General features: G+C 36.0%; 4 protein-coding genes across 8 annotated transcripts; 3 read left to right on the plus strand and 1 right to left on the minus strand.

The window, feature by feature from the left end:
• Positions 1 to 25,554: 25,554 nt before the first annotated feature.
• LOC111877222 (uncharacterized) lies at positions 25,555 to 31,721 on the minus strand. Its single transcript, XM_023873746.3, has 2 exons — positions 30,792 to 31,721; positions 25,555 to 25,785 (listed from the first exon to the last, which is right to left on the minus strand). Exons 1-2 carry the CDS (start codon positions 31,719 to 31,721, stop codon positions 25,729 to 25,731), a joined length of 987 nt encoding a protein of 328 aa, XP_023729514.2. The 3' UTR covers positions 25,555 to 25,728.
• A 349-nt stretch (positions 31,722 to 32,070) lies between these two features.
• LOC111877223 (uncharacterized) lies at positions 32,071 to 35,078 on the plus strand. Of its 2 annotated transcripts, XM_042896977.2 has the most exons (8): positions 32,071 to 32,204; positions 32,362 to 32,409; positions 32,581 to 32,733; positions 32,825 to 32,907; positions 32,979 to 34,135; positions 34,206 to 34,361; positions 34,444 to 34,595; positions 34,881 to 35,078. In XM_042896977.2, the coding sequence occupies exons 1-5, from the start codon at positions 32,151 to 32,153 to the stop codon at positions 33,052 to 33,054; spliced, it is 414 nt and encodes a 137-aa protein (XP_042752911.1). In that variant the 5' UTR covers positions 32,071 to 32,150; the 3' UTR covers positions 33,055 to 34,135; positions 34,206 to 34,361; positions 34,444 to 34,595; positions 34,881 to 35,078. The 2 variants fall into 2 exon arrangements, 1 of the variants encoding a protein (XP_042752911.1); XR_008226055.1 differs by having other exon boundaries at positions 32,135 to 32,274; positions 32,825 to 34,135.
• Positions 35,079 to 38,625: 3,547 nt separating this feature from the next.
• On the plus strand, positions 38,626 to 43,981 carry LOC111877220 (G-type lectin S-receptor-like serine/threonine-protein kinase At4g27290). 3 transcript variants are annotated; one of them, XM_023873743.3, is made up of 8 exons: positions 38,626 to 40,118; positions 40,272 to 41,480; positions 42,244 to 42,381; positions 42,493 to 42,650; positions 42,742 to 42,952; positions 43,037 to 43,274; positions 43,373 to 43,523; positions 43,617 to 43,981. In XM_023873743.3, exons 1-8 carry the CDS (start codon positions 40,115 to 40,117, stop codon positions 43,902 to 43,904), a joined length of 2,397 nt encoding a protein of 798 aa, XP_023729511.1. In that variant the 5' UTR covers positions 38,626 to 40,114; the 3' UTR covers positions 43,905 to 43,981. The 3 variants fall into 3 exon arrangements, with proteins under 3 accessions (XP_023729511.1, XP_023729509.1, XP_023729510.1); XM_023873741.3 differs by having other exon boundaries at positions 38,626 to 41,480; XM_023873742.3 differs by having other exon boundaries at positions 38,626 to 41,480; positions 42,247 to 42,381.
• Positions 43,982 to 55,540: 11,559 nt separating this feature from the next.
• LOC111877219 (G-type lectin S-receptor-like serine/threonine-protein kinase At4g27290) lies at positions 55,541 to 59,284 on the plus strand. 2 transcript variants are annotated; one of them, XM_023873740.3, is made up of 7 exons: positions 55,541 to 56,882; positions 57,494 to 57,625; positions 57,737 to 57,894; positions 57,983 to 58,193; positions 58,270 to 58,507; positions 58,597 to 58,747; positions 58,841 to 59,284. In XM_023873740.3, the coding sequence occupies exons 1-7, from the start codon at positions 55,598 to 55,600 to the stop codon at positions 59,126 to 59,128; spliced, it is 2,463 nt and encodes an 820-aa protein (XP_023729508.1). In that variant the 5' UTR covers positions 55,541 to 55,597; the 3' UTR covers positions 59,129 to 59,284. The 2 variants fall into 2 exon arrangements, with proteins under 2 accessions (XP_023729508.1, XP_023729507.1); XM_023873739.3 differs by having other exon boundaries at positions 55,542 to 56,882; positions 57,488 to 57,625.
• Positions 59,285 to 72,089: the final 12,805 nt, after the last annotated feature.

A 72,089-nucleotide genomic window follows, 5' to 3' on the forward strand; every position in this document is an offset into this window, starting at 1 on the left:
CTTCAGAAACCTCCACCATATATAGTGTACCATGTTTCTGACCCTTAGAAATGCTCAAGGTTCCCTTCTTTACATTCCACTTATGATCATCAAATGTAAAATAACGACCTTCATTGTCAAGTTGCCCAACTGATATCAACATCCTCTTTAGATCTGGAATGAACTTGACATTCTTCAAAGTCCAATACGTACCTAGAGTCATCTTGAGAACCACATCTCTGACACCCATGATATCTGGACACTTGTTATCTGCCAGCCTAACCTTCCCTTAGTAATGCCTGAACTTTTGCATCACATCTTTGGAATGACTAGCATAAAATGACGCACCAGAATCCAAGACCCAGGATTCCATTGAGTTTTCAACTGAACAAATGAGCGCATCACCTTCAAAATCTTCTGCCATATTCATATCCTTTTGGCCTTTATCTGCCATGAGCATTGGGCAATGACTTTTGACATGACCACTCTATTTGCAGTTCCAACATGTCACATCCCTCCTGTTGTTCTGTCCACCTCTCTGTCTTGACTTTTATCTTCCACTACCTCCACAACCTCTATTGGACCCCTTCATCTATCTTCAGAACTTATAAGACTATTGGAAACTTCTTCAGCACTCCGTCTGCATACATTCTCACCAAGGATTAAATTGTGAATGCCTTCGAATGTCAGCTTAGCACCCCCAACTGAGCTGCTAATTGTTGTCAATGTATCGGACCAACTATCAGCAAAGATTATAATAGTAGCAATGCCTTGACTTCTTCTTCAAATTTGCTCAACATGTTACAATAGTGTTAATGATCCATAAACTATACTTGTATAGTTTATTATAATATTTGATTTTCGTACCTATATATATATATATATATACATATACATACATATACATACATACATACATACATACATACATACATACGTACATACATACGTACATGCATACATATATAGAGGCTAGCATGCTTAGATATTATAAATAACAAGTATTTTACATATAACACAAATAAGTGAGTGGTTCTAGCGTGTGAATGGTTCTCTCGCTTTGCACATCGGTTCGAGGGTGATAGGATGTACTCATGTCAAGCCGGGTTCCCAAGGGCTTTTGTAGTGTTTTCCAAAACCGCGAGGTAAACCTGCTATCTCTGTCGGAGATAATGGTACTGACACTCCATGCAATCGTAAAATCTACTTGATGTACATTCTGGTTAGTTTTTCCATCTTGTTTGTTTCTTTTATTGACACGATGATGAGTTGAAAAACTCTTTAGATCGTTTTAGATCTTCAACATGTTAATAGAAAACGACTAATCAAACAATGTAAACACGAGTTGAATCAAAATAGAGCTTAATGATTCCAATATAGTCACACCTCAGCAGAGCTCGATCAAGAACTTCCACTGTAGAGGTGAGCTAGGGTTTTACAATACAGTCAATAAAATAATAATGAAAGCGTTAATGATAAGATTACATGCATGCAACTTATATACAAAACCCTAAAACAAAAAACACGGCATGACAAGCCCAAACCGGTGACAAAACTGGACTAATAACCGAGCCCAAGACACAACACAATAGAACCAACAATCTCCCCCTTTGAATCAATTGGAGCGAGACTTCACTTCGGTGGAGGTTGAGGAGTTTGCTTCACAACCTTGAACAACCTTGGTATGATGGCAAGTAGAATCTGTCTGAAAACCATATTCCACCGAAGCATATCTGAAAACAACTTCTTGTCTGCCTCACTGTTTTGATCACACCCATGGATAATCTCAAGAATGTGCTCCAAGCAGGAATTAGAGAATAGGTGTTTATCAGCAAGAGCAAATAGACACATTTGACCCTCGCATCTAAGAAACATAACAGTCTGAAATTGTGGGTCTATTTTACCCTTCACCATCAGCTTAATGTCACCCGCCTTCCAGATTGGCTTGATTGAGGGCTTCTTTCGTATAGTAGTGGCACTCTCCTGATCCATCTTTGCTACTTCATGAATGTAACACACCAGCATACGCTTGATGTGACCTATAATTGGTTCATACTCCTTTGGGTTGGAAAGTAAGATGTTGTTCAGGAGAATCCAATCATGTGGATTCAGATTCGGTAAATCAGCAAGAAAGATCGTATGAACCAAACCGTCTGATCCTCGGGTCACTTTGAGCTTGATATTAATGAACTTCCCTACTAGATTAAGTTTCAGTACTTTAACGGTTGTGATCGTCTTGCTACTCCAAGTCAGGCACTGTGGTTGCGAGAACTCATGATAGTACTCGAGCAAGTCTTGATCAACCTTCGGGTCAGGAGAAGGAATCGTCACTGTAGACTAAAAGCAATGAAATATGAAAGCCTTACAAGTGATTGACATATCGAATTGAGAATCTTTAGAATTCTCAACATCGAATGAAAGAATAGGCTCGAGCCAATGTGAACTTGGAGCTTCAATTACCTCCTTCCGAAGCCTTTTCAACGACCACAGGGGAAACTTCAATTTCCTTTGTTTAAGCATATTCGCTTCTCTATCTTCATTCTCCTGATTAATCGCTTCGTTAACTCTTTCTTTAATCTCTTGAATGGTGGGCTTGACTTTGTGAGAACTTGATTTAGGAGTCGTTTCTTCTATATCATCAACATCGTCCTCCTCCTCCTCCTCATCATCAACGATGCCTTTTCCTTTATCTTGTATACCAAAACCCGAAGCTTCTTTCCCCTTCGGTTCAGTAACCACCTTCGGTTGTTGTGGTTTCAGTTGTTGAGGTTTCGGTGGTTGAGATGAAGGCTTCTTTTCTTCTCCCCTTGTTTCGGAGGGACAACGAACTTCGAAACACCCTCACTTCGACTTAGAATTTCAAGAGTAGGCCTCAACTTCTCGGCCAAATGATGTCGAACCGAGATCGTAAGAACTGAATCATGGGCTTAGAGAAGATGAAGAAGAATCGAGTGTACATCACCAACTGAGGTTTTTACCACAGACCTCTCCGAACGCAGTGCTTCCAGTTCCTTGTTCGCTTGATTGAGCTTCAGAGTTTGGCTTTTGAGTTGAGTGGTTTTTAGAGCAAGGACATCCATCACTCTGCTTTCCAAGGCAAGATCTGCCTGAAGTTTATCCAAACGCTCAGAGACAGATACTTGATGCTTGATGTGATCAGAGGTAAGGTTCTTTCGAAACGCCTCAAAATGCTCTTTCTCCTGTTAAATGACTGAGTTAGGGTTTGAACTGAGGCATTGAATTGGTTGACACTTTGCTCTGTAGCACCCAGTAAAGACTAAAACAAATATTAGCATTATGAATTAGTTTATCGACTTTTTTGGTCGCTTCGGTGCAGACTTTGGTTGAAGCATCAATAGCTGAGGTCGTGTTGGTGATTGAAGCTTCGTGTTCCTTAACCCAGGTGGCCATCATGCCTTTCATAGCAGACTCGGAAAAAGAATCCTGAGCAGATGAGGAGGCCATAATCTTGTCTAGCTTTTCATTCAGCTCCTTGAGATGCCGCTTGGTGATAGGGGAATCATCATCATCATCGCATTGCACCCTGTAGGGACTATAATAGAAATAGTCAAATTCGACTTCCTCACCCCCAAGAACTGTGGCGGTTTCTGTTGATGGTGTAGGAGAGAGAGGTTTTGAGATAATAGGGGTTTCAGCCACTGAGGTACGAACCCCCGTATCAGATACGTTGGCACGAACCTCAGGTTCGGTAGTGTGGGTAGCAGTGACAGTGGTTGCTTAAGAGAATATTGGAGTAGGAATGGGAGTAGTTATTGTGGGTTAGGAGGTGATAACAGGTGGGATTGGAATTATAGATATTGGGATTGAGATAGGTGGAGGTGAAGGTGGGTTGGAGCGAACTGGTACCTCATGCGTAGTCGAAATTGGAGGTGTACCACCAATATGAAGATTATGTCGAATGATCCCAATTGAGATTGATTCTTTTGCAGTTCATGTAACACCCATATCACAGTCAATTTTGTTCGTTCGCAGGTAAGACCAACATCATTCGATCGATGTTATTAAGCCTCTATTAAGAGACCTGCTTGGCGAAGCGAACATGGCATCAAGACAGTTCCAATACACATTTGTTCCGAATAATGTCAATCCATTTCATAAATTTGAATCCAGGTCTAGATTTCTTTTTCGATTTGTGAGTAATTGCGATTGCGAGACCCATTACAATGCTCGAAAAACACCAATTTCATTTCCTTTGAATCGATTTCAGATCAAAAGACTCTTCTAATAAAATTCATTACAATTATCAACAGTTCTTCACCATTGAAACGAGAATAAGCAAATAGACTTAATTTAAATAAAGAATCAATTGATAAAATCAAGATTGATTTCGATAACGCCATTATTCACAAGGATCGATTCCAGAACAGATGAGCAAAATAATTAACAATCATGGATAAGGATTCGTCGATTGCTATTCAAGAATACTAAGATCACGGTAGAGAGGCCAAACAATCACCGATGAATAGAATAAGAAGACAGTAGTCGATGATTTTCAATCGTTGACAAGCCTCAATCGCAGAGAGATCGTCGATTGTTTAATTTGAGAAATGTGAATTTGAGTATGGAACAAGATGATATCGGAAACTCAAATAAAACATTAGGGCCGAGGAAAAGAGACCTGGATTATCACCAAATACTCGCTTTATGAACAATGACGGACTGAACGTTTGGGCCAAAGCAAAAGCAAATATGATCGGATTCAAAGGCTTAAAACAAAAGAATTAATTGATTTGGGATTAAGCAAATTATTTGATCCCAAACGAACAGAAAAAAGAATCAGATTAAAAAAAATACCAGATGAATAACATAAATCTCCATGAACAGTAACTTGAATAAAAATCTTGATTCCATACCACCAAAACACCAATAATCTTCAATATATGTGCAGAAAATCACCAAATCAAGAACCGATACTTCAAAAATCAATAGATCTTCAAAGACCCGCTCTGATACCACTTGTTGGGATTAAAACCCTAATTGAGAATTGATGAACAAGATGCGGAAAATAAGAACAAACACAAATATGAAGATTATGTCGAATGATCACTCGATTTATTGAAAACAGGAGGAATAAATTACACTTTCAGCATAGACTAAAGAATCTAACACTGATGGGTTTTAGCCATAAGAACATTCCTATGTGCGTATGCAAAACCCTAATGCTTGGATCTAGGCTTTCTAATTAAACATGCTTTGAATCCAAGACTTCTAATAACTATTTAGGTGTAATAACAATATTGAAACAGATCTAGAATCATACCTTTGAATTCCTTGTTGATCTTGTTGTCTTGGAGCTTCTAGAGTCACAATTGTCACTCCTCTAATGGCTTACAAACACCAAATAGCAAGGAGGATGATTTGGGAGAGAGGAGATGGGAGGAATTCGGCCAGGGCTTCTCTACTTTAGGTGAAGTACCGATTTCCTTATGCCATAGGGTCTATTTATACTTGTAGACTCCTTAAGGGTTAAAACCTAAACCCTAATTGGATAATCTTCTCTTAAAGCTATCCAAATCCATTCCTTAGATAACCCCTTGGACGATTTGAAGCAATCCTTAGCTTCTAGAATCCGTCCAATGCATATCAATATGGATTTACAGTCTAAAGTTTAACTATCAAACAATTGACAATTTATACCCTTTTATTTAATTAATCTCTTTAAGTCATCAAATTAATTCCAATTAATTCTATGACTTATATTAATCAAATAACAATATATTATTCTTTATATTATTCTCATAATATATTAATAATATTTACTCTCTCTTAATAAATCATCCTATCAAGTTGCTATGGTGAAGGCAACCCAAAAGGACCATGCACAACCGGGTCAAATACTTGCCTAATATAGTTGTAGCCTTAGACACTATTCCAACAGTCTCCCACTTGGATAAGTCTAGTAACTATATGCACAAGTACAATTCGGTTTGCAATCATAGCTCTCAAAGACGCTTTCAAACTCTGATCTAATCAATCTTGTCCTTTAGATAAGGGATCGTACAGTCCTCTGTTAGATATCATGCTGACAATCCTATGGAATGGTTAGTCAAGCATTTAGGTTTCTCGATCTCTGATTTATTTGACATAGAACTTAATCGAACACATCAATTCAGTTCTGACCGGGCCCGACACATAATTCAAATCAAATCATCGAGCGGCCTAGATATCGCTTTCACCTTCTTAGATAAAAGTTACCGATAAACTTCGACTTATATGCATTTACTTATTCATTAACCAACTATACACAACAATGCATTTTATAACATCGAGTTACTGATGCGTTTTCGCATTATCAATGTACAATCAATTAACAAATAACAAACCATATATCTAGGTTTTAAGACTATATGATATTATCGTCTTGCAATCACCCTTTTATATCATATTCCATAAGGTGATTCCAGCAAGCGCGGGTTTGTTCCAATGCTCAAAACTAGTTCATAAGCACTCATGAACGTTGCAGCAACCCTTTGCTATGTCTAACACCATTTAGACAATCTACACACCAATTCATGACAATCTTTATTCATATCTACTTCCAACATATGAACGATTGTGGACAATTTTGAACAATTCGATTATTCCTAATAAACTCAATTATTCTGGAAGTCAAAACATGCAAAGTGAAACAATAGTTAAACAATTAACATAAGATAGTAACATTACTCATAAATAAAACTCCTTTATTTAATCATCAAATGTTAATTACATTTATCTATTACATGTTTCTAATACTATCTAATCTATGCTAATATCATCCTTCAGCCCAATACTCCTAGCATGCTGCAAGTGCTTAACCCTACTCAGTCCCTTCGTAAGCAGATCTGCTGGGTTATCTTCTGATGATATCCTCTTCACTACGAGTTGTCCTTCTTCTACACGATGTCTAATGAAGTGATATTTTCTGTCGATATGTCTTGATCTACCATGATCTCTCGGTTCTTTGGTCAAGGCAACCGCTCCTTCGTTATCACAAAAAATCTCCATGGGCTCCTTTATGGCAGGTACAACTCCAAGATCACTGATGAAGTTCTTTAGCCATATTGCCTCCTTCGACGCTTCGCTCACTGCAATGTACTCTGATTCGCACGTTGAATCAGCTACGGTTTCCTGCTTGGAACTCTTCCATGTCACTGCTCCTCCATTTAGGGTAGAGACCCAGCCCGACTGCGAACGGTAGTTGTCCCTGTCGGTCTGAAAACTGGCGTCACTATACCCTCGCACCTTCAAGTCATCACTCCCTCCAAGGACTAAGAACCATTCCTTCGTCCTCCGAAGGTACTTAAGGATATTCTTCACCGCAATCCAATGTGCTCTGCCAGGATTCCCTTGATATTTGCTAACCATGCTCAAAGCGAAGGCTACATCAGGGCGAGTACAAGTCATAGCGTACATGATTGAGCCAACTACGGAAGCGTATGGTACTCGGCTCATTTCTGCTATCTCAGCTTCGGTACTCGGACTTTGAGTCTTACTCAACTTGGCATTACTTTGTATCGGTAATTCTCCCTTCTTCGAGTTCTCCATACTAAAACGTTTTAGTACCTTCTCTAAGTAAGTATTCTGACTAAGTCCAATTAGTCTCTTACATCTTTCTCTTACTATCCTTATTCCCAAAATGTAAGAAGCCTCTCCGAGGTCCTTCATAGCGAAGCACTTCCCGAGCCAGGACTTAACCTCCTGCAGAGTCGGGATGTCGTTTCCTATGAGTAATATGTCATCAACATATAGAACGAGGAAGCTTATTATACTCCCACTGGCTTTGACATATACACATGATTCGTCTTCGCTTCGTACAAATCCAAACTCTTTGACTTTCTCATCGAAGCAAAGATTCCATCTGCGAGATGCTTGCTTAAGTCCATAAATGGACTTCTCAAGCTTACACACTCTATTCGGATGCTTCGGATCCACAAACCCCTCTGGCTGAGCCATGTAAACATCCTCAGCCAACTTTCCGTTAAGGAAAGCGGTCTTGACATCCATTTGCCAAATCTCATAATCATGAAATGCGGCAATAGCTAGCATCACTCTAATAGATTTTATCTTCGCAACTGGTGAGAAGGTCTCATCATAGTCAACTCCGGGAGTTTGAGTAAAGCCCTTCGCAACCAATCGCGCTTTATATGGATTAGATCTCGCTATCCATTGCCTCTTTCCATTTTGCAGACTCCGGGCCTTCCATGGCTTCCTTATAGATATTAGGTTCATCGAGATTTATTAGTGTACCATCACTAATATACGTGTCCCCTTCGGTAGTAATATGAAAACCATAAAACTGGGGATGAACTCTTAACTCTATCGGAACGTCTAAGAGGTAAGGACTCGTCAATCGGTTCAACCGGAGTTTCCTCCTCGGGTTGAGTGCCAGCGGTAGAGGTTCCTTCATCTATCGACTCTTGAATCTCTTCAAGCTCGATTTGCCTCCCACTGTCTCCTTGGCCTATGAGTTCTCGCTCTCGGAAAACTCCTCTCCTCGCAACAAAGACAACATTGTCCTTTGGTCTATAGAAGAGATATCCAAAGGATGTCTGCGGGTAGCCGATGAAAATACATCGCTCACTTCGAGGTTCAAGCTTGTTGTGAGTATCTCGTCTTACGAAAGCCTCGCAACCCCAAACCTTGATATGTGCCAACGAGGGAGCTTTCCCTGTCCACATCTCGTGAGGTGTTTTGGCAACCTTCTTAGTAGGGACTCGGTTAAGGATATGGGCGGCAGTCTCTAAGGCATACCCCCAAAAAGAGATAGGTAGTGAAGCATGACTCATCATAGAGCGAACCATATCTAATAAGGTTCGATTACACCTTTCTGCCACACCATTCAACTGCGGTGTCCTAGGAGGCGTCAATTGCGAAACTATTCCACACTCCTTGAGATAATCGTGGAATTCAAGACTTAGGTACTCTCCTCCTCGATCGGATCGAAGCATCTTGATTGTCCTGCCCAATTGATTCTCCACTTCATTCTTGAACTCTTTGAACTTTTCAAAGATTTCTGACTTTTGCTTGATTAAATAGATATACCCATATCTACTATAATCATCGGTAAAAGTCACGTAGAAGCGATTCCCATCCTTCGTGGTTGATCTAAACGGTCCACATACATCGGTATGTATTAAGTCCAATAGACCCTCACCCCTTTCACACGTACTTGTGAAGGGTGACTTAGTCATCTTTCCAAGTAAACAAGACTCGCATGTGTCATCTTCCCTAAGGTCGAATGACTCCAACACTCCATCCTTTTGGAGTTGGGCTATGAGTTTCTTGTTGACATGTCTAAGACGACAATGCCACAAGGATGCTTTATCCATACTAGTGGAAGAATCTGTGTTCAAAACATCATTTCCTAAGTTATCAACAATCATGACAGTTTCATAAATTCCATTACATGGTATAGCTTCAAAGTAAAAGACACCATTTAGATAAGCCAAAATAGAACCATTCTCATTATTAAAAGAAAATCTAAAACCTTGTCTATATAAACCATGAAATGAAATGATGTTTCTAGCCATTTCTGGCGAATAGCAACAATTGTTCAAATCTAAACATAAATTATTCCTAAGCACTAAAGAATACACTCCAATCTTGGTCACAGGCGACGATCTTCTGTTCCCCATGATTAGATTGATCCTTCCTTGCTCCACATCCTTACTTCTTCTTAGTCCCTGCACATTAGAACAAATGTGATAACCACAACCAGTATCAAGAACCCAAGAAATAGCATGATTAGAATCGTTAGATTTAATTGTGTATATACCTGCGAAAGATGGCTTGATCTTTCCTTCCTTGATGGCTTGCAGGTACTCTGGGCAACTTCTCTTCCAATGTCCTATCTTGTGGCAGTGGTGGCACTCTACCTCCTTCGGGTTAGGGCAGGGCTTAGCGGGATCAACTTTGGTCCCACTAGAAGAGGCACCATCTCGCGCTTTAACCTTGCGATAGTTCTTAGACGAAGCCTTCCTCTTCTTTCCCTTTCCTTGACCAATAGCCAAGATAGGAGCAGCGGGTGGATTGAGAGTTGGTGCAACAGACTTGTCTTTGAAGTGGCTCTCAGCGACCCTCAAGAGACCTTGGAGTTTGCTTAGGGTGACCTCCTCTTTGTTCATGTGGTAGGTCATCCTAAATTGATTGTACATCGGAGGCAAAGAGTGAAGCACCATGTCGATCGCCAAGTCTTCCCCAAAATCAACATTTAACTTGCGAAGGCGGTCGACATACCTTTGCATCTTTTGCAGGTGCACGGTAAGAGATTCTCCATGACCCATCTTAGCGGAAATCATGTTAGTGAAAATCTCATAACGCTCTTGTCTCGCGTTCTGGTGGTATCTCTCCAATAAGTCTTGATGCATCTCGTACGGGTACATGTCCTCGTAGGACTTTTGGAATTCGGAGTTCATGGTGGCTATCATGATGCAATGTACCTTCGTTGCATCTCGCTCATGAGTTTCAAAAGCGGTAATTTCAGCCGGAGTAGCGATTTTAGGGTTGATCTTCTCGAGCTTCTCATCGAGGACATACTCCTTATCCTCATAGCGAGCAATGGTGCGAATGTATCTTATCCATTCGCTAAAGTTTGTTCCATCGAAGGTGACCTTTTGGCAAAGGCTCATCAACGTGAAAGAACTAGCAGCAGCGTTGTTTGCGTTCGACATCTACAAAAGGAAAAGGACAAAGATAGATTAGAATAAGAATCCCTAATTATCACTTAATAAGAAAAATTAGGGCTAGGATCCAACAACAACATTTACATATTAGAAAAGGGATGCCGTAATCTAACATGCAAATAAATTGAAGGTAAGTGAATGACGATTCACTAATTCTCCACCATAAAAAACTAACTATAAGTCCTAAATGTATTGAGAATTCCTAGGTTCGGATGAGATTCATTGAAACTATTCAATGGCATGTTTAAATCTCGATATGCCCCTCTTGTTTGTGACTGGGATACCGGGGATCACAAAGCGGGTGTGAATTACCATGCAAATTTACATGGTGCCTTCATTGTAACGATCACCTATTCGATGTGCCGGTTAACCACATACGCTCCATCAAACTATGATAAACAATGAATCACCCTTTGCCACCTTTGCTTAGAACCAATTAGTGTGCCGGTAAACCACACACGCTCCACTAACTTCTTAGCAAGGGTGCAAAGTGTAATTTTATGGGATTGCATCAATTCACTTTTCCTAAAGTAACTAAGATTGAGAAATTTTAAAAATGTGTAGTTACTTTGTATTACTTATTATACTTTTAATGAGAGGATGAGGTTGCCCTATCCTACCCGTTCGGCTAACGACCCTCCACCGATCAAGCAAGCGGTGGGTGTGAGTGTACACCCATTAAGTGCCATTTTATAGGCCGCAACCTTATACCCACCTTATAGATCGGCTTCGTGAATGAAGCCTACTAATGGTAAGACTAGCATTTTAGTTATACATATATATATATATATATATATATATATATATATATATATATATATATATATATATATATATGTATATTATTCTTGTAATATTATATTAGTATAGGGTTGTATTTTAAACCTTTTAAAATCTAGGGTTTGAAATTTAAGTTGTCTAAATTAAAATTTTAATCACAAATATAAATTTCAAAACTTGAGGACAAGTTTTAAACATTTAAAAAAATGGAGGATCAAATAACAAATAATTTCAATTAACAATTAATTTCCTAATTATCTATATTTGATTTATTCAAGATTTCTTTTAAGATAATTACCAAAATAATCAAAATAATTGATTAATTATCATATAAGGAAATTAAATATTTTATTAGTTGATAAATATCTTTAATTAGATCAAGATTATAGTCATATATATCAAAAAATCGGATTAGGGTTGATCTAATATGATTAAGGTAAGTTTCCATAAGATAATCATGAAGAAATCCCGAATCTGGCCATTCCTGACGCTTGGACTCGCCGAGTGCACAAAGGGACTCGCCGAGTCAGGCCAACTCGCCGAGTCCACTTTGGAACTCACCGAGTCCATGAATTAGAAACACAAAAATCAAATTTTGTAGTTTAGTTTCAGACAATTAAGCAACAATTTAATGAAAACCAAGCTAGGCTCTGATACCACTGATGGGTTTTAGCCATAAGAACTTTCCTATATGCGCATGCAAAACCCTAATGCTTGGATCTAGGCTTTCTAAGTAAACATGCTTTGAATCCAAGAATTCTAATGACTATTTAGGTGTAATAACAATATTGAAACAGATCTAGAATCATACCTTTGAATTCCTTGTTGATCTTGTTGTCTTGGAGCTTCTAGAGTCATAATTGTCACTCCTCTAATGGCTTACAAACACCAAATAGCAAGGAGGATGATTTGGGAGAGAGGAGAGGGGAGGAATTCGGCCAGGGCTTCTCTACTTTAGGTGAAGTACCGATTTCCTTATGCCATAGGGTCTATTTATACTTGTAGACTCCTTAAGGGTTAAAACCTAAACCCTAATTGGATAATCTTTTCTTAAAGCTATCCAAATCCATTCCTTAGATAACCCCTTGGACGATTTAAGCAATCCTTAGCTTCTAGAATCCGTCCAATGCATATCAATATGGATTTACAGTCTAAAGTTTAACTATCAAACAATTGACAATTTATACCCTTTTATTTAATTAATCTCTTTAAGTCACCAAATTAATTCCAATTAATTCTATGACTTATATTAATCAAATAACAATATATTATTCCTTATATTATTCTCATAATATATTAATAATATTTACTCTCTCTTAATAAATCATCCTATCAAGTTGCTATGGTGAAGGCAACCCAAAAGGACCATGCACAACCGGGTCAAATACTTGCCTAATATAGTTGTAGCCTTAGACACTATTCCAACAAACACTATATAAGAAACCTCACGTGGCGGCTACATTTTGCCTCACTCTTAACCCTAATTATGAATAATACATGACTATTTATAGGGAAAAGACAATTCTTGGGCTTTTAACCTACACTTCATCAAGGGGCCCATTGTCATCATCCATGTAGTGCTTTGAAACCCTACAAAGACCATAGAGAAGGGTCATGAAAACCTTGCTAGCCCCATCTGAACCAGCAACCCTCTCAGAAAGGCCTTTGAACAGCAGAGTGAAGAGGCCTTTCCATTGAGGACGAAGGAAAGACTTCTTGACTTTAGTCACCATCGTGAGGAGTTTCGTATACCCTATATTGTAGAACATTGAAAAGAGTTGAGTAGTGGTGATGGAGTCAGGGTTGACCATGGAGGCTTAGTAAGAAAGCCCTAGCAGTAAGCAAAACTGATTCTTAGAAATCAACGTCTTTTGATCGGGAATGTCAAAGAAAACCCTCTCTTTTGTCTTGTCATATGTTGCAATAGAGTACACCTAAGAGAGAAAAGACATTGGGACTGATTCAACCTTCATCAATGTAATAATGAGTGGAGAGTACATGAGACATTCCACCACATTAAACATATATGGATCATATGCAAACGATGTGAGATCGATCAGAAGGTTCTGACTCTCCTTGATAGAGATAAGAGTCGATCGAGCAGAAGTTTCATGTAATGAAGAAGATTATGCCATTGTTGAAGCTCGATGAAGAAGATGATGAACAGTGGAGGAAGAATCGCCGGTATTCGTCTTTGAAAAGTATGAGAGCAGTCAAAAGGGTAAAGGTAATTTGAGAAAACCCTTTATACTGTCAATCAGGAGAGAGAAACAAATTGCAATCATATCATAGGCGAAAATATCTCAATCGACACCTAGAAAATCGTGATTGGACAACTGTTTCACCGAAAAAGGCGAAGATAGGCGTGACATCAGCTATCGTTTCAAATTCACGCCCCTTTCCATGTTCATCTCATCCTTATCGTTCCAGATTCAAGCCCTTCAAATTCATGCTGACTCATCCTTTTGCTTTTAAAAGACTCCATTCCATCGTAATGAACCGAATCTATATTTCTAAAAATAGCTTATTAGAAACCGAACTAGACTTTGGAAAATCAAAGATTTCCGTGCAAGATAGTTTCAAAGATAAAGAAATAAAGCAAATAATTGGTGAGATATATGTGATGTCTAGGAAGACATAAAACAGTGGATCCTGGGCACGAATCTCTACCTTCAAAGTCAAGAGAGACTTCAAAGTGCTTGTTTGGTTTCCCGTTGAATTACGATCAAATGCCTGTAAAGAGACATTAAAAGGCATCTTTTTATATAAAGCAATTAGGGTGACTTTCGCTTCAATCCATACATAGGTACTTGACATAAGACTGAAAGTGGAAGAAGTACTTGTGAGACCGGTGTAGCCTGTTAAATAAGTAGGTTTGGATTTTTTTCAGTGACTTGGTGATATTTATGTAGAAATCTCAGAGAAAAAAATTAAACTGGATCCTATGGGAAGAAATGCCTTGGTGATAGACAATTTCATAAGGACCTCTAAAAAATAAAAAGAGATTTCAGGGTACATCCACAAAAGTGGGTCGTTAATTCATGGGTGAAAGCTAGAACATTTGATTGTTCACTATCAATTTATATAAGGTATGGAATTTTGGGTTTCACTTAGATCGTGGTGAATGAAACTAAGATCATTAACACAGATGTTGTGTAACCGTAAACCTTAGTGGTAAGTGCTGAGAGTCTCAAGGGTTACATTAATGAAACAAAAAAGATGGAGAAAAATGTTGAGGTGGTTAAAGAGCCGAAAGTACCTCTGCTATATAGAAGGACCATGCAGAAAACTCTTAACCTAAAAGGAAAAGAGTAAGGTAGCTCATGACTAGAGTAAATTTGGCAGCCTAATTGGGAAGACAAGATTTGTATATATCAATTCATTAAGGCTTTACTCAGAGTCTTTGGAGGCTTTGGTCGACATGCAGCAACATGCTTCTAGGGACACTTAGCTAGTACAAAGATTAAGAATAATACGTGCCCCAGCTCCATCATAAGAAGTAGTCCATAACCTAGACTAAGAATAACACTTAACAAAAAAAAATTATTTTTGATCTTTTGTTATTTTCTTAAGGAACATAAAAGACAATATTTTTGAGTTTTGTAGTGATTTTTCTGAAAAAGAAATAAAAACATAAAATAAAATATTTTTGGATTTTATGAAATTTTCTAAAAAGAATTAAGAACAGAAAAGTAAATATTTTTGGATTTTATGAGAAGTAAGAGAAAAACATAAAATAAATTAAAATACAATAAAGTGTACAAAAGATACAACCGAAATGTACCATTGTATATGAGGCGAAATGGACCGAGCGTTCGGTTCCCAAAAAATCAGGACCCGAAATAGACCGAACGTTCGCTCTATTTCGCTTCCAACTTTTAATGAGGCGAAAGCGATTTCGGTACAGATTTAACTTCCATCATTCCTAAGCCTTGTAACATTTTATTAAAATTTGCTTCAGGCAAGGCTTTTGTAAAGATTTTATTAAAACTTTCGCCTTCATCGATTTCGGTACAGATTCAACTTCCATCTTTACAAAAGCCTTGCTTGACGCCCCGAAAAAGTATTTACAAAATGTACATATTCAACTTCCATCATTCTTAAGCATCCCAAAATGTATGTCGCTCGATCTCTATTTCGAGTTTTTAGCTATCTACTATTGTATCTGAAACATAGAAAAATCATAACTTCCTCATACGAAGTCAGATTTGGACGTTCTTTTTATGTACGTTTACGGTTTAATGATATCTACGACCTTCATTTGGATACCTAAGGCTAAAAAGTATTTTATTGAGATTTCGCGTTTTATGCTTAACAATGTTTTAAGGTTTTGTTGCGGATCTTAGATTGGTCATAACTTCTTCGTTATAACTCGAATTTTAGTGTTCTCTATATTTTTGAAAACCTTGTTATGATATCTACTACTTAGTACATTCGAATTGAGATATTTGAATATTTCATTTTTGCCGCTATTTTTATTATCAAAAGTAGGTTACAGTATTTGACTTTAATTCATTATATTGACCTGAAATATCGGGTTGTTACATCATCCCCCCGTTAGAGGGAATTTCTTCCCGAAATTATTTACAAAGTAAGTGTCTATGGACTAGGAAATAGATGTGGGTACTTTTGTTGCATCTGGTCTTCTCACTCCCAAGTGAATTTAGGTCCCCAATTAGCATTCCAGTGAACCTTCACCATTGGTATGCGACTTTGCTTTGTTCGCTTGATTTCTTTATCCATGATCTCAATGGGTTCTTCCACAAAGTTAAGATTTCCGTTCAGTTCGATCTCCTCGAGTGGAATTACGAGAGTTTTATCAGATAGACACTTTTTCAGATTAGACACGTACCTTGGGTTTATAAGCTACTGGACCAATCCTCATAGTAACTTCAAAGGGTCCAATGTACCTTGGGTTTAGTTTTCCACGCTTCCCAAAGCGTATCTTGCCCTTCCAGGGTAAGACCTTTAGTAGGACATGGTCACCAACCTGAAATTCCAAGGGTTTTCGTCTCTTGTCGGTATTGCTCTTTTGCCTGCCTCGTAAGGCTTTCATTCGTTCACGGATTTGAACGATCTTCTCAGTCGTCTCTCTAATGATTTCCGGACCAGTGAGAGTGCTATCAGGGACTAGGCCTCTCGCCAACTGCGTGTCACCCACTTCCGCCCAGCACATAGGTGATATGCACTTGCAGCCGTACAGGGATTCACACGGAGCAGTCTTGATGCTAGTGTGATAACTATTATTATTACAAGAACTCGACTAACGGTAAGTGGCTGTCCCATGCTTTACCAAAGTCTATTACACAAGCCCGTAACATGTCTTCTAGGGTTTGGATAATTCTCTCACTCTGTCCGTCAGTTTGTGGGTGATAGGCTGTACTCATATATAGCCTAGTTCCCAAGGCTTTCTGCAATGATTGCCAGAATCGTGATGTGAATATGCAATCTTTGACCGAGATAATAGATATCGGCACCCCATGAAGTCGCATGATTTCCCGGATGTAAGTCCTTACAGTCTTTCCATCTTATCGGCCTCCTTGATTGGCAAGAAGTGGGCATACTTGGTTAACCTGTCGATGATAACCTAAATGGTATTGTGACGACCTTGTGCCTTGGGTAGTTTGGTTATGAAATCCATGGTAATATGCTCCCACTTCCACTCAGGTATTTCGGGCTGCTGGAGTAGACCTGAGGGTTTTTGATGTTCTACTTTGATCTTGGCACAAGTTAAGCACTTGCCAACGTAGGTAGCAATCTCTACTTTCATGTTTGGCCACCAATAGAGTTGTTTGAGATCCAAATACATTTTATCTGAACCTGGGTGTACGGAGTATCAAGTCTTGTGTGCTTTATTCATAACCATATCTCTGAATCCCCCAAATTTTGGTGTCCAGATTCGATTCATGAGATAACAAACTCTGTCAATTTTGATGTCAAGATTTTTGTCCATTCCTCTACGTGATTCACTTGTCACTTTTTCTGGTTTCAAGGCTTCTAGTTGGGCTTCCTTGATTTACGTTGACAGGCGTGAACTTCTGGGGAGGTTCACGTCGTGATTTTTTGATCTTATCCCTCCTGTAGACTCGACTTCTAATAGCCCGACTCTGGCACAGATCAGTCACTAACTCACGTCATGAACTTCTGGCTCACATCGTGAGTGTGACAGTGTGGGGTTTCGTGTCCCGAACATCAGAAATTCATATATCTCGCATACGAGTTCCTATTTTAACGTTCTTCATATCCACACGTAGGTGAGATTATGCTCTACAACTTTCGTTTAGACTCCGTCGGCTAATTTTGAATTTATTTTTAATATTATATTTTTAACAGGCCGGGATTGGAAAAATCCGTTATAAATCCATAACGTTTTCATCCGATGTCCGATTTCATCTGTCTTTTTACCGTTGCATTACTATTGTTGAGGTCTTCGATTCTCGTTTAGGTTGTGTCGGCTAAAAGTTGCTCGATCTCTATTTCGAGTTTTTAGCTATCTACTGTTGTATCTGAAACATAGAAAAATCATAACTTTCTCATACGAAGTCAAATTTGGGCGTTCTTTTTATGTACGTTTACAGTTTAATAATATGTACGACTTTCATTTAGATACCTAAGGCTAAAAAGTATTTTATTAAAATTTCGCGTTATATGCTTAACAGTGTTTTACAGGTTTTGTTGCGGATCTTCGATTGGTCATAACTTCTTCGTTATAACTCGGAGTTTAGTGTTCTCTATATTTTTTGAAAACCTTGTTACAATATCTACTTCTTAGTACATTCAAATTGAGATTTTTGAACATTTCATTTTGACGCTATTTTTATTATCAAAAGTAGGTTACAATATTTGACTTTAATTCATTATATTGACCTGAAATATCGGGTTGTTACAAGATTTATACGGGACTGGCAATCCCTCACCTTAACTGTTAGCTACAGTTAGGCCGGCAGGCCTGAGGTGACAAATGTCGTACTGATTGCGGCGCTTGAAGAACGTTGTGTTCAGGCCATCTTAGGTCATCAAGCATGGTTATGAAAACTCACAATTTGGTATTGAACAATACAATTAGAGTATGAATAAGTAAACAGCTTCACATAGTTTTATACAATATTTTACAGTACAGCTGGTGAATCCAGGCACTTACAATTACACAGTTTTTATACAAGTACGAATACATAATACTATTCCAGCACAGAGAAAACATACTTTTCATGGTTTTATGTGAATTAGACTACATTATACAATCTTAGAGTACAATAACATATACACGTTTTGGTCTTAGGGTATTAAGATTACAACACGATTACAACAAAAAATATAGGATTTTTTTTGGGAAAACATACTTACATTTTAAGGAACAAATGATAGATTTCAATTACAAACATGCTTATGAACTCACCAACTTAATTATTTACACTTTTTTCAAAATTACTTGTATTCTCAGGAAATCAGTAAACAAGTATTCACAGATGTAAAACTATACTTTATCAATGTAATGGTTGTTATACTTTGATTACTATTATGAAATTGTTGTGATACTGTATATGACGTCATCCGCCCCCGAATGTTTCCGTCGTTCCGGTTTGGGGGTGTGACAGAAAGCCATCTAGACATACTCGAAAAAGTTGTGACAATTAGATGAAATGATGAAGACGAATTGAAGTAAAAAAATTCATAAATACATAAAAATAATATAGTTATACATTTAAAATACATAAACATCTATATATAAAAAACTTAAAAATACATATATACACAAAAATACTGTCACACCCCCAAACCAGAATGGCGGAAACATTCGGGGGTGGATGACTTCACGTAGTATCACAACCATTGAATATTGTAAAGAAAGTAACACAACCATCACATATATAAAGAAAACGTTTGTTGTTGCGTTATACATATTAGCAAAAGAATATTACAATGAGATGATAAATGTTCAATAACAAAACATCCTTAGTGTTCCCTTCGCCAAAAGCTGGTGGTTACCTGTATTACTGATTCCCTGAGAAATACAAGTGTTTTCGAAAAAGTGTCAACAATTAAGTTGGTGAGTTCATAAGTGTTTTACATTGAAAAGCATGTCCTTTTTGATAGTAAATCGAAGAAAAAGGTTTTCAGAAAATCCAATATTTTCTATAAATGATTTGAAAAGTTTCCTGTGTTGGAGTGTGTTTGTGTTTTCCATACTTGAATAACAGTGATAAAATTTGTGTTAACAATAAAATGGAAAACTGAAATGCATATATGAATCTCGTAAATCAAACTTGTTTTTATACTTTTATGTGAGTTTTATAACCATGCTATTGACACTGATGGCCTGTAACAACGTTCTTCAGGCGTTGGAACTGTTATGACATTTGTCACCCCAGGCCTGCCGGCCTAGCTGTAGCTAACAGCTTAGGTGTGGGATTGTCAATCCCGTATAGATCTATACACAAGTATCACGCTCTCTCTCTCCAAGAGATTATGGTATATAATACAGGACTTGAAATGCATACATACGAGTACGTTGAAGTTTAAATGTCTCACATTACTTGGTATAAACAGATTTACGATAATAAAGACTTTACTTCTGTTGAAAACATTTCATTTGTCGAGATGTATATGTAAAATGTATGAATCACTTGAATACTACACTCATTATAGTTTCTCAAATGTGTGTTCCCATTTGGTAATAACAACTTGGTGATATAATAGCCTTTTAAACATAAAGTTATTTTAGTATCAAAACCCTATAAAAACGATAATTATGTTTATAAAATGATACTTTGATTTTTAATGTACTTGTATTTCCCCCCCTAAAACGTGAAAAGAATTGAAAAGTAGGGGTATGAACTCACTCGTTAAGTTTGAAGAGAGAGGCTAGGGTTGAGCAGAACTTCGACCGCGGATGGTTGCGTCGTCGGGCTCTTCGGGATCTCTGCAGCGTAAATCTTTCGTCGGGGGCTCGAGTGCGGAAACCGAGGTGAGGGAATGGTCTCTGGTGCTTGGAAAAAGGTGAGAGTATCTGGAGGTTTGAGAATGTGTGCTTAAATTCGCAGCTGAACCTTTCTATTTATAGGCTGGAATTGCCTCGTACGCGGGGCGTAATTTTGGAGTACGCGGGGCGTACTCACGTACGCAGCGCGTACGTCGTTACGCTGGGCGTAAAAATGCGTCATGGCTTACGACTCGAGTCTAGCTAAGCGTAGCTTGGGCGGGCCGATGGGACTCGACTCTGGGTCTAGTACGCGGGGCGTACTCCCAGATTACGCGGGGCGTAATCCCTGCTTCCGACTTCTAAATTCCGTAACTTTCGCGTACGAGCTCCGTTTTTCGCGTTCTTTATATCCACGCGTAGGTGAGATTATGCTCTACAACTTTCATTTAGACTCCGTCGGCTAGTTTTGACTTTATTTTTAATGATATATTTTTAATAGGTCGGGCCTCCTAAAGTTCGTTAAAAATTCATAGGTTCTTTATTCGACGTCGGTTTTCGTTTGTCTTTTTATCGTTTTATTACTACTGTGGAGATCTTCAACTTCCGTTTAGGTGGCGATAGCTAAATAACACTCGATCTTCAATCCGAGTTTTTAGCCCTCTACTACTGTTACGAAACTTCGAAAATCCGTAACTTCTTCATACAAGGTCCAATTTGGGCGATCTTTTTATGTATGCTCACCTTTCAACAAGATTTACGACTTTTGTTTAGATACTTAAGGCTAAAATGCATTTTATTGAGATTCTATTTTTTTTTATTACGTCAAATAATGTTTTAACGTCGTGTCGTAAATATACGAGTGGTTATAATTTCTTCAATATAACCCGGTTTTGAGCGTTCTTTATGTTTTTGGAAACCTTGGCATGATATCTAATATTCGATGCATCCCAACTTAGATACTTGAACACTTTATTTTCGAGGTTAATTTCGTTGTACTTAGCTTTCGAGTGTTACAATGCTTTTGGAAAATATAGGGTTGTCACAAATACATACAAATACGTAATACATAAAATAACACATAAAAATACAAAAAAAATGTTTAAAATACTTAAAAAGAAACATAAATCCTTAAAACAAATACGTTTAAACATTTAAAATACATAAAAGTACATAAACATCTATATAAAAAACTTAAAAATACATAAATATGTAAAAATACATAAATATATAAAAATACATATAAATACGTAATACATAGAAAATAACACATAAAAATATATAAAATACTTAAAAATACATATAAATATGTTAAAATATTTAAAATACATAAAAATATGTAAAGCTATACATACAAAAACTTAAAAAATATGTAAATAAGTAAAAATAGATATACATACTAAAAAAATACGTTCATAAATTATATACAAATTTTGAAGAAATATACAGAAAAATCTCATTATTTTATAAATTAATGATTTTGTCTCATGACCCGCTGAATATGTCAAAAATGGCTAAAGTGAATAAATTAGCCTTTCTTGAGTTTATTTATTCAAAAAGTTAAATAGCCATGACTTTTCTGTTAAAAAAAATTAGGACTTTATTAAATTTTTTCTCCAAATATTAGAAATTATATATATATATATATATATATATATATATATATATATATATATATATATATATATATATATATATATATATAAGCACATAAGATTATTATTATTATTATTATTATTATTATTATTATTATTATTGTTGTTGTTGTTGTTGTTGTTGTTGTTTTTGTTGTTGTTATTATTATTATTTTCCATGATTCGGGTGCTAATATATTTTTTACTTGGTTATTTTAACATAATTATTACACATATACACATGCATACACGTAAACCTATACATATAATAATAATAATAATAATAATAATAATAATAAAAAATGTGTGCGTACATATACATGTAAACATATACATATATAAAAAGACGAGGCAAAAAAGACTACGTTTAGCATTCACATACTGAAATAATAATAATAATAATAATAATAATAATAATAATAATAATAATAATAAAACTTAATTATTACACATATACACATGCATACACGTAAATGTATAATAATAATAATAATAATAATAATAATAATAAATATGTACGTACGTACATAAATGTAAATGTATACATATATAAAAGGACGAGGCAAAAAAGACTACGTTTAGCATTCGTATACTGAAATAATAATAATAATAATAATATACACGATGGTGGTGGTGGTGAAATAAATAAATGAATAATAATAATAATAATAATAATAATAATAATAATAATAATAATAACTAGAGAAGATTCCCCCGCTTTGTAGGGTTGAAAGGGATTCAATTATAGATGCTTATTAGCAAAAACGAATTTAATCAACAACTAGTATAAAAATGACACAAATTACTAAACTTATGTTCATAAACTTAAAAAAAAACCTTAACTCCATAATTCCCCAAATTTATAGATGAAAACATTCGGTTTTGGCATAATATAAAGTTGCAGCAAGTAACAAAAAGAGAAGTAGGAACCATTAGATTGAGCATGTGCTCAGACCTTTATCCAATTTAGTGCAACAACTGAGTAAAACTGAAATTGAGAGAAAAAATAAAGAAATTCATCAATGAATACTTACTTATAGCTATTGATTTTTCAAAGCACTGATAAGTACATTTGACCAACCATAGAGATGAATCATCAACATCAATATTACCAACAAAATAATTTTCATTCAGGTCATCCAAAAATTTATAAAAAAAAAAAAAAAAAATAAATAAATAAATAAATAAATAAATTAAGCAATATTGTCAAATGTGCACATAAATATTTTGACAATGGAATAAGATAAAGCTCCTCACCATAAACTTCTTTATAACAGTAAAAGGAACTGATTGCACGTGTATAGATTTAAAAAAAATCAAACCCCAAAAGAAAAAAAAGGTTTGGTCCACTACATAATTGGAAGGGTAATAGTTTCAAGGAACGGAAAATATAGTCAATGACAAATCCCAAACTGCAACAAAAGATATAGTTAAAGGATCATTTTTGACATCCCATTAACAAAAGTCCCAAACAGCAACAAAAGTAATACTTAAATGACCATTTTTGTCATCCCTTAGCCACTTTACTGTAGCTAAGATGGACAATTTTAATATATAGTATAATAATAATAATAATAATAATAATAATAACATATTTGATGTTAATTTGTGTATATAAGATAATAAGTAGATTGTTAGAACGGATGAGCACACACCATCACTCAAAAACACGAGTCGCTTAAGTTCGAACTCCGACGTGTTTTTAAACATTTTATTAATAGCGACAGATTTGTGTGGGAACGTAAATAAAACAATCATTTATTGTATTCCCTTGGTATTTACCGACAAATTTAAGTTGAGTTTTGAGTCCGTAGCTATTCTGACACGAATTCATTGCTAAATTAGGGCAATGCTTCCCGTCATTGATCCGTCCACATTCTGATGGAACTTCTCCGTAGCTAATATTTTGTAGCTATTTACCATTTTTTCTAGTAATGTACGTCCACGTTGATGTTTGTGGTGTAAAACCCGACAGCTAGATGATGATGATTTTGAATGTGTGCATGGGGCGCTGAGGGGCAAAGTGGACAGCAGGGCTTATTTTTTTATTATATATTATATATAAATCACTACAAGAAAAGTGCTTATTAGTGACCAATAATTTAGTGACGACCTAAAATTTGGTCACTAACAACATCATTTAGTCACCATATATTAAGTCGTCACTAAATTCGGTAATCCTACAAATTTAATGACAAATTCTATGTTGTCGTCACTAAATCAGTCACTAAATTGTGAATAAAATTAAAATATATGTTTTTTAATATCATAACAAGTAGTGACTAAAAATAATGGTCACTGTTTTAGAGGATTAGTGACAAAAAATAATGGTCACTATATTGGAAGTTAAGTGACTTAAAATGGTGGTCACTAACTATTCGAAACTACCTAACCACGCTATGTGTTATGCAGATAAGCTGTGACCACATTGAAGTGCAAAGAAAAAAACAATTAGTGACAAAAATTGTGGTCACTGAATTGCAAACCATTAGTGACCAAAAATAATGGTCATTGACTAAAAAAAGTAAAAATAAAATGAAAATTACAAAATCCACCACTTACGTACTTGTCACGTTCCAAAAACCTTACAAAATTCACAATATTTTATTTAGTTTTTTTTTTCATCATAAATCTCGCCCACATTTGCTTAAAAAATATTTCATCTACTTTGTAAAGAAATATCCTTACATTACCATTGGTATCCATCAGCAAGACCCGACCCATGAAACCGATCCCATTGAAACATACACTATCCGACCCAACTCACAAGCTTTTCACAACCATTAAAAGAAATTAAATAAACACAAATGTTGACATAATCATCCCTAAATCGACGCAGACGAACCTCTCTATCCGGTCCACCGTCGCGCTCCGCCCTCTCCCGTCGACCGCCTACGGACCTCGCTATGTCTCTGGTCTCATCCCCTCTCTATCATCTTTCGCATGTCTCTTTGTTCTTCTGCGCCATTATATTGGAATATATCAGAGGATCCAATGGTTGTGCCTTCACAGCCCTCCAATATATCAGACGGCAGTAGTAGATCCTTTTGCAAGCAGCTTCCTGCCTCAGGCTTAGCTCATACCGCAGTCACCATCCTCCCATACCATGCTTCTGTCATGGCGGACATCTGTTTGGTCCAATTGAATTACTCAGTGCTTGATGTTTATCGACCGCTTCAACCACACACTGTGTGACAGATTTCTTCATTAGTCGGCTCTTTTCTAATTAGATCACAACACAAGAGCTTTGACGTACAGGTTAGTCATCTCGTAGCTTTTCTCAAAATTAGGGCTCATTTTTTATAGTAAGCGTAAACTCTCGACTTCACTCTATAATTTTCCTATCATCAACATCAACACCATTATTGTTTTCACTTTCAGTCGTCTCTACCTAACATCAAGTTGTCTCTACCTAACATCAAGCGTAACAATGAAAGACACAGAGTTCTAAAATCGATAGCCTTTTTGTTCAAAAATGGAATAGGTCGTTCCAGGTATGAAGCTTGTAGTAGGACGGATTTTATGATTCAAACCTCATATAATTTAGGCCTTTTTTCTAAATTGGAGAATATTTTGATTAAAACTTCATATAAATTAGGTGGTTTTACAAAATTTGAAGAATTTTCTAATTAGAACTTTGTACCTTCTATAAGAAAAACTTAGACATCTTTAGGCTATCAGTTGCACTCCATCTGTTTGATTAAATGCTTGTCAAAGGATGATCATCAACTCATTAATTTACCATCCGTGATAGTACGTCACTCGCCAAGGCTTCAGTTGTTTCCACTTTCTTTGAGGTTTTTATTAAATTAAGGAGAAAGGAGAATACAAACATTAGATAACTTTCTGTATATGGCTAAAATTTCTACTATATTTTGTGAAGAAGGAATCTGTTGTCAAAGAGAAAGATGTTGTGAAGACATTATTAAAAGAGGAGGTGATTAACACAACAACATCAGAAGCATAGGAAGAGGCAAGAGCAAGAGCATTAGAAAAACAGGAGTAGCTCTGTAAAGTCAGTGACATAGTCACATAGTTCGTGGTACGGTCCGGTACGGGAACAGGGAACGGGAACGGGATACATGAGGTTGGGCGTATCGGGTACGAGGGGGGTAGGTTCATTTCGGTACGTGTCCGGTACGGCGTACCATTGGTCCCGATACGGTGTACCTGTTTTTAGAACACATATTTAGCAACATATTTCATTTAGAAGTACAATTACAGCAACATGTTTCATTTAGAAATACAATTCCAGCAATATATTTCATTTAGAAACAGAATTTCAGCAATGTATTTTAATAAACTCAATTCCAGCAACACTTTTCATGATTCCATAATTCAAAATACCAAAATACACATTGTAAAGATTACATGCTGGAAATTAAAACAAATTACATGCTGGAAATAAAAAGTTCAAAACAGCAACAGTTTTGTAATAACTCAAAAACACAAACAGGAAGGGTAAAGCAACAAAAATTGAAATGTAACATGTCAATCAACCCGCTGCTTTTTTCCTTGTCCATTCTCCAAATCCTCTTCATCTAAGCACTCCCAAACCATGTCATCTAATCGTGAACTCGAGCCTTCAATGTAAGTGCTTTCGGGATTGATGTCCCAATTTTTGTTTGGGCCGGATTTGTATGATTCGTGGAAACGAGATAGGAGTCGAATGTTTGAGTGAATGTAAACCAATTTATCGGCTCTTTTTTCATTCAACCGATTTCTTTTCACATTATGAATATAAGAATAAGTACTCCAATTCCTTTCCGCGGAAGAGCTACTAATAGGTTGTGAAAGTACCTTCTTTGCCAACAAGGCTAAATCTGGGGTTTCGGCTCCATAGGTTGACCACCAATCTATTGGATCCATTGTCAAAGCATCCGTTTGTGTTTCTGCCATAGAGTAGATACCTTTCTTCATATGAAATGTTACGAATTGCTCTCGTAACAATCGTCCCTTCACTTTATTTTCAGAATATCTATTGAAGGATTCCATGACACCTTGCATAACCTCTTTGTCAAGATTTGGTGGTTTCCTTTGCATACCAGCAGGTGCCATTTTTTGAAGATATCGCCTATCATAAAAGCGTGGGTTTAATGCAAACCCCAAACAACGTAGTGGGATACTCATCTTCTCCCACCTAGTTAAAATTATCTTCTCCACTTGTTCATAATAGCTAGCATAAGTACTTTCCTGCATTATGTCTTTGATTTCCCCCATCATGTTATCCATCCTCTCATAAATCTCACCCATTTTAGGGCCTTCACCATCACAAAACTTTATAAGAAGAAAGATGGGTTTAGTGATAGCCAAAATGCTTTCAACATCATCCCAAAACGAATCATCTTTAATTGTATCACATACTTTTGCCCCATTAATTCTCGTATTTTCATCCCCACATTTAACCCAATCTCTCCAAGAATTAAGGACTATAGTTGTGGCAAGAGCCTCCCTACACTCCATAATTCTTTTTAAAAGAATATAGTGTGAAGCAAACCGAGTTCTAGCCACCTTTAGTAAATCTAGTTTTAAATTTTCACGAAACATCGACAAGGCATGAGTGTGGTTAATAAAGTATTTCACAATTGCTTTTCCTCTCTTATAGGTATCACTCAGAGTCACAGGAGTCGCTCATGTGGTCACGTACCACGTTTTGAACGTTTCGTACCCAAACGGGGTACAGTGTCGATCCGAACGCCATGCGAAACGGTCTCACGTACGGCTCATTGACGATCCGAGCAATCAATTGGTACGATGCTGGGGACGCGTTTCTGACGAATTGGATTGCAACAATTCGTTGATTGGGTCGGCGATTTGGTCGATTGGGTCGGAAATTAGGTCGATTGGGTCAGCGATTGGGCGATTGAGCGGGAACTGTGATGACGATTCCAAAAAGTATCGACTCAGGAAAAAAAACGCTTCAGTGATTGGTTTGATTCCTCGATACCAGGTACCATGTTTGCTTATTAAATCAGGCCCCTGTGACAATAAACTTCATCTTCTTCAATTAGATGTTCCACTGTAACATTAAATTGATTTGATTCATCGACTTCCATTAATACACTTGCCAAATTTCTGCTTTTCTTCTCTTCTCTTCTACTGTTATTCTATTAGTTATTAGAATGGCTTTTGGCAATGGCAATGCTAGTATTCATGTATCAGATAGTGAAACAGAACCACAGGAAAATTTTGTTGACATTGGTGAGACAGTAGGCGCATCAGGAAGCAAAAAAAGTGATAAAGAAGCTGGCAAACCACTTTTAGAAGAAGTGACTATGGTTGGTTCGGGTACTAGTAAGAATGCTGGAGGATCAAAGCAATGGATTTGTAACCATTGCAAAGTGAAATATACAAGTTCATACACTAGGATTCATACACATTTCTTTGGTGCTCAAGTTGGGAAGACGGCAGAAATTAGAAGATGTCCAGCTATGATTAAAGATCCGTCCAAGCTACAACGAATTTCGAACAAGGTGAAAGAAGCCGAGAGCGGAGGTGTATCAAGAACTTTAAAAAATTCAATCATTTCAAAAAATTCAGCATCAAAAAGACGACTTGAGGAAGCTTTTGGTGTCATGGAGCGGAATATAGTGGACATCAAAATCATGAGAGGCTTATGTGCTAATGGTATCCCATTCAATGTCTTGCGGAATCCTCAATTCATTGAGATGATACAAGCCATCAAGAAGTCACCGGATGGATATAAACCTCCATCTAGTGAAAAAGCAAGAACCGTCTTGCTAGATGAGTGTGTGAGAGATATTGATAAAGAACTAATACCGGTAAAAGACACTTGTTACACTCAAGGTGTTTCGATTATTTCGGATGGATGGTCTAATGTCAAACACAAGCCACTTCTCAATGTTGTTGCCGTCAATGCTCGTTGTGCGGTGTTTATGTATGCGGAAGATTATTCGGGGGTTGAGAAAACGGGAGTGGCGATTTCCAAGTTTCTAAGAGGAATTGAAGCTGTTGGTCCAAGTAATTTCTTACAAGTGGTGACGGACAATGCGGCTAATTGCAAAGCTGCCGGACGCGAGATCGAAAAGGTATTCAAACATATCTTTTGGTCACCTTGTTGTGTTCATAGTTTAAACTTGATTTTTAAAGATATGGCACAAGAATTTTATTGGATGAGTGATACCTATAAGAGAGGAAAAGCAATTGTGAAATACTTTATTAACCACACTCATGCCTTGTCGATGTTTCGTGAAAATTCAAAACTAGATTTACTAAAGGTGGCTAGAACTCAGTTTGCTTCACACTATATTCTTTTAAAAAGAATTATGGAGTGTAGGGAGGGTCTTGCCACAACTATAGTCCTTAATTCTTGGAGAGATTGGATTAAATGTGGGGATGAAAATACGAGAATTAATGGGGCAAAAGTATGTGATACAATTAAAGATGATTCGTTTTGGGATGATGTTGAAAGCATTTTGGCTATCACTAAACCCATCTTTCTTCTTATAAAGTTTTGTGATGGTGAAGGCCCTAAAATGGGTGAGATTTATGAGAGGATGGATAACATGATGGGGGAAATCAAAGACATAATGCAGGAAAGTACCTATGCTAGCTATTATGAACAAGTGGAGAAGATAATTTTAACTAGGTGGGAGAAGATGAGTATCCCACTACATTGTTTGGGGTTTGCATTAAACCCACGCTTTTATGATAGGCGATATCTTCAAAAAATGGCACCTGCTGGTATGAAAAGGAAACCACCAAATCTTGACAAAGAGGTTATGCAAGGTGTCATGGAATCCTTCAATAGATTTTCTGAAAATGAAGAGGAGGGACGATTGTTACGAGAGCAATTTGTAACATTTCATATGAAGAAAGGTATCTACTCTATGGCAGAAACACAAACAGATGCTTTGACAATGGATCCAATAGATTGGTGGTCAACCTATGGAGCCGAAACCCCGGATTTAGCCTTGTTGGCAAAGAAGGTACTTTCACAACCTATTAGTAGCTCTTCCGCGGAAAGGAATTGGAGTACTTATTCTTATATTCATAATGTGAAAAGAAACCGGTTGAATGAAAAAAGAGCCGATAAATTGGTTTACATTCACTCAAACATTCGACTCCTATCTCGTTTCCACGAATCATACAAATCCGGCCCAAACAAAAAGTGGGACATCAATCCCGAAAGCACTTACATTGAAGGCTCGAGTTCACAATTAGATGACATGGTTTGGGAGTGCTTAGATGAAGAGGATTTGGAGAATGGACAAGGAAAAAAGCAGCGGGTTGATTGACATGTTACATTTCAATTTTTGTTGCTTTACCCTTCCTGTTTGTGTTTTTGAGTTATTACAAAACTGTTGCTGTTTTGAACTTTTTATTTCCAGCATGTAATTTGTTTTAATTTCCAGCATGTAATCTTTACAATGTGTATTTTGGTATTTTGAATTATGGAATCATGAAAAGTGTTGCTGGAATTGAGTTTATTAAAATACATTGCTGAAATTCTGTTTCTAAATGAAATATATTGCTGGAATTGTATTTCTAAATGAAACATGTTGCTGTAATAATTGTACTTCTAAATGAAATATGTTGCTAAATATGTGTTCTAAAAACAGGTACACCGTATCGGGACCAATGGTACGCCGTACCGGACACGTACCGAAATGAACCTACCCCCCTCGTACCCGATACGCCCAACCTCATGAATCCCATTCCCGTTCCCTGTTCCCGTACCGGACCGTACATCCAATAAAATTCTTGTGCCATATCTTTAAAAATCAAGTTTAAACTATGAACACAACAAGGTGACCAAAAGATATGTTTGAATACCTTTTCGATCTCGCGTCCAGCAGCTTTGCAATTAGCCGCGTTGTCCGTCACCACTTGTAAGACATTACTTGGACCAACAGCTTCAATTGCTCCTCTTAGAAACTTGGAAATCGCCACTCCCGTTTTCTCAACCCCCAAATAATCTTCCGCATACATAAACACCGCACCACGAGCATTGACGGCAACAACATTGAGAAGTGGCTTGTGTTTGACATTAGACCATCCATCCGAAATAATCGAAACACCTTGAGTGTACCAAGTGTCTTTTACCAGTATTAGTTCTTTATCAATATCTCTCACACACTCATCTAGCAAGACGGTTCTTGCTTTTTCACTAAATGGAGGTTTATATCCATCCAGTGACTTCTTGATGGCTTGTATCATCTCAATGAATTGAGGATTCCGCAAGACATTGAATGGGATACCATTAGCACACAAGTCTCTCATGATTTTGATCTCCACTATATTCCGCTCCATGACACCAAAAGCTTCCTCAAGTCGTCTTTTTGATGCTGAATTTTTTGAAATGATTGAATTTTTTAAAGTTCTTGATACACCTCCGCTCTCGGCTTCTTTCACCTTGTTCGAAATTCGTTGTAGCTTGGACGGATCTTTAATCATAGCTGGACATCTTCTAATTTCTGCCGTCTTCCCAACTTGAGCACCAAAGAAATGTGTATGAATCCTAGTGTGTGAACTTGTATATTTCACTTTGCAATGTTTACAAATCCATTGCTTTGATCCTCCAGCATTCTTACTAGTACCCGAACCAACCATAGTCACTTCTTCTAAAAGTGGTTTGCCAGCTTCTTTATCACTTTTTTTGCTTCCTGATGCGCCTACTGTCTCACCAATGTCCACAAAATTTTCCTGTGGTTCCGTTTCACTATCTGATACATGAATACTAGCATTGCCATTGCCAAAAGCCATTCTAATAACTAATAGAATAACAGTAGAAGAGAAGAGAAGAAAAGCAGAAATTTGGCAAGTGTATTAATGGAAGTCGATGAATCAAATCAATTTAATGTTACAGTGGAACATATAATTGAAGAAGATGAAGTTTATTGTCACAGGGGCCTGATTTAATAAGCAAACATGGTACCTGGTATCGAGGAATCAAACCAATCACCGAAGCGTTTTTTTTCCTGAGTGGATACTTTTTGGAATCGTCATCACAGTTCCCGCTCAATCCCCCAATCGCCCAATCGCTGACCCAATCGACCTAATTTCCGACCCAATCGACCAAATCGCCGACCCAATCGACGAATTGTTGCAATCCAATTCGTCAGAAACGCGTCCCCAGCATCGTACCAATTGATTGCTCGGATCGTCAATGAGCCGTACCTGAGACCGTTTCGCATGGCGTTCGGATCGACACTGTACCCCGTTTGGGTACGAAACATTCAAAACGTGGTACGTGACCACATGAGCGACTCCTGTGACTATGGTCAGTGAGGCTTTGGTTGTATTAGCCTCTGCATCTGTAAGGATAAAGTAGAAACAATTTGATTTTAAATTGTGCCATTTTTTTCTTGTGATTTAATTACATTTGTGGTGTTAATTTGTGCAGTCTATGAGTAGGGAGAGAGAAGAGTTTCTGATGCTTGTCAAAAAAGAGGTTTATATCTAATTACTTTACTTGTATATAATACAATATTTTGATGAAGTTACCTGTTGGAATATATAATAAATCTGATTAAAAAGGAAAAATCTGAGAAAGACAAAGCTTGAAAGTGTTGGTGTAGAATAGAATAGAGTTATTAATTCGTTGGTACATTTTGTATTGCAGATAAATTTTTATCATAGTATGATGGAGAAAGAGGGAATTGATAGCAGAAAAGAGGCGATGGAGGCATATAGAGCTGCACACATGGAAAGTGAAGATTCAACTACTAATGAACAACCTGTAGCTGATGAGGTATCTTCATCCCTCATAAACAGGGTACGTTACTAAGAAGACATTTATTTATTAATTTCCCTCTCAACCCTTTGATGAGCAGCTGCTTTATTATTATTATTATTATTATTATTAGGTTAATGCTATGCTCCAAAATCTTGAGAAAGAAATTGATGACGTGGATGAAAAGATTGGTGATCGTTGGAGAGTGCTTGACAGGTAGGTTTTTTTTTATGTTTCCTTATTATATGATATATTTATCACAATGGTTTACTACTTGAGTACTTTAGAGATTATGATGGAAAAGTGACTCCTGAGGAAGTGGCATCTACAGCCATATACTTGAAAGATACTTTCAGGTGGTGATCTGAAGCCAAAAAAGCTAAAAAGCAAAACCGGTTCCGACCCGTATGACCATGTAACTTCAAGTAATCTCAAGACTGAAGCTGCACCTAATAATGATGGTTACAAGGATAATTTAGTAATTTCAGTCAAGAGACAGCCAGAAAGTACCGAGCTTTCCATGAAAAGTAAATTATTGGGTACTGAAAAAGTGGAAATGCATGCAAAAAAGAGAAAATTGAAAGACTGGGAGGAGAGTCAGCCTAGTGAAGGTAATAATGATAGAATAGGAAGAAAAGAGAAGAGATTAAAGAGTTCCAACACTGAGATAAACGATTCCACTGGAATTAAAGAGAATGACAGATCTACCCTCAAAGGAAAAACAATGAAAATCATATTGCCAGGGAGAAAAGAGAATTCAGTTGACAGAAAACTGGATAAACATAGAGAAATGGTTACTTCAAGAAAGAATTTGGAAATTGCTACCACTTCAAGCTCTTCAAAGGTTTCAGATTCTTGTAGAAGGGTCAGTTTGCAAAAAGGGTCTCCAGTAGGGAAAAAGATAAAAAAAATGTAATTTCCAAAGAGTAAAAGTCATAGGGTCAGAACCATTGACCGAGTTGACCAAGCAAGAGCCGTTTCCTAATCAAATGAGGAAGGTTGAAGTGGATGTTGATCGTTGTAGATCTTCTATGAACCCTAAATATTCAAATACTAAAACCAGTAATGATGATAAGGATAATTTTGGCAAGAAGATTTCTAAAAAACGGACAAGTGGCATCATAGGAGATGATAAAGAGAAACAAACACCATTGATTATGAGTCATGGTGGATCTGAAGCAAAGTTGGGTGCTATAGGTAGTTCAGAAGTAAAGAAAGATCCAAAAAAGGTATTTTTAGGCGACATATCAAAGAAAAGGGACTTAAATGAAGTAGAGCAAAAAGTAGAGGGGGTAATTTGAATGTCAAAAGTGTTGTGAATGATTGTGGTACAATGAAGGATCTTGGTGTTATAGGTTTTGTTAAGGAGTATACATCTAGTCAAACCGCTTTGACTGCTTTCAAAAGAGCAGAGGAGTCAAAGGACTATGCTGATTGTATAAAGGTTTGTATTTCTTGTTCATTTATGTTGATTTTATACACTATCTAATTCTTATCTATCTTTTTTTATGCAGATTTCTGGATTTGATTGAGTGTAACGATGCATACTTTGACTCTGCTTTGAAGTTTCTTTATGCTGCTTCTCTTGTAGAATCCTGCAGCGATGAGTTCAATAAATCAAAAAGAGTGGATCCAGTAAATATTTACACTACTTCTGCCAAACTTAGCAAGTAAGTAAAAGTTAAATTTCTTTACACATAAAGTACATTTGGTTCATTTTGTAAGTGAAAATTGGTGATTTTATTATTTCAGGAATTGTGCTCAAGAATATGAGAAACAAAAAGAAATGGCTGCTGCAACATTGGCCTATAAATGTATGGAGGTGGCATATATGAGGATAGTCTATTGCAAGAGTTCAGTCACTAGGCAGGATCTACAAATAAGTTTACAAATGGTTAATCAAGGTACATTTTATTAATTATTATAACCTTTTCTTATAAGTTCATTATACTCAATTATAGCAGTGAAAATTGCTTTGTGTTTCACAACGGATTTCTCTTATATACCCTTGAATTAGAGCAATCCTTTTGCACAAATATGTAGTACATATGCTTGTAAACAATGCTTACCAACAAAAGAAACAATATCCTACTCTCCTTTGAGTACATGATCAATTTACCCTTCTATTTAATGAATGACCATTTGACCATTCTATTTGGTAAATGACCATTTTATCATTGTATTTGCAGGAGTCTGAAAAAGTATTCCCTAAGGATGCCCAACAAATGGAACTTTTCATTTGATTACTTCTATTTTGCTTTTGTGGTGTTAGCAACTCTATAATTCCATGTATAATTTAGGTGGGAAATCATCCGTTCTTATATGAAGTAGAAGATTTATTTGTCGTATTATAAACATTTATAGCATTTGCCTTGTCTTTTGTCTAATTGGATATTATTATATTTCATTTTAAAAATAACATTTAATATTTCAATAATTACTTGATTATTGACCTTTTTTTGTCTAAAAGGCTAAATCAGTGACGACCTGTTATAGTCACTAATTAGATAAACCAGTGACCACTTTCTATGGTCACTAATCGGATAAAACAGTGACGACTTTTATTGGTCACTAAGTAGATAAAATAGTGACGACTTTTATTGGTCACTAAGTAGATAAAATAGTGACGACTTTCAATTATTAGTGACAACATTTAGTGACGAAGCGAGTCGTCACAGATTTAATGACGACTATATTTTAGTCACTATTTAGTGACCATATTTATATCTGGTCACTAAATCGGTTTTGTGACGGACCTATAGTGACGAAAAGTGACGGCCGAAATTTTGGTCACTAAATCATTTAGTGACGACTCATTCTATTGTTAGTGACTATTTCGTTTTGGTCACTAATTGGCATATTTTTTGTAGTAAATTTTATTTAAATAATAATGATAATGGTCTTTTTTTTTTCTGATTTGTCCTGAGTTTTTAAAAATATGTCAGTTGGGTGGATATGACTTTTTTGATGACAAAATGGATCCTTATTATTTAAAGGGCAAATAACGTTATACTCCATCGAATTTTTGGCTTTTGTTTTAAATGATCCATAAAGTATTATTTTGGTTTTATGGTAGTGGGTCCCTCCAACCTTTAACAACAACTAGGGCAGGTGCAACATGTGCATGGGAATAGGGCCCAAAATTTGAAGGGGCCCAATTTTTTTTTTTTTTAATTTAGTGTATGGTGTGTACGTCCGTTTCAGCCCAAGCAATCCAACAGCATCATAACAGCGGCAGTGCAGCACAGCGCCAAATCAAAGAAAAAAGCGCATGAAGCAGCGATCGATTGCAGCAAGCCAGCAACATCTTAAAAAAAATCGATTGCAGCAGTAGCAATCCTCCGATGCAACATATTCTACCATTCTAGGTGAGGGTCGATCACTTATTCACTTTATCAATGATTCTTCTTCTTCATTCTTGATTCTTGGTAATGTAATAGATTATGAGTATGGGTGCAAATGAGCCGAGCCGAACCCGAGCCTGGTCAGACTCGGCTTGGGCTCGTTTAAGTTATACGAGACTCGAGCTCGAGCTCTGCTCGATTTGAACTTCTTGTACTGAGTTTGGCTCGAGCTCGTAAATAATTATACAAGCTTGACTCAGGCTCGGGCTCGGCTCGCAGTGGCGGAATTAACTAGTTGGTAGGGGTAGCACGTGCTACCCCTCAATTAATCCATACAAATGTTTTTTATACAAGTGGAATTACATTCAAAGAAATATTTTTAGTGAATTACATTTAAAATAAAAGTCAGAATAGGCGATCAATGAGCTCATTAATTGTAAAGAGAAGTTTTCTTGTATTAATGACATCACTTACGACAGGAGGGAAAAAAAGCCTTGTGTTGTGTACCACAATACCTTGTTTCAAAGGTTGTAAAGGTAATTAATTATATTGAAGAGTAGACATCTAATTTACATAATCAAAATTAAGCATAGGTTATTTTATCATATTTCAATATCTTTGATTTTGGGTTTTATATAATGAATTCGTAATTTTAAAAAATTATTTTATTGTCTTTTAACATATTGTTTTTGTGCTACCCCTTATAAAAGTTTCTGGTTCCGCCACTGTCGGCTCGTTTCTTGTCTGACGTGTCTAAATAAGCTTAAACTCGGCTTGAGCTCGTTAAGAAGCTCAATATGTTTTTATTTTAATATATAAAAATAATAATAAATTATATTATATAAATGCTCGTTTAGGCTCACGAACCTAATCGAGCTTAGTGACATGGGCTCGAGCTCGAGCTCGTTTAATAAATGAGCTTAATATTAAGCTCGAGCTTGGCTCGGGCTCGGTTAAAATCGATTTCGAGTCGATCTTTTAACGATCCGATCCCGAGTACCTCACGAGTAAGTTGGCTCGTTTGCACCCTAATTATGAGGAATTAAGGAATTAAGGATTATGATTTGTAAATTATAATTGTCAATTCAATTGCATACTTGAATCAGTTGAATGATTGAATAAATTATAGATTAAATATATTATCAAATTTTCAGATTCATGGTATGTTTAATTGTGTAATTGTTGAACTGTTTATAATACTATGATTTGGCTTTGTTTATTGCTATAAAGTTTATCATCATTTTAATAAAAAAAAAATTAGTTTATATAATTTAATTTGTTACATGTTAAAGCCTAAGGGCCTTTTTTATCTACTTCGTTATGAGCATTTGAATCCTCAGAATCGACCCTAGTTTGAAGCTCGGTATTATCCCTCTCCCATCAACCACCAATCATTACCATCTTCAGCCTCCACAAATGCCACCTCCTGCACCATTGTGAAAAACCCAAAACAGCCCCACCGGCCACCATCATCACCATATCCACGCCAGGAAGAATCGATCGCATACTCTTTCTTTCTCCCTACCTCTCCAATCGATCTAAAAAGATGAGATTCTCGTTATCTTGCTTATCCGTACGGTGGTGTAGCTTATGGTGGGTATGGTTAGGTATGTTGTTAATGATGGAGTCATAGAGATAATGGTGGATGAAGAAACGTGAGTTTAAGCTCAGTGTCATCAATCTGTGCAATATAATGATTGAGTCATAGAGATAACGGTGGATAAGAAACATAATGGTTGTAGTGATTTTTGATTTTTGATTTTTTTATTCATCCATTTAATAAGAGGTAAATATTTTACCTTTTAATTTGATCAAAGTGATCATTTAGACTCGATAAAATCCATTTTTATGCCCCATAAAATAATAATATAATTTTATAAAACAGAAAAATAACTTAGGAACTGAATTGATTTTGAAACATTGTAGTGGTATTGTGTTATTTTCAACTTATTTAAAGCATGTTTTAGTAAATAATTAATTAAAAACTATAGTCTTTTAATTTGATAAATATTTTTTACAACTACTATTATTTGGTTAAAAACAACCATCTTTGCTTGTATTTTTAGACTCGATAAAATCCATTTTTATGCCCCATAAAATAATAATATAATTTTATAAAACAGAAAAATAACTTAGGAACTGAATTGATTTTGAAACATTGTAGTGGTATTGTGTTATTTTCAACTTATTTAAAGCATGTTTTAGTAAATAATTAATTAAAAACTATAGTCTTTTAATTTGATAAATATTTTTTACAACTACTATTATTTGGTTAAAAACAACCATCTTTGCTTGTATTTTACCAAAATGTTTCAACAAAATTGTAAAAATGGTCCCTGTGGTATATATATTTTTGGGGTTTTAGTCCAAACCCCAACTTTTTTGGTTTCGTAGTCATTTTGAGCTAGTTTCATTGCGGATTTGATCCCTCGATAAATTGAAATGACTTTAATACCCTTAGGGTATTTATTTTTCATTTTTCTTTCATTTTTCTAAAATTTTAATACATTATTTATTTATTTTAATAATAAAAAAGAGGGGCCCACCTCTCTCTGTGTGTGTGTGTGTGTGCAAATACAAACTAAAGAACACATATTCATATTCATGAACATAGACTCAAGAACACATACACACTTCAACTACCGTCCGCCACTACCACCGTGTCCTTCACCTCCTTTTTCTGTAAATTGATTTTTTTGTAACCTCCACCATCTCCTTCTTCTCCACACACACAAAATCAAATCTGATGAATGATTTTAAGATGAACACCTTGAAGAAGAAAAAATCAGATCCAGTGCGTGGGTCTCCAATCTCCTCCTGAGATGACGAGCTCCTCCTGTTAAAGCAAGCCCTAACGTCGTCGCCTGGTAGGTCTTCTCTTTTAGCAGAGATGAGCTCAAGGAGATGATGACTTTCAGATCTGAGAACCTCGTTTTCAGATCCGAGTATCTCGTTTGCAGATTTGGTAGTGGTGACGAGCTTAAGGCTCTTTCTTCTCCGGTGGTGGTGACAACGACGATGATGGAACTGAAGATCTGGTTCGTCTTCTCCGGTATTTTTATGAAGATGGTGGTGATCGGTTCTCAATCAAACTACCATTTCTACTTCTCTCCCAGTTCTATCTATAAGAAAATGTAGATAGAATGGTGCACCGATTCAATTTTCTTAATTTCCTAGAACTGAGAGAGAAAGGGGGTAGGGGAGACCGAGATCAAGATCAAAGGTTCAGTAAGCTTGATAATCGGTATCTTTGCCTGATTATCTTCACATCAAACTCACTCACACACACATACTTGAGTCACAGATTTTGGGTGTACCCTATAAGTTTGAGATATTTGGTTTTAATTTTTGATGCATAATCGATTTGCCTGGTGGGTTCATCCCAATGACATGATTTTGAAGTGTGTGAGTTAATCTATGTTGTATGAATCGAGTGTTTGAGAAGTGAGAAATCAAATTTATGATGCTAGGAACGATTATTTTCAAAAATGAAATCAGATGCTTATTGTTGATGGACATGATTCTAGATATCTTTTTGGTTTTAGTTTGATTCTTTCTTGAAGACTGAAAAGATAAAAAGGGGTGAATATTTCTTATTTGATTTTTAATTTCTTGTTTTGAGAGAGAGAGAGAGAGAGAGAGAGAGAGAGAGAGAGAGAGAGAGAGAGAGAGAGAGAGAGAGAGAGAGAGAGAGAGAGAGAGAGAGAGAGAGAGAGAGAGAGAGAGAGAGAGCCCTTTTATTTTTTAATTATTAAAATGAATAAATAATTATTAAAACTTTGAAAAAAATGAATTTAGAAATAGAAAATAAATGCCCAAGTGTATTAAGTCATTTCAGTTTATCGATGGACCAAATCCACAACCAAACTAGCTCAAAAGAACAACAAAGCCAAAAAAAACGGAGTTTGGACTAAAACCCAAAAAAAAATGCATACCAAAGGGAACATTTTTGCAATTCTGTCTAAAATTTCCTTCAAATTTCATTGAAGTTGTTGGTTAACGGCGGTCAAACTGAGAGTAGGACATACGAAAGTAAACGTGTAGAAGTCAACGCTGAGCCTTTCAAGTCAATAACTTATATGTGTAAGTTCTAATATTCAAACTTCAGACTTATCGTACACGTTTACCACTAACCATCTTCAAGAGCACGTCATTAGTTAATGGAGCTATATCACACTGTCCTTGTATTGCTATACTGTAATGTGTTCTTTTTCTTGTCATGTTCTGCTGCACTAGACAGTACTGTATCTGCAAATCAACAAATCAAAGATGGAAACACAATTGTTTCGTATGGCGAGACGTATGAACTGGGGTTTTTTAGCCCCAGAAAGTCAAAGAATCGATATTTGGGGATATGGTACAAGAAGATATCACCTTGTACAGTTGTCTGGGTTGCTAACAGGCACACACCAATCACCGATGCGTCTGGGGTGTTTGAAGTCACTACAGATGGAATCCTGCTGATTCACAGTGGTGGTGGTACTGGTAATAGATCAGTGATTTGGTCATCAAATTTTACAGTATTATCTGTTAATCCGATGGCACAGCTTCTAGACACTGGAAATCTTGTGGTGTGGGATGAAAGTAGCACTAAAGAAAGTCCACTGTGGCAGAGTTTTGACTATCCTGGTGACACTTTGCTACCAGGAATGAAATTTGGGAAAGATTTGATAACAGGAAGAGAGAGGTTCTTAACATCTTGGAAGAGCCCTAATGATCCTTCTAGAGGTTTGTATAAATTTTGGGTAGACACAAATGGATATCCACAGATTTTTTTGGGAGAAGGTGGACGTGAGACCTTGAGGCTTGGACCATGGAATGGTGTTGGCTTTCAAGGCGTTCCTGTGGATAACATGAATCCAATTTACTCCACAGAATTTGTTGTGAATCAGAAGGAAATATATTATAGATATAAACTGAAGAGCACAACTATTCAGAGGCTTCTTTTGGTGTGGGACGGCATGGGACGTAGGTTGCAGTGGATCAAGCGAACCCAAGAATGGGTCGAGTATGCAAATATAGTGGTTGATGCTTGTAGTCGTTATGGACCATGTGGTCCTTTTGGAAGCTGCAGGATGAAAAGTTCTCTTCCTTGCAGTTGTTTGGAAGGTTTTGAACCAAAAGTCCCTGAAGAATGGAAAGCAGGGGATTGGTCGAGTGGGTGCCAACGTAGAAAGCCATTGGATTTTAGGACTCCGGATTTCTTCCACAAAATTTCAGGAGTGGTTTTCCCAGATACACGTCGTTCATCGTACAACAAGAGCATGTCTCTTGGAGAATGTGAGATGGCCTGCAGAAGGGATTGCTCTTGTACTGCTTATGCTAATTTAGATATCAGAAACGGGGGAAGTGGATGTTTGCTGTGGTTTAATGAGCTAATGGACATCAGAGAGTATGATGATGATCAACAACTTTATATAAGAATGTCAACCTTTCAGTTAACAGGTACCCACATTTTGATTTATATATATATATATATATATATATATATATATATATATATATATATATATATATATATATATATATATATATATATATATAAAACCGTGAAAAGTCTTGAGCCTGTTGAGTATGTTGTGGGGTGCATCCTCTAAATATCGAAATCTATATACATCAAAATTAGTTATTGTGTTTATCATTGCCATACTTTAGTCCATGTGTTGCTTGTTTTTCATTTCCCTTACAGAGTCAGTACTAACATTAGCCTGGATTAGACTACCTTGTGTATGCTAGCTAATCCTCTTAGCCATAAAACTTATTAGACATACATAGGATGCAGATTTAATTGAATGGAAGAGTTGAATAAGGTGGAATTCCTAATTGGCATGCATTGAACTCTACCATTCTGAGATGCATGTTGGTGTTCAATGGATATGGAGTTAAATGGTCATTAAACTCTACAATGGGAAAAAAATAATTCTTTTTTTTATTAAATATGTCATAATTAGATTTTAAAAATATTCCATTAAACTTTATATAATTCAATGTGTTGTAGGAAATTTTTGGTAAAGTTGTATGTAGAGTAGAATGATGATAAGTAAACCTTTTTAAACTATAATGAACTCAATGCATTGTGGACACCCTAACAAGAATTCCCTTATACAGTAATTTATAAGGAATCTTGACAAAAAACAATTGTCAGTATACGACAGGTTGAATGTATTTGGTTTTGAATTGTAACCGCACTAACTATTTTATTCATTAGCAGAAAGCCAATTCAGCTTCAACAAGAAGAAGGGAGTACTCGCGGTGGTGCTCTCTGTTTCGATAGCTGCACTACTTTTGTTTGCTGTAGCATATGCATGTAGAAAGAAAGTGAAGAGGCTTAATAAAAAGGGACGAGGTAAAACAAGCCATTGATTACTCATCGAGAAATGAAATATTATATGTCTTCAAAAGTATGACTTTTGGCATATTCGTGTAACCATGAGAAATTGAAAATGAACTTTTGTAGGAAGCAGGGCACCTACTCTTGATAAAGATCATACGAGTGTTCAGATGGAAAACTTTGATGAGCTACCTTTTTTTAGCCTGCATAAAATAGTCGAGGCTACCAATAACTTTAACATTAATAATAAGATCGGAGAAGGTGGTTTTGGTCCCGTTTACAAGGTAACTTGCCGATTCACTTGAAATAAGATGCAATACATGTCTGTATTGACAATGAAATATTAGAATCATAAGCTCCAATATTTATCTGCAGGGTGTGCTAGAAAACGAGCAAGTAATCGCTGTAAAGCGTCTCTCAGAAACATCTCAACAAGGACTTGATGAGTTCCAAAATGAAGTCATTTGTATTGCCAAACTTCAGCATCGGAATCTTGTGAAGCTCCTTGGATACTGCATTCATGGAAATGAAAGGATTCTAATTTATGAATACATGGATAACAAAAGCTTGGACTCATTTTTATTTGGTTTTGACTCCCTCTAATGCCTTAATTTCAAACTTGTTGTAGCAACACACATGGACTAATTATTAAGTGGTTCATATTTGGCAGATGAAACCAACGGTTCAATGCTTGATTGGCCTCAACGCTTTCGCATTATCCATGGTATAGCTCGAGGTATTCTTTATCTACATCAAGATTCCCGCCTTCAAATAATCCATAGAGATCTGAAGGCAGGTAATATCTTGTTGGATAGTGAGATGAATCCAAAAATATCAGACTTTGGCCTTGCTCGAAAGTTTGTAGGACAGGATGCCATGGCTAAGACAAAGAAGGTGGTTGGAACACAGTAAGAACCTATAAAACATTGTCCAAGACAAGGGAACAAAAACAAACAAACGCAAAATCCCACTAATCTTTTTTTATATTAAATATACTTGGCTGCAGTGGTTACATTTCTCCTGAGTATGCAGTACATGGACGTTTCTCTATAAAGTCAGATGTATTTAGCTTTGGTGTTGTTGTGCTGGAGATTGTGAGTGGGAAGAAAAACAGAGGGTTCTCTCATGAGGCTCACAGTGATAACCTTCTTGGACATGTAAGTTAATCTTGTAGACTAAAAAGGGTCGGGAACTACTTGTTCTTTAACTTCATCCTTTAGTATATTTTTTTGAAATTTGGTTTCATTCAGGCGTGGAGACTATATAAAGAAGACAAGTCCATTGAACTCTTGAGTGCATCTGTACGCAACTCTTCTGTGGTATCTGAAGTACTACGATCAATACATGTTGGATTATTGTGTGTGCAACATCATGCAGAAGATAGACCAACTATGTTGTCAGTAGTTCTGATGCTGATTAGTGAGGGGGTGTTGCCTCCACCCAAACAACCAGCTTTTTTCATCGACGAAAGTTACCGTGAAGTTGATACTGTTTCATCCCATGAGGAATACACGATTACACTTTTGCATGCTAGATAGAAACTCGTTTGTTCAACTTTGTAAAAACATAATTTCCAAAATATAGTGATAACATAGGATCCGTGGAAGTTAAAACATATTTCTTTAGCAATGCGTGTATGGTACAGTCAAGCTAGGCCCTTTCCATGATCAGCGAAACAACATGAAAAACATTTAATCAACAAGAGTAAGCATGAAACTTAGTGAGTTCCCTAAAATACCACATACTAAAATACGCATACAACGTAAACAAACAAAGGGTCTCGGATCTAGTTCTGATCCACCTAGACAGACACTGAATAACAGCTCCAGTGCATGTCTAGTCATCAAACGGCAACTAACGGCTCTAGTGCCCGTCTAGTCATCGACGCAAGTATTCTAGGCTCTTAGTTCTAGTGTCAATCCACCATCAAATCCCTTACATACATGTCAAGATATCATAAAATTAAGTAGTCAACATACAACAAACTATAGTAGCCTACTTGTATAATCAACATATTATAGTGCCACTACATCCTATCATACATATGCTATATACTATAACACATAGAATAGTGATATAACTCACGTGAACCAAAAGTTGAAGAATCATAACAACATGTGTTCATTTGCAGGAACAATGTTAGGAACCACCTAGATACCGATTAGAAGTCAAACATCAGTCAACAACTTAATTCCTTATATTTTGACCAAAACTTAAACTAGTCAAAAAAGTCAACAGTCAAAATCAACGGAAGCACGCCATGACTAAGATCAGGCATTCCATGCCCACTACACAACAAAAGAGTCATGAAATACCAATAAGTCGTCGCGACACTGAAAAGTTGGGTCGCAACCTATGTCTTAACAACCTCCTTTTTTGATCGGTTGGTTAATCGTTAGAAATTAATATCACTAAATTATTAAAATTCGCCAATGCCCAAATTAGAAATTTGGACCTCCTAAGCGACTTAATGGTTACAGTATCCAACTTTATCCATTTCCAAGGCTTAATCTCTTCTAAACTCTAAGTCTAATAATAGAATGATCAAAACTCATGCATGACATAAAGGGAAAGCACGCAATCACATTTTTTCTCATTACCTAGGCCCAGAAGTCATAATAATCACAAAGAAGGTTTTGGAGTCCTCCAACTCCAAGCATACCAAAAGATGGGACCAAAATCTCCTAAATGAGATAAAAACTAGATCTATTGAAATAAAGAACAACATTGGTAATGTATACACACAAAGGTCCAATAATATGATGAGAATGTTGGATCAAAGTTGCAACCAAACTCCCTTGCACCAATAGTGACCTCCTTCTCCTTCCATCCTTACAAATCATTTAACACCCACTTTTTACTATAGTTGTAGATTGTAATTATTATAAATACAAAATAAAAATATATTACTCTTGAGCCAAAATAATCATCATAAACATGTAGGAAACGTTGATATGATTTTTGTAGATACATAGAACGCGTAAATTCGAATTCGTATGAAGAAGTTCTACTTCTTCAAAGTTTCACGGTTAAATCAACACGACTCTAACATATTGTAAAAGGTGAAATTTAGATTGGATGCTTATTAGCCTAAGCAATCTAAAAGAAATTCGTAGTAGTCATAAAACCAAAAGCGTACATATAAAAAAACGTCCAGATCTGAATTTGTATCAGGAAGTTATGATTTTTCTAATTAAGTTTCAGTGTATCAGTGCGGACACATAAATCGAAATACAAATCGGTTGATTGTTAGCCAAAACAATCTAAACGAGAGTTGAAGATCTCGTAAATATAAACCCGTCAATATAAAGACAATCGATAAAGGATTTCGTATTAAGGAGTTATGAATTTCACATGGACTTTAACACTTTAAGTCTTCTAAAAATAATAAATAAATAATAAAGTGAGAATTAGCAGACAAAGTCTAAATGAAAGTTGTAGATATCGCTGATAGATACACGTGGATATAACGAACGTCAAAAACAGAGTTCATATGAAGAAGATATATTCTTTTGAAAAAAACTGAAAAATATGAGTATGTGCAATGCGCCCCAACAAGAGGCATGACATACACACAACCAGCTTTCCAATACATGTCATCACCTAGACAATGCCACATGGCATCCAGTATCACGCAAGAGCGCGACACACTTGGTAGGTATGTGTTGTGTGCTTCCCCAAAATTTCCCTATAAAATCCATTTAGAGCCCCATTCCTTCCCACACCATCTCTCAATTCCCTCTCAACTTTTAGGCTCGATTTTTGAGTTCTTTTCTTGTAATTAATTATATTCGTATTCATAGTCGTTATTATGAATGTGTAAATAAGATTAATCAGTAATAACATTCAAAATAATGATTGATCTACTTACGGGAGAAGTGTTTAGAATGGTCACGTTGTCTTGGTTGTTGGATTTCAGAAAGCCTATATGCCAAAATGCTCCTGCTTCCCAACTGTCCCTCCTGGACGATCCCTATTTCATAGAACTCTCAATATCTGTTGGGATTAGTGAAGAATCTAACCTTTCATTTACCAAATTCTCATAGGAACTAATCAGCTATAGTATTATATGTTAATACTTGTTAGGCACGTACTCGTCAATTAGATTGACCGGATAGTTGTTAATCATTTGAGAAGCTGTCAAGGTGAGTTCTTCTCACTATTTTATATACTCTAGTATGTACCATTTGTATGTTAGGATATTGTTCTATGTACTATGCAATTAGGAAATTAGACTAGATTAGTTTGTTGCTTGTTATGTGGATTGTTGCTAAATGTATGTTCTCTTATATGTTGAGTTGAGGGCATACCAGCCTTGTGCTGAAGGCCAATAGATTCGGGTAGACTAGATTTTTGCTAAAGGCCATAGGAAAGTAGACCAGCTACATGTTGAAGGCTATATAGGGCGGGCCTTCCCGCGATCCTGAGAAGTACCTAAAACACATAACACATAACACGGTAAGCACGAAGTTTAGTGAGTTCCCCAAAATACCACATGCACAAATAATAAGCCTCTAATGGCAATAACTCGGCATGGACCCTCCTGTCTCATCCGTCTCGGTTGAACCCTATGTTGTTGTGTCTTAGTGAGGACCCTCCGGTCTCACAACTAGGTGTGGACCCTCCGGTCCTCTCTCAGTGGAAATCCTCTAGTCCCACAGCTCGGGTTGGACCCTCCGGTCTGATCTTAGAAAACACAAAATATAACATATATATCACACAAACAAAATGCATAATATCACATAACTCAAATAAGCACAAAAGACCCTCCGATCACATATAGATACCACTCATGGTAAAGTATAGTGAGAAGACTGACCTCATAAGAACTCGGATAATCTCGAACTCGAATCACCGATCTAGCCTCCGCCTATCACAATACGATAATAATCCCTAATTAATAACAGCTCTCAATGAAGCTAGACCAACCCTTCTACAAACTCCTAGAAGGGTAAAAGACCATTTTACCCCTCCATGGCCTTAATAGTCCACAAATTGACCAAACACTAAAAGTCAACGACAGTGCGTTCGCTGCACGTACCATCTCTCTACATTAGGCGTACTCGGCTGCCATGCAAGCATCGGGGATGCTCGACCCCTACGCTGAGCGTACTGGGATTACGCCTAACGTACGTCCCAGTTTCACTCTTTATACTCGTTTCGTCTTAATCAGTTAAGACCTTGGCTCATATCACAGATTTGGACTCCCTAAAAGCTTTTACTCCATAAAGTTAGGGATGTCAAAAAGTCCCGTGGGGGCCCCGTTCCGTTTGGGGAATTTTTTTAAAAAAATCGGGGGCGGGGACGGGGGCGGGGGCAAGGTTAATCCCCATTTTAATTTCGGGGGCGGGGGCGGGGGTAGGCAATCCCGTCCCAAAATCCCCATGGGGACCCCGTTAATAAATTACACATATATTTACATATATTAATTATATAAATATAATAAACTATAACATGATTTTGAGCTTCCAAAATTTATCAAAAAACATGTTTTTAAACTGTTAGTATAATTTTTTAAAATGCCATAACTTTTTTATTTTTAACATATAAAATTTTGCTATAAATAATTATTTGTTATCTAAAAATAGCTTATTTTAGCCTAAATAACAAATTCTTTTAGCCCAAAAAAAAGTAGCCCAAAATCAATCGGGGGCGGGGGAACAGGGGCGGGGGCGGGGGTAGAAACAGTGAACATTCTGGGGGCGGGGGCGGGGGCAGGGGGACGGGGAAATTCCGGGGGCGGGGGCGGGAGATGCACTCCCCGCCCCGTTTGCCCCCGTTGACATCCCTATATAAAGTCAATGACTTTAAGCCTTTGCATGGATGATAAGGTCACAAACACACGAAACTCTCACTCTCTTGACTCAAAATGCTCATAACTCATGCATGGCTTGATTCCAACATCCAATATTTGATTTTTATGACACTACACCACTGAATACACTCATAAGGGGGTTGATTAGAGTCTTTGGAGCTCAATATCTCATAAAGTCTCCAAATTTTGGGACAAAACCGTAAATTACTCTATTATGATGCACACAACAAAAGAGTGAGAAAGCTTGAGGCCATCATATCCTTTATATAGGGGACTACCCTAAATTAGGATTTTCACTCTTGGCCTAGTATGCCCAGCGTACCCTCCGGTACGCCCAGTGTATTAGGTGGCTTCTGCGTCAAAAGCACGCACATGGGTACGCTCAGCGTACGCCCTGCGTACTCATTCACCACCTTTTTCTCAATAACGGGCTAAAATGGACAAGTACTCAAAAGATCAAGGGTTAAAAAGTATACCTGGACTTGGGATGTTACAATTCTCCCCCTTTAGAATCAGACTTCGCCCTCAAAGTCATGATCCAAAAATAACTCTGGATGCTGCTCTCGCATCTCTAACTCCGGCTCCCAAGTCAACTCGGACCCTCTTTGATGGTACCACTAAACCTAAACCAGGGGCACCTCTTTGTTTCTCCTAACTTTCACCTTTCGATCCACGATAGCAGTTGGTCTCTCAATGTAGTTCAGGCTCACATCCACCTGAATCTCTACAGGTAGCTCCAACTGGTATGTTACCTTACCCAATCTGGCGCTCACTCTGAAAAGAACGATGTACCCAGCATGCCCCGTTTCCTGAATTGGGTCACCCCTTTCCATGGGGATACCTTCAGGAGGTGAAAATCTCCGACCTGGAACTCTAGCTCGGATCGTCGCCTGTCTGCATAACTCTTCTGGCGAATCTGGGCCGTCAGTAACCTCTGTCTGACCTGCTAAATCTACTCAGTTGTCTTTAGCACTATGTCAGTGCTACCCATCACTCTCTGCCCCACTTCTCCCCAACAGATGGGTGTCTAACACCTCCTCCCGTAGAGAAGCTAAAAGGGAGCCATACCAATACTCGAATGATGGATGTTGTTGTAAGAAAACTCATCCATGGTTAATAAGTGTCCCAACTTCCTCCGAAGTCCATAACACATGCACGCAACATGTCCTCAAGCATCTGAATTGTCCGCTTGCTCAGTCCGTCCGTCTGTGGGTGGTATGCGGTATTGAAATGCAAACACGTGCTCAACTCCTCATGAAACTTCTTCCAAACCATGTAAGTAAAACGCATGTCTCGATCTGACACTATCGAGGTCGACACTCCATGTCATGCTACCACCTCTCTCACATAAATGTTGGCTAGTCTCTCTTCAGAAGAGCTCTCACTAATAGCAAGGAAGTGAGCACTATTCGTCAGCCGGTCCACAATCACCCATATCATGTCAACCCAACGCACAGTCCTCGGTAACTTGGTGATAAAGTCCATAGAAATATGTTCCCACTTCCACTGGGTAATCTCTAAAAGCTATAATGGACCATGTGGTCGCTAGTGCTTTGCCTTAACCTGGCGGCAGGTCAAGCACCTCTCAACTACCCATGCAACACCCCTCATCATACAAGGCCACCAATAATCTTTTTTCAGATCCAAATACATCTTAGTGGCCCCTAGATGGATCGAGAATCTCGATCTATGCGCCTCCTCCATTAGTATACGTCGAGCTCCGCCCGTATAAGGCACCCAAATCTGCCCTCAGAAATTCATAAACCCTCGACTATCCGTCACAAACTCAGACACCTGCCCAATCACCCACTCCCTCTTGCGGCTCTCCGGTTTCACAGCCTCCGCCTATGCCTCTCGAATGGTATCTAAGATTGGAGTCATCACTGTCATCCTCATACATACATCTTGGATTGGAGCACTTACTGCTCTATGGCTCAGGGCGTCGGCTACCACATTAGCTTTGCCCGGATGATACATCTTGGATTGGAGCACTTACATAGAAATATATTCTAATGAACACATTATACGTATCTCGATGATAAATTTAGTATGTGTTCATTAAGTTTTTTTCGTCGGAAAATAAAACAATCGATAAATGTTTATACCAAATAATGATAAAATCTATATATAATTTAATGGAAGTGATTTTTCCATGGCTATATGAAAGGTTTTGGAGTTTCATTGAATAAATTAGTAAGCTAAAAAGAAAAGCAAACAAGAGATGATATCATGTTGCAAAGCAATTTACCGTGAACAAACTAATTGCAACAAAAAAACGATTCCGGAAACAAATATATTGCCAAAAGTATAATTTTCCGTCGCTGCATCGTGAAATAAAAAACAGAACAATAGATGACAGCGGATAGGATTTATTCCACCCAACATCTATGTACCTAGCTATAAATTATTTGTCGAAATGAACTATCCGGAACAAAATAATCTACCACAAGGCTGAAACTACGAAAAGGAAATTAAACCCCGCATGAAAACTATCTACCAAAAGAAACTATCTGCCGCCGCTGCATTGCGCGGGTATCCTACTAGTATATTATATATATATATATATATATATATATACAAGTTTCTAAAAAGCTCGCCATGGCTCCGCCATGGCGCGCCATGACTCCAAGGCTTGCACATGCCGCCAAGCTTTGCCAAAATGCCGCCTTAACTCATATATGTGTATAAAAATGAATAATAGTTGAAAATACATATAAAATATTAATTATATAGAAAATTGCCGCCTTAAGTCACGCCTTACAAACGTCGTGACTCGCCAAGGCTCAGAAAAGCTTGAGGCTTGACATTGCCGCCAAGTCACGCCTTACGTTATTTAGAACCTTGTGTATATATATATATATATCTGTGTGTGTGTGTGTTTTGAGTTATGTGTTTTGATGTTTTACCTTTCCGTTTTGTGTTTCAGTATGGTGGCTATCACATGATTGGTGTCAGGTGCTGGCTGCACTGTGAGGATGGGTCCGAGGGATGAGGAGATCCATAGGATCATTGTTCTCGAGGCGATTAAATAGGTGATTATATACTTAATTAAATAGGAGATCCATATATATATATATATATATATATATATATATATATATATATATATATATATATATATATATATATAGAGAGAGAGAGAGAGAGAGAGAGAGTTCAATTGAGGAAAAAAACGGTTGAGAATGGGGGAATCATTCTCAACCAATCATTTATTTTTGCTGCAAAAGCCTCCAACGTACCAGCGGAAATGGGAAAGAAATGCATATATGTTTTTCAACAAAACATGTTTCCTTAAACTATGTTAAGCATTACCTTAATATATACAAAAACATAGTTTTTTTTTCTTTTTTTTTTTGTAATTTTTAAGAAACTATTTTTATCGAAAAATCGTTTAATTTTTAAAAAACATATTTAAATCTTAAGTAGTTGTAAGTACGGTAGATTGCGAGTAGTATTTTTATGCTTATTTTTGTTTGATTTGTTTGTTTGATGATATTGGAATCTTAGGTTTGTGTTCTGAGTGTATAGGAAGGCTTTAGTGTTATGTACTGGACATACACCATTAGGAGTATTGTTGTGATTTCCTGGTGTTATGCTTCTCCGTATGTTGTTGCTTCAATTCATTGGTCCTTATCTCCTTGTATGTAAAATCCTAGACAACGTCATTGCTTCAATAAATGTGAAATCGGCAAAATTAAGTTTAACTTGAGGCTCCATCTTTTCTAATTCTACAGTTTTTGTTGTGATAGGGTATTTATTTTGACATTTATTGACATTTTCTTCTTCGTGAAGCCCTTTATCAAAGAGTCATATCTCCATTGCAGAAAACAACTTAAAAAAGTAATAAGTTTTAATTTCAGATCTTAAATTTAGGTTTCTCTATTATCAACTTCTTTATTTATGTTTCTTCTCCTGGTTGTTTTAGTACAACATTGTTTAAAAGGTAATTATTTTACCTTTCTTTTTTGATATATCATAGGGGTGTTGGATTTAAAAGACTTTTCTTCCTTCAGAAAATTGGTGGTTGTTTAAGGCTTGGTGCAGGGAAAGATAATTTTTCCAAAGAAGGGAAAGGAGAGTGAGTCTAAAGAAAGGAATTATGCGTAAAAACCAAGAACAGAATGCACATTTCATCATGTAACCATTATATATATTCCCTCCAGCTCTGGCTTATTTGTCAAATTTTATCATTTAGGTAAGCCAACTGGACATGTATTGGCAACAAAGCTCATGAGGATGGACATTCTGAGACTGTTTGATCCATATGTAAGCTTAGCTTAAATTAAGTGGACAAATGTTACCTTCCAAAAAAAAATACTATGAAGAAAAAGACATTAAATCGAATGTAGAAAGATACCTTCAAGCTTGTAGTCAATGACCTTTTATGTTAATGTCTATGAGTGGGATAAGATAAACCAAAATAAGCTTGGTTAGAAATATGACCAGAATATCCTTGGTTAGAATACCATTGTTAGAATTATGACCAGAATACCCTTGGGGATGCAAGTGCTTTACACTATGCCATGATCATTACCAGTTGCGGTCACCATCACTGCTCCAGCCTCTCTGCCAAAATGTAGCCCCCACCCTACTGACAAAGCATAACCTCTGCTCCGGGTTTTGTTGAGATTTCATTGTTCTTTTGTGAATATAAGATAAAACTTGCTTTATATTATTTTAATCATTTCTTAATTATGTCTAACCACAATGTACTCCATATTGATGCAATTCCTTTAATTTTTTTTTTTAAATTTGTCTTTGTCAAAAATCACCAACCCTTATTTTCTTGATATCCTTCTCTCTACTCTGTTTCTTGATTATTTAAAGAAGAATAGTGACACATAGATAATTTACTGTCATCCTCATGACAAGTCGTGATCCTTACATGACCCAACTGTTCCTTTTGAACATTGGTTTCCACATTCATCAACCATAACCATGCATCATCAGATTCGGCTTGTAAAAGGAATTAATGTCAAACAAATATTGGTTTAAGAGCCTATTTTAACAAATAAGTAAGAGTATGTTGTTATCCCTTTCATTTATCCATAATGTTGGTGATACTATTTGACTTATTATGCATATTCCCTTCATGAATCTGATGATTTTAAATAAATAATGCAGGTAAATTTGTAGCAAAAGGGTGAGAGAATAAGAGTTGGACATGAGATAGCTAAATATGTAATTTTGGAGCCTACAAGTAATTTTTGCAGTATTAAAAAACCAATTGTTTTTCAATAAACGTTCTGTAATATTTTGAAATGATATTATGGAAACTTAGAACTATTAAAATTTCATCTTTTCACACCTTTGTTTCTATGTGTTCTCTATATTTTATGATTCTTGTAGCTTTGAATGTTTCATTGATTAACTTAACCGATTTACATATTGGAACTTCATCTCCATTAGATACATGTATATTGTTGTTGACAAAGTAAGATATTCCCACATATTTTACTTCACACCATTTTATACTATAAGAAATACAAATGCTCATAAAATTAAATAATGCCTCAAAGTATGTTGTTTTTAGATGAATTATTAAATGAGTATTATAAGTGAATAATGCATTTGACGTTTCATTATTTCATTTAGACCTCTTGATAAATTGGTCACATTTGTAAAATCAACAACTATTAGAAGACCGATTTGAATTTAGGATAAATTACACAATGGTCCTTATAGTTTTGAGTAGAATGCGTGTTTAATCCTTTAATTTCTTAAACTCAAACCATTCTTATAATTTTGTTTTGTTTTGATTTTGGTCCATAATCGCATTTTTTGGATTCAATTTCAAGTAGGCAGCTGGATTATTGTCGTCCCACTCCCATCTTTAAGGTTTTCATATGATATGGTTTCAAGATTATGCATTGGGTTTCTGATTTTTGTTTTATCTGATGTATTTTTGTTTTTCGGTGTTGACAATAGTGGTCACCAAAGGCAAAGGATATATGATTGGAGGGTGAAAAAAAAGGTTAAGAGGACAAGTATATGAACATGGGAAATGGAAAATATTAGGTTTAGGATTTTTTTTCGTATTTGATATATATATATATATATATATATATATATATATATATATATATATATATATATATATATATATATATATATATATAAATTATTAAAAAAAAAAAAAAACTATAAAAACATATTAATCATTTTAAGTTGTTTTGAGACTAAATACGAAACAAAAACAAACTAAATGGATGGTCAAGGTTAAAAAAGACTTGAAGACTAGGCACATGAAGGCTAGCCCAAACCACAAGGACCAATCATGTAATTTAACTTTAAATTTATAACCATAATATATAGATATATGATGTTGGGTCGATATCCCAAATGAAATAAAAATTACGATCCCTTTACTTAACTAAACACTTTATAGTTTACATCGATTTATTTATTTAACAAATATTTTAAAATAACTAATATATATATATATATATATATATATATATATATATATATATATATATATATATATATATATATATATATATATATATTGAATTTCGAATATCTGAAATACCTTAAAATTCATAAAATCACTATCAGAAATCGAATATGAAAATCTGTATAGACATAAATACATTTACTTAGATAATAATTTTTTATTTTTCTGTTAATTCATAAAATCAATATCAAATTCGAATAATTTAATCGAGTAGTAGTTTACACCTTAAACATTGTGTCAATGTTAGTGAAACCTAACAAATATTTTAAAGGTGATGTAATATATACAACAAATGTGGTATATAAAAAAGTTTTGCGAGATTAATAATGTACTAGCACTTATGTGTTTTTACATATTTCCATATTTGAGTATTCTTATATAATTATATTATTTTTGTTTGAACGACTTACATAGATTATATTTTGTGCCTGCTTGAACCGTTTATTTATATCAGTTATTCGATGTATCATGTCAAAAATAACATCAAAATTGGGTTCTATTGTCTTAGACATGTACTTTCTTTTGGAACATAAAAATTTTGTAAAAGAAACGTATCGCCGAAAAAACTATTTGTCGCCACCGCTTTGCGCGTGTAAAGGCTATATATATATATATATATATATATATATATATATATATATATATATATATATATATATATATATATATATATATATATATATATATATATATATATATATGTTTTTCTAGTAATGTAAAATATCTTTCGGCTAAAGACTTTTTGGATCCCGTTAACCGAAGAAAATATATTTTTTTTCTTTCTTTATCTTTTCCTTACTCGTGTATGACCTATATATATACGAAATTTTTTAAATGTGCAAAAGTCACGTTTTCAAAGCTGATGCTTTCAAGTCAATAATTTATATAAGTTTTAATATTCAAAATTCAGGGTTGCGTACGTCTACAACCCACCATTTCCAAGAACACATCATTCTTTAATGGAGCTATATCGCATTATCCTTGTGTTCATCTTCAGTATCATATTCTTTATCTTGCCATGTTCTGCTGCAGTCGATAGAGTATACATAAATCAACCAATCAAAGATGGCAACACCATTGTTTCAGATGGTGAAATGTATGAACTGGGGTTTTTTAGCCCCGGAAAGTCAGAGAATCGATATTTGGGGATATGGTACAAAAACATATCACCATGTACAGTTGTTTGGGTTGCTAACAGGCAGACACCAATCAAGGATGCATCTGGGGTGTTTCAAGTCACTACGGAAGGAGTCCTGCTGAGTCACAGTGGTGGCAATAGTAATACTATCATCTGGTCATCCAATTTCACCGTATCTTCAAGGCATGTTAATCCAGTGGCAAAGCTTCTGGACAGCGGAAATCTTGTGGTGTGGGATGACTACGGAAACAAAGAAAAACTGATCTGGCAAAGTTTTGACTATCCTGGTGACACAATCCTACCAGGAATGAAATTTGGGAAGGATTTGATAACAGGAAGCGAGAGGTACTTCACATCTTGGAAGAGCCCTGATGATCCTTCTATTGGTTTGTATAAATTTTGGGTAGACACAAATGGATATCCACAGGTTTTTTTGGGAGAAGGTGAACATGAAACCTTGAGGATTGGGCGATGGAATGGTGTTGGCTTTCAAGGCGTTTCTGTGGAAAACATGAATCCAATTTTCTCTACAGAATTTGTTGTGAATGAGAAAGAAATATATTATAGATATAAGCTTAAGAGTACAACTGTTCAGAGGGTTATTTTGATGTGGGATGGCATGGTACGGAGGTTGCAGTTGAACAAGCGAACCCAAGAATGGGTCGAGTATGCAAATGTTGTAGTTGATGCTTGTAGTCGTTATGGACCATGTGGTCCATTTGGAAGCTGCAGCATTAAAAGTTCTGTCCCTTGCAGTTGTTTGGAAGGTTTTGAACCAAAAGTCCCAGAAGAATGGAAAGCAGGGGATTGGTCGAGTGGGTGTCAACCTAAAAAGCCATTGGATTGTAGGACTCCAGCAGATTTCTTCTACAAAATTTCAGGAGTGGTTTTCCCAGACACACGTCATTCATCGTACAACGAGAGCATGTCCCTTGGAGAATGTGAGATGGCCTGCAGAAGGGATTGCTCTTGTACTGCTTATGCTAATTTAAATATTAGAAATGGGGGAAGTGGATGTTTGCTTTGGTTTGATGACCTGCTGGACGTAAGAGAATCTGATGATCATCAAGAACTGTACATAAGAATGGCAATCTCTGAGTTAGCAGGTATACAAATTTTATTTTATATATAACAGTGAAAAGTCTTGAGCCTGTTGAGTATGTTGTGGGGTGTGATGATTAGACTATCTTGTGTATTCTAGATAATCCTCTTAGCCGGTAAAACTTATTAGACATACATAGGATGAAGATTTAATTCAACCTAAGAGCATCTACAATGCATATTTGAATGGAAGAGTTGAATAAGGCAGCATGCCTAATTGGCATTTAATGCATTAAACTCTACCATTGTGAGATGCATGTTGGCGTTCAATGGATGTGGAGTTAATGACCGTTGAACTCTTCAATGCGAAACAAGAAATCTTTAATAATTAAATATGTCATATATTAGATTTTATAAATATATTCCATTAAGCTTCATAAAGTTCATTGTAGGACAATTTTGGTAAAGTTGAATGATTAATAGAATGATGATAGGGAAACCCTTTTATACTCTAATTATAATGAACTCAATGCATTGTGGATGCCCAAATAAGAATCACCTTTTACAATAATTTATAAGGAATCTTAACAAAAACAATTGTCAGTAGTATCCTACAGGTTGAAGGTACTTGGTTTTGAATTGAAACCTTACTAATTATTTTACTCATTAGCAAAAGGCCAATTCAGCTTCAACAAGAAGAAGGGAGTACTCACGGTGGTGCTGTCAGTTTCGATAGCTGCACTGCTTCTCTCTGCAGTAGCATATGCCTGTAGAAAGAAAATGAAAAGGCTTCATAAAAGGGGAAGAGGTAAAACAAGTCATTGATTATTCTTTGAGATATGAAATATTAAATGTCTTCAAGAGTATGATTTTTGGCAGATCCGTGTAAACATTAGAAATTGAAATTTTACTTTTGTAGGAAGCAGGGCACATACGCTTGACAAAGATCATACGACTGTTCAGATGGAAAACCTTGATGAACTACCTTTTTTTAGCCTGCATAAATTAGCAGAGGCTACCGATAACTTTAACATTAATAATAAGATTGGAGAAGGTGGTTTTGGTCCCGTTTACAAGGTAACTTGTTGATTCTTTTGATATAAAACACAATTCATGTATGTATTAACAAAGGAATATTAGAATAATAAGCTCCAATATTCTATAGGGTGTGTTGGAAAACGGGCGAGTAATTGCTGTAAAGCGTCTCTCAGAAACATCACAACAAGGACTTGATGAGTTCCAAAACGAAGTCATTTGTATTGCCAAACTTCAGCATCGGAATCTTGTGAAGCTCCTTGGATATTGCATTCATGAAAATGAAAGGATTCTCATTTATGAATACATGGATAACAAAAGCTTGGACTCACTTCTATTTGGTTTGACACCCTCTAATGCCTTATTTTGACATTTGTTGTAGCAACAGGCATGCATTAAGTAGTTAATATTTGGCAGATGAAACCAAAGGTTCATTGCTTGTCTGGCCTCAACGGTTTCGCATTATCCATGGTATAGCTAGGGGTGTTCTTTATCTACATCAAGATTCCCGCCTTCAAATCATCCATAGAGATCTCAAGGCGGGTAATATCTTGCTGGACAGCGAAATGAATCCAAAAATATCAGACTTTGGCCTTGCTCGAAAGTTTGTAGGACAGGATGCCATGGCTAAGACAAAGAAGGTGGTTGGAACACAGTAAGAATTCGTAAAACATTGCCCAAGACAAGGGAATACAAATGCAAAATCCTACTACTGTTTTTCTAATTGAATGAACTTGGATGCAGTGGTTACATTTCTCCTGAGTATGCGGTACATGGGCGTTTCTCTATAAAGTCAGATGTATTTAGCTTTGGTGTTGTTGTGCTGGAAATTGTGAGTGGGAAGAAAAACAGAGGATTCTCTCATGAGGCTCACAGCGATAACCTCCTTGGACATGTAAGTTAATCTTGTAGACTAAAATGCACCAGAAACTATTTGTTCTTAAACCTCATCCTTTTGTTTAATTTTGTGACATTTGGTTTCATTCAGGCTTGGAGACTACATAAAGAAGACAAGTCCATTGAACTCATGAGTGCTTCTTTACGCAACTCTTGTGTGGTGTCTGAAGTACTACGATCAATACATGTTGGATTATTGTGTGTGCAACACCATGTAGAAGATAGACCAACTATGTTGTCAGTAGTTCTAATGCTGATTAGTGAGGGGGCACTGCCTCCACCCAAACAACCAGCTTTTTTCACGGAAGAAAGTTACCGTGAAGTTGATATTGTTTCATCCCTAGAGGAATACACAATTACACTTTTGCATGCTAGATAGAAAGCATGTGCCAGATGTATAAATTGTTGGAGTGATCTTGATTTGTTTTGGAAACATTCCTTATTTTATTTTTTATATTTGTTGTTACTCTATTCTAGGATTAGACTCAGTTTCAATTTCCTTTTAGTATAAGTAATTCCCCTTTATTATAGGTAGGGGTAAACCTTTGATGCCGATTCATTCAGAATGTCTTTTGCTTCTTTATAAAGACGGTATATTCTTGATTCATTAGCCAATGATGTCCAAAAGAAATTTTGCTACTTGGGCCATCAAGATGAAGGTCTTTTTGCAAGCTCAAGGCGTATGGGATACGGTTGATCCCAAGAATCCTCGAGACCCCATTGATGTCATGAAGGACAATATGGCTCTAGCCACCACCTACCATGACATTTTTGGAAAAAATGCTATTTTCGGTAAGTAATGGAGACAATAAAGTTGTTAGGGTTTAAGAACTTCAATAACTTTTAAACACAAAGCGATAAAATGAAAAAAGAAAATAAGAACATAATCGGTTTATGTGGTGCGCATGATTAAAGCGAGCTGTTCCGTACACAACAAATTTTCTCCATACATAACAATTGATGCTTTAAAATGTTGTATTGTACAACTATATAATGCATGAATTGTTGTGTATGGCAAAAAACTGTTGTGTACGAATCACTTCCCATGATTAAAGTGATTGGCTACGTCGACGACAAACAAGAAAGATATTTTGCTATTTTTGATGACCGGTTTTCTGATACATTAGGTTTTACGAATTCAAGAGATATAAATACTAGTTGGTTGTCCTAAAACTGGTAGTAAGGTCAAGCCAAGAACTAACAAAAAAGTTGCCCATGACATAATTATAATTGAAGACACCTTAAACCAAGAAACTTTGACAAAAACGTGGCCAATGACATAATTGAAAGTGAATCTCATCGGGACTCAATGTTTGGTCTGCATAGCGACTATATGGTCAAAAGGTGTATCAGTTTGCATAAATTAACAATCTCCCACTCGGAGACTGATGAACAAATCTACCGCCATCCATTCTAGAATTATGTAACTTTCTATCTGTCTGTAGTCTACACCTTCTTCAAGTACCTAGGAAGTTAGCTCTTCAAGTACCTAGGAAGTTAGCTGAAGCCATGCACAACTTCAACTTCTTCACAGTCACCACCCTAGTAAACATATTTGCTCGATTATTCGTATGAAGGACCTTCTTCAAATTTGAAGTCTCATCACTTATCAGTTCTCAGATAAAATGGTACATCATGTGAATGTGTTTCTTCCTATTTTGAAAGACTAGATTTGTAAGACACAAATTATATACTTAAGAACAAACATATTGAAAGCTAAAAGGTACAAACATTGAAGAACAAATTCGAGGATATGAGCATGAAGAAGAAAGAATAGTAGATGAGTGTTCTTTTAAAGTGAAAAAAACATGGTACATACCATGCATGCTCTATGTGGCAGGATGGAAGAAGTGTATGTTGTAAATAAGGTGTTAAGAGTGGCCTGACAAGATTCATACAAATTGTTTCCGTAATAGAACAATTTGTAGATCTTGAAACAATGATTGTCAAGAAGTAGTCGGTAGATTAAAGGCAAAAGAAAGGATTTAAGGCATAAGAAAGGATTTGAGGGTACAATAAGTTAAAGATAAACATTACTCTTTTGACTCACAAAGAGCTCTTATTTAAAGAAAAATAATAAAGATGATGATCCAAAAGGGTTAACCAAGTGCCCCTGTGGAAACTATGATAATTTACATGATCGACGAAGAGGCGATGACTACAACAACCAAGGAGGTAATTGGGGGAGGGGATGGGTACCCATCAATAATAAGGCTAGGGTCCTGGGACTCTAGCCATGAAAAAAAAGTAAAGTTCAATATTATAATAGAAAATACTATGGCATTTTTCTTTTGAATGTAAAGGATTGCCATGAGAGAGGAACCAAGAAGAACACTTATGTCAAGATCAAGATGATAAAAAGTCAGCTTTGTTACCGTCTCTACAAGAATGAGGGTCTATATAGTCATAAAAGTCAGGCCTACATATAAGGTAGTTGTAACCACAGGGTGTCTATGGTGATTGGTCTCCACTATAAGTTTTTTCATCATATATTTGTGAATATAGACAAAATGGCCTAGCTGGTGACTTCGTTGATGAAGATTTAAATCTCCCAACAAAATGTAGGTGGTGTTTGTTTTGGAAGAGGTCAAATGATTTCAGTCTTATTCCATGTCTGCAGAATAAAATATGGACCAAAAGTCTTTTTTTGTGACTTTATTCTTCATAAAATTAGTTTTTAACGTACTCATAAAGCATATTGGTGTTGTTGGCGACGAAGATGGTGATGAGTTTTGATACAAAATATAAGAGAGTTTTCATAAAAACCACAATGGAACCTTTAAAAACACACAAGTAATTTTCGAGTAAATTTAAAAAACAAAACCACCAATGATCCATTTAAAGAGTTTAGAATGATATGAAAACCAACCATACGATGTTTAAGAGATAACCTTTGAAGCCTTTGATCCCATTTAGAATTGGGGAGTTGATGAAGATGGCAAAAATTCAAGAATAAATTTTCTCTACAATGTATCCACCCTCAAAAGTAAGGCACTTGGAATGAAAGTTCCCATCTTGTATTTAAAATACTTCTTAAGACTTAAGTATTTATCACAAATAAGCCCTTCAAAGCATCAATTCTAAAAACTTTGAAATTAAGTCCAACCCCTCTTCATTACATCCTAATGACTTAGATGTAAAAATACCATCCAAGTAAATGTATTTTTTTTTTTATCTCAAATAACATCTAATAACCTAATCTAATCCAATCCAAAGGTTAATTAGAAATCTTCAAGTTACACCTTTTATTCTACATAATATGATCAGTTACATTGGATGTTAAGCAATGGCGATGTAGTCGATCACTATGATCGTGTGAACCATGTTAAGTATTGTGTTCTTGTTTTTCTTTTGCATTGTTACTTTGTATGTGAGATCATTTAATTTGTTGAAATGCATAAACCCTAACATTTTATCCCACATTGATTGCTAAAGGATGTTAAAATACTTTTTCAAATGAAAAGAGATTATCTTTAAAGCTCCTTTGTGAATGATTGGTCCATGGAATTAAGATTCATTGATCAATTCAAGTCCAAAACCACCATTAAGGACTTGTAAGCATAGATCAAGCATAATATTCATTGTTTAGTTAGATAAAAGCGACTGATATCATGTTTTGAACCCAAAACACAAATAATGACTCCTAAACATGATTTAAATTTTAAATTTAACAAAAAAAAATCCAACATATCAACTTGAATTCTATATGATTTAGGGTTAGAATTTTCCCAAAGACAACTAGAATTGAGAATCAGGCTTAAGAATGACACATTGATTATAGGTTTTCAACCTAAGGACGAATATATCATCTAAAACATCAATATAATGCATGAACCATCCCTAAATTTTGGATTCATGGAGTTTTCTTACGACTTAAGAAAATGATTGTGAATAAGCTAGATAGTTCTAAGATTCATTGAGAAATGATCTTCTAATCATCAAGTTGACTTCAATCATTCTTCTACTTTCTTTAAGGTCCTAAATCACCATTTACCTATCTTTTATCAATTCAAAATCATTTCCAAATGAAAGGGGTGTAAGAGAGTTGGGGGGGGGGGGGGGGGGGGAGGGGGAGGAGGAGGAGGAGGAGGAAGGGGGAGTGGGTTAAGCCCAAAGTATGTCAAGTTAACTCATATGACCCTTCAAGTTGTATTGTAACGATCGATTCCAAGTCTGAAATTATTTCTAATTTGTTGATGGATTATCTTTAAACACAGTGTGTTGAAGGCTCAACACGACATGGTGATTTGGTTATGGCCCGCGAAGTTTAATGAACCAACATGGTGTGTTGTGGTGTCTCAACATAGCGTGTTGGCGATTGGGAAGGAAACCCTAATTTTAGGATGTTGCACCCTATATAATCTCCGTAAGTCCCCAAGGGCTAGTCTCCTTACCAACCTCTATTGCTACTAAAACCCTACTTCGTCCCTTAAGCTTTCTTGGTGGTGTTCTTGAGCCTTGAGTGGATTCTTGTTGTTATCTAGCTCTTTTTGAAGGAAGTTTTGAAGATTGAGGGCACTTAGCTTGGAAAGAAGGTCATAGATCTAGAATCTCCCCACTTGTTGCAGTCTCTTTGAGGTATCAAGTTTGAACCTTTGCTTATAGATGTTTAGATCTCCATAATTCATGCTTTTGGCCCTTTTGGGTTGATGATGGAGCAAAGTCGCTTTGAGGGCTTGTCATTTTAGATCTGAGCTTGTCTTGAACCCTTTGAGCATAAAAGTGCAAGATTTATGTGAAGAATCGGTCCCATGCATGCATTAAGTCCTTTTTAAGCTTAATAGCTTCTTTTAGGCATGCATGGCGTAAAGTTGGTAACTTACGTGGTTTTTTAGCTGAAGGACATCAGATCTTGGTTCTAGGGATTTGTCTTCATGGTCTAAGTGCTTCATGGTTAAGCCTTTACTCAATCAAGTCTTATGGTTGGGTTTTACACACTTTTTGCTAGTCCCTAGGGGTAAATTTGGAAAATTTACCCTTCTAAGTCTCAATTAGGTTTGGATCTGAGCTTGGGAGCGCTAGGAGTCGAAGAAAATGGCTTAATGTATTAAGTTGTTGGAACTCGAGGAAACACGGCGTGCTTTCAAGGAAACACAGCATGTTGGTTGGGATTTTCCTGCCTGCGTCGATAAAGGGGGGAACATGGCGTGGTTAAAGGGAAACATGGTGTGCTGGGTCAACATGGGTTGTTGACCTTGACCTTTGACTTTCGTCTTTGATCAAGTTTGACCTGGAAGGGGGTGTGTAGGTATCTTGATTTGTATCTAAGGAATTGTTACTGTTTAGGTGTCGGGTAGAGCTGATATTCGGAGCCGGAACCTATTCAGCTTTGGAGGTTAGTTTCCTCGCCATGTTTAGCAGGTCGAAGGCACCAATACCGACCAAGGAGCTGATATGTTAGAATACTTATTGTATGTGTGGCCCTAGTATGTATATTTGTTGAATGCTTTTTGGTTGGGTCCCGATGATTATGTTGTATGCTATTATTTGTTATGAGACATGAATTTTATGTGGGCGGGGCCCGTTATGCGAGGTTGGGAGGGGCCTGTTATACTCATTTGAGCGGGGCCCGTTATGTGAGTTAGGACAGGGCTCGTTATAATTGGTATGCGGTATCTTGGGGAACTCACTAAGTTTTGTGCTTACAGTTTTTAATTTATGTTTCAGGTACTTTCGGTTCCAAGCGGAAGAGCTCGAGTTTACTGCATTGCATATACCATATGGATTCTGATTATGGGACACACTATGATTTTTATGATGTTTGATAGACTTATTTTATTGGTTTGTATGAACACTTTTTTTATTTTAATCAAAAATAAAATTTTTGGGTCGTATTTTTAGGATGTTACATGTTATTTATTTATTTATTTTTATTTTTTACATCAAGTAACTCTTCTTAACCAAAAAGTATTAATTTTGCTATAACATACCTAGAAAGTTACTTTTTGAAAAATATTGGACCCACACCTATTTATATGAACATCAAGCTTAAGTTTTTAGAATTGGCAAGTTTGGTCCCTTAACTTCAAGTTTTTTATTTTCTTCCAAAATAATATCCAACAATATTTCTAACCAAGAAACTCCTACTTAAGAATTATCCTAAAACCTACTTTATCAAGTTAAATCAAAATCACACCAAAGTTTCCCAAACATGGAAGAAATAGTCTCCTCATTAAAAACTTAAATTAACCCCAAGAGAACTTTCTAAATAACATTTCTAGTTTATCATATTATAATTCCACCTTATTTAATAGAACTCTTTTTCCTAATTAAACAAGTCTACTCAAATGTAATTAATGTCTTTCTAAATTTAAAGGTTCTTACTTCAATTATCAACAAACATTATAACTAAGTTATACTTTGGTTTTTTTTTATTGACTTTGAAATTGTGACAAAGAATTTAGGTCATAGACAACGAACGACTAAATTCCAGGAAATCTCTTTGTAATTTAACTCATTGAGTTTTAGTGCATCTTATGTAAAAAAAATGAGTTTATTTCAAATATTATAAGATATCAGAAGATATATTACTTCCAAATGTATAAACTGTCAAACGAATCAACCAGCTCAAACTGCAACACTGGTTAACGCGTCTGAAAAACTGAAAATTTGTATTAATCAGCTATGAACAAAGCAAATAGTAAAACCTTATAGTACATGTTACCCTATTTCCGAAAATATAAAGAGCGTCCAAAACGGAGTTCGTATGCAAAAGATATGATAGTTTTAAGAAAACAGACAGTAAAACACTAGTTTTCTTTAATCGCGTAGAACTGAATCGATTTGTTGAGGCACTTGCACACCTCCGATGGGAATTCCGAGATCGTTTTTGGACTTAGGCTATGACCTAATATTTAGTTTCAAACTCAAAATACTTTAGCGAAAATATTTGCAAAAGCCGAAAAATCGAATGTTACAAGCAATTTAGACGCAAAACTTTAAACACGATTTCCCCCAAAGTTCCGTAACTCGAAAAATTAATCTGTTTGAGTTTTTAGAATCCTTGAAATTAACTCTATTAAACAACATATTTGAAAAATATATTATATGCTCCGAACCTGATACACAAAATCAGAAGCAATTTTAGAGCACTTATGCCTTATTGGTCACCTTGGTGGGCCCCACCTTGCTTGATCAACCTTCATCTAAGCCTTAACCCACGTTTTGTTGAAACCACTCTTCTTTGAGTGTACTCTACCCATAGTACAAGGCATGGGGTGGAGGAGTGTTGACCTACCCTTTGAGAAATGACCATACAACCTTGTGAGTACCCCTTCCTAGTATAAATAAGGAACTTTGGGTACTCAAAACTCGCAACAAAAAAAATTCCCAGTCATTTTCCTTCTATTCACGATCTCTCTCTCACTCTATCTCTTTTTCTACCACTTTCAGTTACAACCTCATCACCATACACCACCACTTTCACCACTCTTAACACCCATATACCTCCCATTATCATAACCAAATCACCACCCAAAGCCTCTGCCACATCCTAGTTACCACCTATCTTCGTCTTAACAAGAAAGAAACATTAGGAGGCCACCGGAGCAGCCTCCTGCCGCACACAATTGCTGTCATTGAGGATCACCGCCACCGCCATCTATGTGCTACTGTATAACCTTCCCCACCTTCCCCTCTCTCCCTCCCGTCGTGTTGCTGCTAGAAAAACAAGGAAGAAATGAGGCAGCAAGCCCTATCACCCCTTCCTACCCTCGTCGGAGTCCCCTTGCCACTCTCACCACCCTCTATCATTTGCTCGTATTTCTACCACCACCTTCGATATGTTGATTGGTATCGATCATGATTTCAGTCGAAGTCCCGATCATATATATATATATATATATATATATATATATATATATATATATATTCTTTTCTTTCTTCTTCATTTGCATGTCATCGAAGCACAGTAGGAGTGGCACGATCTCCTTATCATCTGGCTCCATCGTAAAGGCAAGAACTATCCAATCAACTTCAAGAACTTCTTGACAAAGGTTTTTTTCGGCCAAGCTTCTCTCCATGGGGAGCCCCGATATTGTCTGTCAAAAAGAAGTATGTATCATTGAGGATATGCATCGACTATCGAGAGTTGAACAAGCTCACCATCAAAAAACCGATATCCACTCCCGAGGATCGATGACTTGTTCGACCAACTACAAGGAATCCCGCTACCACTCAAAAGATCGATCTAATATTCGGATACCATCAAATCAGAATTCAAGAAGCAAACGTTCCAAACACGACATTCAAGACTCGATTCCTACCACTATCAATTTTTGTTTATGCTATTTGGATTGACCAACGCACCAACCGTATTCATGGACCTTATGAATTAGGTGTGTAAAGCCTACTTAGACAAATTTGTGATCGTCTTCGTCGATGAAATATATATATATATATATATATATATATATATATATATATATATATATATATATATATATATATATATGTATATGAACGAAGGAAGAACATGGACAACATTTGCATTTAATTTTGAAACTTTTTAGAAAAGAGAAACTTTATGCAAAGATTTCCAAATGTGGGTTATGGACTAACAAAGTGTATTTCCTCGGCAATGTGGTCAACAGTAAAGGGATTCATGTCGATCCAGCAAAGATCAAATCGTTTAAGGATTGGAAAGCACCAACAACGCCAACCGAAATATGCCAATTCCTAAGGCTTGCAGGCTATTATCAGAGATTCATCGAGAATTTCTCCAACATAGCCAACCCTCTCACCACACTAATCCGAAAAGACAAAAAGTTTGATTGGGGGAGACAACCAAGAGTCTTGCTTCTAGAAATTGAAATAGTTGTTATTCAGTACACCAATTTTGTCTCTCCCAGAGGGAACATATGACTTTGTAGTATTCTACGACACCTCTCACCAAGGGTTAGGATGTGTATTGATGTAATGAAATAAAGTCATTGTATATACCTCCAAAACACTTAAGCCAAATAAGACAAACTACAACCCCTAGGAACAAAACTAGACATAAGTACTTCATATCACCCTTAAACGGATGGACAAGGTGAAAGGACGATACAAACCCTAGAAAACATGCCTTGTTCCTATGTGATAGACTTTGGTAATGCATGGGATACTCACTTGCCATTAGTTATATTTTCATATAAACTATCACAATAGCATAAAGGCCGCTCCATTCAGGGCCTTGTGCAGGCGCAAATGCTGTTCTTTGTTATGTTGGGCAGAAGTTAGAGATACCCAACTAGCTAGAAAACATGTTGGGGATTCACTATTTACTGGTCCGAAAATCATTCAAGAAACAACATAGAAGATCGTTCAAATAAAGTAACGATTAAAAGCCACACGTAAACGACAGGATAGCTATGCTGACATCAGTCACAAACCATTGGAATTCAAAGTAGGAGACCATGTCCTGCTAAAGGTTTCTCCATGGAAGGGTGTCATCAGATCTAGAAAAAGAAGTAAACTAAACCCCCGTTACATCGGACCTTTCGAAATCCTAGCGAGGGTTGGTCCAGTAGCTTACATGCTCAAATTACCTCAAGAGCTCAGCAAAATTCACGACACTTTCCATGTGTGTTATCTCAAAAGTATCTATCTGATAAGAACCTCGTCATTCCACTTGATGAGATCCAGGTAAACACACGAATGAAAATACATTTCTTCATCCTTCATCTCTATACACCTACTTCCGACGATTCTTCCAGGCAAGTAGATATATCCGACAATACATAATGTTAAGGTTGTTGTACCATGGGAACATACATCGAATCTGTTGAAGGAAATCGAGGCCAACTCGAGCTTCAACCACTATGTTTCTTACTAACCTTTTCTTACAAGAATATTCAAAGAAGAAAACGAAGACCATTAGTTAACACTCTTAAAGAAAATCTTCTTCGTTATTTATTTTTCGTTTTCTGTTCTTTTTATTCTAAATCGGTTGTGTATCATTTTTTCCTATAAGCAATTTAATTTTCATTGTGCACCTTTTAGAATGACTGGAACTCATGTTGCTATTGGAACTCCTGTAGCTGCTGGTACCCCTACTATGAACCCAAATGCATATGTTCCAAACATCATGGATAATCATGTTGAGCGACCTGAAAAATTTCTGGTATGAACTTCAAGAAGTGGTAGCAGAAGATGATATTCTACTCAACCACCTTGAACTTGGCTCGTTTCTTAATAGAAACTGTTCCCATAATTATTAAGGGACAGATTGATGTTCAATCTGTGAACGTAGTGGATGTTGGGAAGTGTTCTGAATTTCTATGCCGCAGCTATGTGTTGAATGAGCTAACTGATGCGCTTTATAATGTCTATTGTAAAGTTGAAACTGCTACGGATCTATGGGAGTCTTTGGAAAGGAAGTATAAGATAGACGATGCTGGTATCCAGAAGCATGTTGTTGCTAAGTTCTTAGAATTCAAAATGGTTGACTCAAAATTTGTTATAAGTTAAGTCCAAGACCTTCAGGTCACTATACACGATAACAATGCAAATAGGATGGACCTTAATGAGTCTTTTCAAGTTGCATCAATGATTGAAAAGCTTCCTCTTGGTTGTATAGACATCAAAAACTACATTAAGCATAAGCGAAAGGAGATGTCTCTGGAGGAACTAGTGGTGCGTCTTCACATTGAAGAAGACAATAGAATGGCTTTGAAGAAAGGCAGTGATGTTGAATCTTCTAATGTTCATATTTTGGAAGCTGGCCAAACTTCCAAGAGCAAAGGCAAGGCACCTCACAAAGGGTAAGCAAAGGGCAAAAAAATAGTTGCACGTATAGGCACGAAACATACTAGACTTAGTAACTAGAAGCTAAGTTATAACCTACTAGAAACTTGGAAACAAGTAGAATTGAATGATAGTGTACTTAGATTTCACATTGATATGTGGATTCTACAAATACTTTAACTGTAGCGACTATCCAAATTCAGGTCATTCCTTGACTTGAACATCTTTGCATGAATCATGTAGACACATCATTCACTTGACCTTGTAGTATAAATTAGGTCAAAGTCTCGTAGGAACTTAAGTCAAAGTTGAAATTATGACTATTATACTTGGTTCTTCAATTTCACTTGAATCTCAGAACTACTACATAGAATGCCAATAATCTAATTTAATCAAACTATGTAACTTTCTATCGAATATAATTATTTTATTTTGAGAAATTTGATTTTTTTTTAAATATTTAACTCAATTCATTATGGTGTTAAATTTATTTGGTTCAAAATAATCCAAGATATTCTACATCCATTGTGATATTCCAAAATGCCTAAACTTTGTAACAAGTGTCAAAATTTTATAAAATAAATGCAAGTTTTATAAAATTTAAACTTCCCCAAAATTTTATGTTATATATAACATTTTTAATTATTTACATATGTCATGACACCTAAATTATATTATGGACAATAATTTATAAACATAAGCTTATTTATGAGCATAGGAGCCAAAAATGTCATAAAAATCAATACAAGATTTTATTTTTTAAAAACCTAACCCCCAAACCTTATAACTTATATAAAAACAAAATTAATGCTGGAAAATACTCCCTCTCTCCTCAAAATCATGTTCAATGTATCTTTCCCTAAGTCACCTCTTCCCTAAGCCTAGTCATTTTACTCATTCCCTCACTCCACCTCACTACTTCTCTCTCTAAAAACTTCTCTCTCACTTCTCTCTAGCAAATCCAAACTCAAAAGCAAAATATATGGGATAAAACTTTACATTCGATTCTTCATAAGCTCACATACATCTCTGTACTTTGGTGGCCAACTTTAGTGGAGAGAAACCCCAAAGAGATGAAGAGACAGAGTGGGTATCCAGAGAGACATAATCTCTCTTTTCTTCCTTTTCTTCTCTCTAAAACCCCCCATTCTTTACCTCTATGAATTAGCTCCAAAACCCACGAAATTTCCAAAAAAATATCCCTTATTTTGCTCAAAAATCTTCGTCATTTGAAGTTGATATTCAAGGTATAATAAATTTTCTTTACTTTTCTTTAAAAAAATTCATGTTTTCTTGCATTTTCTCCCTCTTCTATACCATTCTTTATGAACATTCATATTCATGTTCATGCATGTCGAATTTGATGATGATGATGGTAGGATTTCACCCAAAAAAACATGTATGTTGTTAGAAGGTGAAATTCAATGACCAAAACCTAAATTGAATACATAAACTTGAGTTTTACAAGTTTTAAAGATTCAAATACACATGCGTTCAAGTTTTACATTTAGAAACATAATTTTGAACAAAATAAGTTCATTAATGGTCTTCAAATCATAATGCATGTGATGAACGTCAAGGTTAAAGGCTTGATAATCAAAGTATAATGTTAAGAATGCTTATAAATGATTTATTCATAAATAAATATCTAAAACTTATTTTCTGCTTAAATCTAATTTTTCCGAGAATGAAAAGAACAACATGAGATGATCTGGAAATTTTCAGAAAATAACTCATTTTTTTTTTTTTCGATTTATTGTAATTTTTGCATGAAAACAGAGCAATAATTCATATAGAATACTTTTTTGGTCAATAAATTCTAGTAAATTTATGATACAACCTATACACTGAGTAAAGACGTTTCATGAAGTTGCATGCATTTCTATGACTATTTTCTGTTGATTTGGAACTTATTTTTGTTAAAGAGAAATAAATAGTAAAATATAGTTAGGAATCTCCAAAACCATATTAATAATTTTCTCAACTTCGGGAAATCATTAAGACGCCATCTAAAAATTTTCAGAGTTTTTCAAGACAATTTCTTATTTTTTCCGATTTAATGAATGTTTAAAGGATTAAATTGATGAAAAATAGAAAAATGTGTCCAAAAATTATAAAAATTTTTCCAAATATTCTTTTATATATATATATATATATATATATATATATATATATATATATATATATATATATATATATATATGCATTAACTGTAAATAACAAGTTTAATGAATTTTCCTTTCTTTGTATTAATTTTTCATGAATTAATGTTTATTTATGAGAATAAATCAAGGACATTAGTTAAACTATTTTAAAAGTCATATGAAATTATCATAAAATCTGGTATTACAGTTTACACACAAATACAAAATTTTGGAAAATTTTCTAAACTGTTTGATATTTATTTGACATTTTTAATAGAATAAAAACACAAAAATCCTAAAAATAGGCTAAGTTATTTAAAAAACGATTTCTCTATTTTTTCCCGGTTTTCATAAACTAAATTACAAATGTAAAAATATTATGAATAATTATTTAATTACTTTACTATTTATGCTATTTTTTCACATTTAATAAACATAAATCATGAAAACCAGACTCTACTATATGAA

Source organism: Lactuca sativa, chromosome 8 (assembly GCF_002870075.4).
Source record: "Lactuca sativa cultivar Salinas chromosome 8, Lsat_Salinas_v11, whole genome shotgun sequence".
NCBI classification, from domain to species: Eukaryota; Viridiplantae; Streptophyta; class Magnoliopsida; order Asterales; family Asteraceae; genus Lactuca; species Lactuca sativa.

Bases quoted from the DNA above. Each gene is read 5' to 3' on its own strand.
- LOC111877220 (XM_023873741.3), top strand. From the start codon at position 40,196: ATGGAGCTATATCACACTGTCCTTGTATTGCTATACTGTAATGTGTTC. The intron at 41,481-42,243 runs GTACCCACATTT...TTTATTCATTAG, and splicing joins GTCAACCTTTCAGTTAACAG to CAGAAAGCCAATTCAGCTTC. The intron at 43,524-43,616 runs GTAAGTTAATCT...GGTTTCATTCAG, and splicing joins GTGATAACCTTCTTGGACAT to GCGTGGAGACTATATAAAGA.
- LOC111877219 (XM_023873739.3), top strand. From the start codon at position 55,598: ATGGAGCTATATCGCATTATCCTTGTGTTCATCTTCAGTATCATATTC. The intron at 57,626-57,736 runs GTAAAACAAGTC...TTACTTTTGTAG, and splicing joins GCTTCATAAAAGGGGAAGAG to GAAGCAGGGCACATACGCTT. The intron at 58,194-58,269 runs GTTTGACACCCT...AATATTTGGCAG, and splicing joins CTTGGACTCACTTCTATTTG to ATGAAACCAAAGGTTCATTG.
- LOC111877222 (XM_023873746.3), bottom strand. From the start codon at position 31,721: ATGGCTTTTGGCAATGGCAATGCTAGTATTCATGTATCAGATAGTGAA. The intron at 25,786-30,791 runs GTATTCAAACAT...AAAACCTCAAAG, and splicing joins CTGGACGCGAGATCGAAAAG to AAAGTGGAAACAACTGAAGC.
- LOC111877223 (XM_042896977.2), top strand. From the start codon at position 32,151: ATGGCGTTCGGATCGACACTGTACCCCGTTTGGGTACGAAACATTCAA. The intron at 32,734-32,824 runs GTACGTTACTAA...TATTATTATTAG, and splicing joins CTTCATCCCTCATAAACAGG to GTTAATGCTATGCTCCAAAA. The intron at 32,908-32,978 runs GTAGGTTTTTTT...TGAGTACTTTAG, and splicing joins CGTTGGAGAGTGCTTGACAG to AGATTATGATGGAAAAGTGA.